Source organism: Coffea arabica, chromosome 2c (assembly GCF_036785885.1).
Source record: "Coffea arabica cultivar ET-39 chromosome 2c, Coffea Arabica ET-39 HiFi, whole genome shotgun sequence".
NCBI lineage: Eukaryota > Viridiplantae > Streptophyta > Magnoliopsida > Gentianales > Rubiaceae > Coffea > Coffea arabica.
In genome coordinates this window covers 72,746,455-72,816,753 of record NC_092312.1, presented here as the reverse complement: position 1 = coordinate 72,816,753, position 70,299 = coordinate 72,746,455, and the positions used below count along the sequence as shown (strand labels likewise).

Here is a 70,299-nt window from a genome sequence, read left to right as displayed (position 1 = left end):
ACAAAATTGCAGCAAGGAACCAGTGCAATGCAACTGGATTTTGATACATTTTTGGATTCGATTTTTCTTTCTTTTCTTTTTCTCCAAGCTTACCAGTACAAAGGCCACCTCATCACCTCAAAAATCTATCAAAGGCAGCTGGAAAAATGGATCCAATGAACAAGAAACGGCCACCATAAACCCACAAAAAACTTGGCTTCATCCAAGCCCTTGTTCTTAGGTTTAATGTGTTTTGTTTCGTTTAAATAACAAGGAACTTAGCTTGAGGGTGCCAAGGACTGAGAAAAAGTGGCAGGAAAAAGAGAGAGAAGAAAAAGAGGGAAACCAAAGAAGAAAAAGAAATTTTTTCCGCAAAAAATTTTCAGAAAAGGCTGACTTTTCAGCCTGGTTCCAACCGAATTTTTTGCTTTGATATAGCTTCATTTTAGAAGCTGTTGATTTCAGCACAAACTAGGATGTTGGGAGAGCAAGTTTCATTTAGAAATCCTTTCACAAAAATCATCTAGAAAGCTCTCAAATTCAGCCCCGAAATCATTGATTTGGCTACCCTGGAGCAAGTTTGAAGCTTCGTCAAACTACTTCTATCTGCATTTTTTTTTAGCTCTAATCTGCTCACAAAGCTTCATTAGGTATTTCCCCAACTTCTCCTTGTTCAATTCAACATTAATACAAGATATTTGAGTGTGTTTATGAGAGTTTATGTTCAAGAAATTTGAATCTATATTTTTTTATGATTATTTGGTTTCTAAACTCTGTTTGGGGTTATTTTGAGTTCACAATGGTATGAGTTTCTTGTATATCTAAAAATACAGGTTTAAAAGCTTGAAAATGGGAGTTCCTGCGAGATTTCAGCCTCTTTGGCCGGAATTTTTCCAATTTCTAGCCGGTTGATTTTGTTGGCTATTTTCGGACCTTTTTTTCTGATTTTGTTGGTATGTTTGATCTTCCTCCAACCTTTTAGACTATTTTCTTTGTGTTTTTGGGCCAAGACTTGATTTGTAGTTGGGTTCACGTATGGGCTTTGATGCTTAAGCCCGATTTATTTTTTGTTGGGTGTGGTTTAAAAGCCAAGGGCCTGGCCCACTCTTTTCTTCTGTTTTTCTATGGATCGAAGAGGATTCTTGGCCCAAGAAACCATTTAAAAGCGGCCCAAGGTTCATTTTATTTCAAAACCAGAAATGAAATTTGCAATATAGTCCCTAATCTTTTGAATAATTTCATTTTGGGCCTACAATTTTAAATTCCTTTCAATTAGAATCTTAATTTAATTTCATTTTGGTCCCTAAGCTTTACCTTATATTCAATTTTGACCCCAATTTTTTTATAATTATATTTTGACCCTAAGAACTTTTCAAATTTTTGCAATTGAGTCTCTAATGGTTTTGATTTCTTAATTACAATTTGTTCATCTCTTTTAATTGTTAATCATCCTTCATTTGAATGCATTTAATTAGTAAATTTTTTAGAAATTTTTTGTTTATTTGTATTTCTTTAAAATAATTTGCTACATGATTACTTTTTTTTAAATTTATTAATAAGATTGGTGTCTTAATCATTTTGTCGATTTTGGAGTATAAATAGGGCAAATTCTACCTCATTTAACCACTACTTCAATGGAGGTACCTTCTATTATTGTTTTAAGTCCTTTAATGTGCTACTATATGTTTTTTTATGTGTGATTGCATGTTTTGAGTGCTTTTTCTTTTATTTACTCATTTTATTCATTTCAAGTTTTTATTTATTTTATTTAATTTTTGCTGATTATTTGAGAGGCATTAAAATATCAAATTGTAATAGATAGGTGCCCAAGAAATGTATTTAGTTAGACCATGTAATAGATAGATTTCATTTCGCCAAAAATGTAATTAGTTACGCCACGAAATTGGTCTCAAACATCTCTAATCTTTTACTTGTGAGAAAGCGTTAATGTTTTCCCTTTTTGTTGATTGTTGCTTTAGACATATTCTAAGAAATCCCCCGCCTCTTTTTCTACATTTTCATTTAAACAGCCTTAACATGTTTTTATTGGCTTTGCTTTTGCTTATTTTATATGTTTTGTCACCATTTACATAGCTATAAAATCACTACTAAAAAGGTAAAAGACATTTCTGTTTTTTGTTCTCCATTTTTTCTTTTTTTTTCCTTACTTTTTGTATTCTTTTGTACCTTTGCTGACGTTAGACTTGTTTGAAATCGGAGGTTTTAGGTGTTTTAGTCTGCTACAAGTAAGGCTTGTATTATTGAATCTAATTTCTTCTTTTCTTTTAATTTATGTGGTCATATTTCACATTTAATATAAGCCAAAGAACTGCGAATTTTAATAGAAATTTTACTACTACTACATGCCAAATGACATGAAGAGTACAGCCTATAAAGCAACAAAACAATTATGATAGTCATAACAAAAAAGTTAGTGGATTCAGATTCAGTTAAATATGTACCTTAGTTTTGATTTTGTTTCACTTTGTGCTTCTATCTTTTGTGATTTGGAGACAATTTATTCCTCTCTACTTGATCAAAATTTTGCGATTCTGATTTATGATTGTCATTTTTTGGTTCCTGGTATGTGATTGTCACGTGAAATCTAAAGCATATGCTCTGAAGAATGATAGAGTAACCAATAATTTTATATGGTAACAATATTTTGATCTTGTATCTTAAAAGATTATGGTGATATGATGGTTCTCTACCTTTGGTTTGTTGTTGTTTATTTATATTGCATTGCTCTCTCTCTCTCTCTCTCTCTCTCTCTCTCTCTCTATGGTGATATGATGGTTCTCTACCTTTGGTTTGTTGTTGTTTATTTATGTTGCATTGATCTCTCTCTCTCTCTCTCTCTCTCTCTCTCTCTCTCTCTCTCTCTTTTAACTTGGATGCAGATTGCTGTTGCCATAGGTGTTCTCATGGTGCACTGAAACTATATTGACAGGCCAAAAAAAAAAAGAAAATGAAAGAAATCAATGGTAGAGTTATTTTAGAAAGTTGGGTGGTCTCCCTTACCACAGCATCCAAAATGACAATTTGACAACTTGGTAAAACTCTGAAAATATTTAGAGAGGGACTTTTTAAACATGTTAAGTCTTGCTGTTGGCTTTAATTTATTGCTGTTGGTTGGTTTTTATGATAGCAAAACATCATTGGTTTGAAGGAAAAAGGTGCTTAATACAACAATTTGTCAAGTGCTTGAGAGATTGGAAGCAAACTCTCACAGGTTTCGTCTTTTTCAGGTATGCATGCTTTCTCTCTTAAGATCACAATGTAACTATTTGTTTAGGGTTTTTTTTTGTAATTCTTAGTTTTTTTTTAAGTAAAGCATGATGCATTTTTACATATGCTTCCTTCAAACATTATTTTGGATTACAAATACTTATTGTGATTGGCTTTTACGGTTTTTGTTATCTATCGGGGATAATTTCAGAAACCTCCCCTAAGGTTTTTGATAATTTCACGTGGCTCCCTTAAAGTTTCAAAAATAACACCTACCTCCCTTACCCATTTCAAATGACAATACTAACCTTAATATTTTAATAAAACTCTCTTGCTGCCTTGTTTATACGAAAGATGGATTTTATAATCTTTTTCCTTTTACCTTATTCATTTCACTTACATTTCATTAGAAGTATAGAAGAACTATTAATGTTGTCGCTAATATTAATCCAGATAAACCAATAACTTTTTTTATGACTTTTAATATCATCCAATTTTTTGTAACTTTTTTTTTGTATCAAAATCAACAATAATTAAAAACAAATGGTCCAAAATCACTACCAAACTATGGTGGTTCCATCACTAAACTAGTCAATAAATTTTTATTTAAAAAAATAGTCCATAAATTTAAAAACACAAGGTAACACTTTCTTCTTTATCTTAAAAGAATCTATATTCCCAATAAAGCACTATAAAAAAATAGCTTATCATAGCAAAAGATTTATTGTTATAGTTGATTATTAAATAACAAATATTGGCGTGAAAAACTTGAGACTACTTTTTTTTCCTATAATTGTGTCAAATTACTTTACAACTATTTAGAAGAATTAATTGAACTTTATAAGATAGGGGCATTTTAGGGTATTATTTATATTTTTGACCTAATTTTAAGGTTTGGTTACCAAAGTGTCAAATCAAGTGAGGTAAGTGTAGTTTTTAAAACTTCAAGGGAACTAAGTCAAATAGTCAAAAACCTTAGGGAAGGTTTCTAAAATTATCCCTATCTATCGAATCATGACATATGTATTCAAAATTTGATATCTGAAGGGAATATTGATGGAAATAGGGTTGTGTGTGTCTTGAAAATGTTATAGTCCATATATAATAAGAATTGAAGAACAAATTTATTAATAATTTGTGTCAAAATAACCAGTTTTAGCCTTTTTTTTTGGGATAAATTTAGGCTCCCTTTAAGCAGTAAAATTTTTAAAATACTACACTGTATGAGTTCGATGATGTATTTTTGCTCAAGCTCCATCAAATAGATAAAGTTTTAAATTAGTGAAACTTCATCTAAAATGGTCCATATCGTTGAAATTACAACAAAATACATAGTTGGTACAGTTCATTAAGATTTTTAGTGCATCGAGAGTGAAAAATAGTTGGTGCAAATTCAGCAACACTAAGTGTACACTTAGTTATAGTTTTCAAAAATCCAATTTAGAAAGCATGTTGAAATTGCATTTTGTAATATTTAGGGAGTATCCTTGTTTTAGTTTTTAATTTGAAAAATTAGTTTTTCCATATTTCATTGATATAAAACTATAGACTCTTGGAGTAGGATTTCTAACGACAAATTGACTTAGTTGTATCAAGAATTTGTGTTTCATGATCAAATTTGTTTTACAAATTCATCAGCCTTTTTTTAATAGATAGATATTATTTATACAAATTTCTTATGAGTGTTTCAACTGCCATTTGTGGCTTTCTTGGATTAGTTTACAATTAATTTTTCCTTTTTGTTTCTAATAGTCCCCTTCATATATATATATATATATATAGTTCTGTACTCTTTTGGATTTTAACTTTGTCTTTATCAAAATACCTGATATCAGCTTACCATACTTGAGTACACTCTTCTTCAAGCAGGTGAGCAAAAATGGGAACAAACAGAATTGGAGAATAGTCCTCAAAGATAGAATTTTTTGTATTTTGAAAAAACAAATAGCGAAGATGTGTCATTGAACACCATCTGAGAGCCACGAAATTGTCTAGCAGCCTGCTGTGCATTAAATCTATTAGCAAATTTCATTACATGTATTTTTCACAATATTTGGCAGCACGGCCACCCTTATTCTAGTGTATACAACAAAATGATAACAAATTCCAAGTGAAGACACTAAATAAAGCCAATTGATGCTCCGGAGAGATAATCAAGCACGCGAATGGCGATAGCGCAAAGCTGCAACATATTTAAACTATTGTCAAAGAGTAATTTACAGTAGTACTATGAAACACATTGTACAAGGGATGAAGCGGCTAATTACTCATAATATTGGCTAAAAAAATTGAAAGAATGAGGTTCTGACAATGGTCATGTATAAAATCAAATTTTAAAAAAACATATATGAACAGGAGCTGCCGGGCTATGTCAGCCCAGCAGCAAAATCCAAATTTGAAACAAAATATATGAATAAGAGCTGTCGGGCTGTGTCAGCCTGGCAACAGAAGTCAAATTTTAAAAAAAAAATGAACAACATGCTATACGACTAGCAAAACTTAAGCAAATGAGATTGGAGAATGAAGGTGAAGTGAAATTTAGTTCGTATGAAGTGGAAATGTCAGAGGCAAAGCCACCAATACCTCTGGGGTCTGGTGCTTCTTTGAAAATGATTCTTACCAAAAAAAATCACCTTTAGATTTGGAGCTAGCTATACTTTCACCAACATCCTAGCCTATATGTTTGTAAACTTGCTTAAACTACATTCAGTAAATAGATATGTTTTATGTTACCTATTGAAGCAAAAGAGATCATCCAATAGTGAAGTTCCCATGTGAGTTCATGATCCCCTAAAAGAGATGCCAAAATTAGTAATACTAGTTATAGAAATTGGAGCAGTAAAAAATGAGTCATGCGACAGCAACAAAAAGTAAAAATAAAACCTATACAGTACCTTACAAAATATCGTGAATAGTTTTTGCAAAATAACCTTCAACTTATCTGCAAATAGAAACAGAAGATCAAAAAGATAAGTCAATGTAAACAAGGAAAACAAAAAACACAAAAGAAATTGATTTTCTTCATACCATCGCAGCACCCAGTGAATGCCACCGTTGGCATTATGAACCCAATAACGACTGTAATAGTCAAAATGGCAAAAAACAATAATTTTGGATGCACCAAAATTTGTAATGAGCGTGAATGCTGTTGGATGTGGCATATGCGCAGGTCAACATCTGGAGTACAGTCCACAACGACATCGTTCGGCTCGAGTTTTTTATTCATTTCTGTTGTAAAAGACTTCACTTCAATTTCAAAGATTCTGCAGTGTTGTCTGATATTTTGTATGGACCAATTGAGCGAATTAATCCGCCTGTAGGAGCTAGATAACATGACAATTGAACCAAACCAAAACATTAACATCATTGCTACAGAAAAAGCTAAACATTAACAATTTTATTTTTTTAAATGCATAGAAAATTGATATTTATCCAAATAAAATATATCAATAAATTATTCAATGATAGTGATTAAGTATAAGGATAGAGGTAGAAGTAAACATGATAGTAGGTTGTTAAACGAAAAAGTAATTTTTAAATTACACTATAATTTTATAAATACAAATTTTGGATGGTAATATAAAAAAAGGCAAAAAATAGAAAAGAAGAAAAATTTGATAGTGTGAAATGATGAAATGGTGAAATTTAAAAATAACAATAAGCATTCAAATAAGTTAAGATTAAATAACGTTAAATCCTCATATTGAAATATTCGAAATTTAAAAACATGTGCAGGAAATGATAATTTAAAAACACGTTATATATAGGACCGCATGTTACAATAGTAGCAACCACAAATCACACCTCGAAAATTAGTAGGCTAATATTTCTATTAAGTTTTCATCCAGACTAACTTAAGGCAATTTTTATCTCCATCCACACGTCATGTCAAATTGAGAACCAGAGGCAGGATATCATCTAGAAACATTTGTTTCATCTATCACCTTACAATACAAAAATGAAGAACATGAGTTGGCACGCCTATGACAATTCTTTAGCATGTTTTACAATATTTCGTTTAGATGCTCAATACTTAACATATTTACTTTAGCCTATTAAATCCTAGCTCTTTGGTTATGTGAGGACCCGTACATTTTCTTTATTTTATTTTATTTTCTCGCATGCATTTTCTTCATTATACTCTATTATATTAATTTTTCAGAGATTTTTATAAGTGAGTATAGTTTTTAAATCATTTTGCTGGTATAAGTTAATTCATGTTAAATTTGAAGTGTATCATGGACGTGGGACCCGCTAGTGCGGTAAATGCGATAAATTTTTGACAACTAAGTGAATTTTACATAAAAGGGTATTATTTTATAAGGTGTTAGGAAACAATTAGAGGTTAGCTAGATGGCTTAACCATTGGAAGATAAAAGGATTAGATCAAACCCTAATAGGGCCAAGTGTCATGAAACTAATGGAGGTTGGACTTTGACCAATTTTCACCTTTACAAAATACCAAAAATTGGCCAAACCTTCTTCATTTTTCTTGTGCCTTGGCCGAATCTTGTGAGGAGAAAACCAAGAGAGTTTCTTCAACTTCAACGTCAATTCTTGCTCAAATCTTGAATTTCAACCGTTGAATTATCAAATTACTTCATCCAAGTTGCTTACTAAGAAGGATTAAAACTTCTAGTGGAGGGATTTGTGAAGGGAAAACCCTAAGCTATCATCTTTCTTCAAGTGTCAAGGTACCTTGCTTGGAAACTTCCTCTTTGTTCTTGCTAATGTCTAATTAGTGGGTTTTAGTTGCCAAATATGCTATTTTATGGAAGATTTTATAGTTTGAGAAAGAGTTAGCTAAATTTTAGATTTTATTGGTATTTTTCTGATTTTATATGATAATTAGTGGTTGGCCATGAATGATAGGTTGATATGGTATGAAATGAAGCATTTGTGTGTTAGTTGTAGTTGTTTGCAGAAAAATTCAGAATTTGTGCGAAAATTCCAGTTGAGGGTTAGTAATCGGCCCTGATATTGCGCTGAATGTTTGTCCTTGAAGGAGACCGAATCAGCCCTTGCCCAAAACATAAAAGTTGTTAGTAATTGAGTTAGCTAGCTACCTGTAAAATTTCAACTCAATCGGAGCACCGTAGCATGTAAAATGACCGAAATACCCTTGACTGCCCATAAGCCCTGTTCCGCAGACAGTTTTCTGTTTTCGTGGAGATTTCCATTTTTTATCCTAAAAATGCATGATTTGACTTTGGAAGTTTTCATAAAAAATGTAGATATATGTCTTGGTTTCGAAACGCCATAAGATTTATTTCAATCCGATAAGTGTAGCTTCAGTTGTGGTTATTGTGCCGAAAGGTGTGTTTTATAGTCTATGATTTGTATGTGGTTGATTTGAAATAAAATGGTGTTGATTGTAGGATGGAAAAGTAAGAAAATGTAGGGGATATGCTACCAAATTTTGGAAATGTTGGATTTCTTCGAGTTTGGTTTGGTTTGGGATATTTATAAGAAGGGCTTTTAGGGTTGTTCGAGTCCTAGGTCTTCATGTTATCTTTTCGTTCCCAAAATCATGTTTTGCACCCTTGCATTAGTAGTTGTTTGGTGAGGTCTACGACTTGTAGTCGAGTCTCATTTGTGCATTTTATTTACTGGATTTGTGGCTATAGAAATCATAATTGTTTACCTTGGTTATTCTAGGGTTTCTTGGTAATTAGAGGCCTATTTTGGTTGAAACTTTTGAAGTATCCTTGCTTTAACCGGTGAGTGTACCACTCCCCTGAATTATTGCTAAACTAGTTATCTGTACTTGTAAATTGCTATTTAAATGTCTTTCCCGACTGTTTATTTTGTACGAGACGAGTGTGTACTTTATCACACTCGTTCTCTGGCCTGTGTGACTTGTTTCCTGTATATACTTGACTCTGTTACCTGCGCCTGTTATAATATCGTTTGAAAGTATATCCAACGATCTTCCTATTAAATCTGAGCTCAATCTCATGGGGAGTTAATTGAATCGAGCCAGCAAGGGCTTGGTCGAGGAAATGGACAATTCATTGGTGCATGTTCCTGGGGAATCTATGAGTATTGAAGACTCTGGATTTCTGGTATACTCGAGTATTATCATTCCTGTTCCTATTTGACGTTCGGGCCCGATAAAGGGTATGTTTGGTGATCGGAATTTTGGCGTAAGTGGAGTCTACAGACATGTGTGTTTTCATTAAATGTTGACGGAGGGTCAACTAGGTTGGATCAAGTATTGCAACGGGGATTTGGCTCCTGAGAGCCACCTTTATCCTTTAATTTCTGGTGTTCATTCATTTCTATTATTTGACGTGTATATGTGCTCTAAAAGTGATTTCTCATGATTTCTACTGTTTATACTTTTGGTACCTCATTGAACTTCTAACTCACTCCATTCCGTTATCCTTGTTTTTCTTACAGGGAACAACCTTTTGGAACTTCGATGTTTTGAAGAATGAGTTGAACTAGTTAGAAATTCTTTTGTTCTTTTGGTATAGCTCCTCGACAATTTGAAAACCCTAAATGTATCTTACTACAATATTCCCTTTTGGGTTTGTGAACTTACTAATATGTATATTTTAAAGTGTTTCTTCATGGTTATATGGCATATGTATTTGGGAATATACATTCTCTCATGTTAAACAAAGTTTACTTGTACTTGGTTGGATTGTGGCGTGGCAATCATTGTTCATCCGCGGCTTGTTTTCATTCTTCGTTCCGTTTTTTTCATCGGTCATTGTAGCGCTTGAGCACTGTATTATCTTTCGGAACAAGTATTTCAGGGTGTGATTAGCTTATTATATCTTTTAGTTTGGCTCAATTGGGTTCAGAATATTATCTTCTCGAAGTTCTTTTGAGCGTTTGGTAGGGTGAAGTTTCCGTTTGTTTCGGATCCGTAGTCCCGGTGAGAATTTGGCAGGCGATCCGCCGAACCCTTTGGTTCGCCGTAAGGTGATGTGAGACTGTCATAGGTTAGCCTCCGAGAAAAATTGTGCATCCTCTAGTTTGATGTGCTGTCGGGCTGCCCAGCAGCTTCTGTTCATTTTTTTTTTTAATTTGGACTTTGCTGTCAGCCCGGCAGCAATAGATCTGTACAGGACCATTGTCAGAACCCCATTCTTTCAATTTTTTTTGGTCAATATTCTGAGTAATTAGCCGGATGAAGCAGCATAGGATTCACTGCACTTCATGTCATATAGTATTAGATAATCACCTCTAGGCGACAAATAACTTATAAAAGGCAACACAACATTGAAGGCCCAGAGCAGCAAATAACCCAAATCAAGTATACTCAGACTTCCACACACATTATGTTCTTAGCTTGCTAAAAATGAAAGCAAACCAACCTTAGAATCCCTGAAATATTTGCCATCAATCAATTGTTGCATAATCATCGATTATGCCATTTCCAGCAACATAATGGAACGAATTAAACATTCCAATGAAGCTATCATGCACTTGTACAAGACATTATGATCAACAAAGAGAGAATGCATGTATTTCTAGAATCAAAAGATGGACATTATTAGTTTGTAATATAGAAGAGATTGATGAGCTGGAGTGATATAAAACATGGTGTTAAAATGAAATCCCATCCTCTTCAACAAAGCTAGAGTGATAAACCTGATATACAAACTATCAACTTAGACTACGCCTAGAAAAGTAGTGCTATCTATTAACAGTGCTGCAAAAGCATGAAAACCAAGATAATAAGAAGAAGAGAAAAAGATATTAAGCACTTGTACAAATGACAACAAACTCATTCCCTAAGCTTCATAAGGTAATCATGAAAATTATACACCAAATCAAAAAGAGAAGCTAGCAACAGAGTCTCATAATCCCCTAAACTCTTATAAATTCTATCTACAGTACCTTTAGCTCCACCACTTACATGATAACCAAATCAACCGAAATCAATTAAATGTCCAACATACTACAAATTTGTCAATAGATTTCATCCAGTATTTTGCACCCTGTCTTAAAGAAAAATAAACAACAAAAACAACCTCCACCAACTGCATCACTTTGGAGTAAATTAACTAGGATAAAGCATCAACAGAAGATAAATGTATCAAATTCCCTTCTCATAGAAGAGTTAATTCAACACACCTAAAACAAAAGACAGTTCACTAACAAATTAGTGAGGAAACACTGTTCAATAAGTAAAAGAGCAGAACTCCCTAGTTAAATATGACTTCAAACCCAACAATTCTGCTATCCTAAAAAATAAAATCTTCAGAATATTCAAGTTTCAATGCACCTATGTGAAGCTTCAACACATGCAAAACAATTCTAGAAGGATCTTCTTCAAGAATACAAAATCATTAAATAGGTAACTCGAACAAGAGAATTTGGTATCTCAATTATTCTAGTGCATATAAGGAACAAAGCAAATCATTGCTTGAAGCAGCGTTTTATCAACCTGCAAACGACTCATTGTGCGTGCCAATTAATTGTTCTATTCCCAGATAGGCCAGTGTACACTGTAACTATATTTTTGCACATCAATGTGCCTAGTTACTTTCCTTGCACTTAAAAGGTGATTCCTTGATGTAAAAGGTAATGTGTTTACAGCCATCTTACTTGTTAGATTAACCAATTCGGCTTTCCTTTTTGCTCTCTCTTTCAGCTACACTAGCCTAGTTTTTTCACTGTACATTATTCTCAAGATCTATAAACTCAAGCAATATCACGTATGTATAAAATTTGAGGCATAAGCATTGTGCTAATTTTTTTTTACACGGTTATTTCTAAAATCTAGCCATTTACAAATTTATTGTGCTCCAACCAAGAAATAGTAAGTTTCTCCTTAAGAAAATCTTTTACACGTCATTTGATAAAGTCAACCAATTTCACATATTATTGCAGATGAAGCACGAGTTTAAAACAAAAAACTCACTAGCAAAACTTGCCTGCCAGAGCAAAAGGAAAAAAGAAAATCCAGATAATAAAGTCAGATAACAACTGCCAAGTTAACTAGTTAGACAGTGCAAGTAATCAAGAAGCTCCCCATTCCAGTTAAAAAACTATCATCTTCAATGGTAAACTTGACTCTGTCAACAAACAAAACAGAGAAAGAAATCCACTGTCTATTTTACATATGTTTGTAAACTTGCTTAGACTACATTCAGTAAACAGATATGTTTTATGTTACCTATTGAAGCAAAGGAGATCATCCAGTAGTGAAGTTCCCATGTGAGTTCATGATCCCCTAAAAGAGATGCCAAAATTAGTAATACTAGTTATAGAAATTGGAAGCAGTAAAAAGTGAGTCATGCGACAGCAACAAAAAGTAAAAATCAGACCTATGCAGTACCTTACAAAATATTGTGAATAGTTTTTGCAAAATGACCTTCAGCTTATCTACAAATAGAAACAGAAAATCAAAAAGATAAGTCAATGTAAACAAGGAAAACAAAAAACACAAAAGAAATTGATTTTCTTCATACCATCGCAGCACCCAGTGAATGCCACCATTGGCATTATGAACCCAATAAGGACTGTAATAGCCAAAATGACAAAAAATAACAATTTTGGATGCACAAAAAATTGTAGCGAGCGTAAATGCTGACGAATGTGGTATACACACTGGTCAAAAGCTACAGGACAGTCCACAACGATATCATCCAGCTCAAGTTTTTTATTCATTTCTGTTGTAAAAGACTTCACTTTAGTTTCAAAGATTCTGCAGTGTTGTCTGATATTTTGTATAGACCAATTGAGCGAATTAATCCGCCTGTTGGAGTTAGATAACATGACAATTGAACCAAACCAAAACATTAACATCATTGCTAAAGAAAAAACTAAACTCTTCAAGCAGCCTAATTTCAATCCAGCGAATATGGTACTGCCTCCGGTGAGTGTAAAAAAGAATTGAATACTGGTTTCTGTAACTTTTCATCCTTATCAAAAAATTCTTTGCATCTATCTTCAAAGTGATCCAGTACTGAGAGAAGATCTTTCCGCACACGAAACATTTGAATCACAACATGACCAGAATTGCCATTTGATCCTTGGGAAGGCCTAGGTTGCTCATCAGTCCTACCAAGCAACTCAATTTCTCCTTCTTGAATAGCATCCTTCTTCTCCTTCTTCTTATTTTTCTTCTTCTTCTTATTTTTCCTTTTTTTGGCCATTACGTCACTGATAAGACAAATTGACACAATTCATTAATGGCTTCTTTCACTGCAACTACATGATCCTATGTCATACCTAGTAGCTCTTAGAGAAACCATAAAACTATTCAGCTGTGAATTGATGGCAACAATTTAAGCTCAATGTATCCAACATTCACATGCAAAAATCAAATTCTCATATCAAAAAATCGCAATTTCAAAAATAGGTGCATAAAATCATTGACCAAACAATTTAAATGTTCTTTTAAGTACTGATAAACGAAAATTAAACCAGCCACGAGCATCATATATCCAACTTAAATGCATCATTCTATCATAGAGGCAAAAACATAAAGAATCCCTAAGAATAGGCCTTTTTCTAGCATTTGTTAAAAAAAATAATAATCCTTCTAAAGGAGCTAGGGTTTACAAGTGAAAATTCATATAACAAATGGTTTGACGTAATCATTTGCTATGAAATCAAAACTGTGACCTTACATACTAAGCCTTCCGAAGAGCTTCTAAATTTCTAAACTATTAAACGACAACGAGCACACACACACGCGCACAAAGCCACCGAATTGTGCATTGTACTGACCAATGGAAGAAAAGAAAAGCGGTTCGGCGGAATTCTAAACCTCTGATTATGCTTGACAACTGACGATTGGTTAAGAACCAAAAAAAAATGGTGAAGCCTTGGGGAAGAAGATGATAGCTCTAGCACTGAGGAGACAATACCCAGTAGTTTTCGCGGCTAAATTTGTACTGAAGACTAGAGAAATTTTGATTACAAATATATATATATATATATATATAGTCCGTTTTCTGCCTTCACTGTCAATTGATTGAGAAGCTCCACCCCGTAGTGCTCAGCCAAAAGTGGACCAGGCCAGATGGAGGTTCCACGAAGCCTGTCGCAATAGGTTTTAGATTTGATGGACCAGAGAGCCCAGAAAACTTAGGTTAGCCCAAGATCAAATTTTAGAGACCAGTTCAGGCCACGAATATAGATAACTTCTCACGGACTGCACCTTAGTTGTAAGAATTAATATATAATTTTGTTTCAACAATATTCCAATTAATATGGAATTGTGGACCATGTTCTAAGCAAGATGTACCCGAGTCCTTAATCACATTGCTACAATTGTTGTTTCTTATGTGCTGCTATTTTTGTTATTTAGTAAGTAACAATTATAATCATGTAATTTATAAGATTAGTTCTTATACTTTAGACATAATTTATAATGAGGAATAGATTAATTTTCAGTATACTTTTTTTTAATATAAAACTGATGAGTCTTTGCTCATACTTGTAATATTCAAAGTTAGCAGATATCAATTGGTCCATTGTGTCTTTATGAAAATCAACATTCTTCTGTGTATATTTTATTTCTAGTAAAACATATTAATAGCAGAGGAAGAATATCTTAATACATCATCACACACACACATACATTTATTTTTTAATTTGTGACTCAAATTTCTATTACTAGACAATTTTTTTCCTGTTCATTTGATTTACAGTGCGATTCAATCCAAAATTTACAGCTGCGGTGGAATTGACTTGAATAACAATTGAAATTTAATGTAGAAATAATCTTTTATTTACAATATATACAATGCAAATGACATGAATTCATGCTAACTATTACTATATTGAGATTTAAAATCATAATGAAGAATGAACTATAATAAAGATTTCTGAAACTGAAATTGCCTCGAGAATAATATATTCAAGAATTAAATAGTTTGGTTTGTGGTTTGGTTACATAAACCTGATTTTTTTACCGCCCACTGGGCTTGGTTTGTTTACCTCCTATAATGGTTCATACAAAATCCCCATAAGTATCTCATATGCTGCAAATAATCTATCTCCCAGTCCTCCCATCCGTATCTTTCTTCTCCCTTTCAAACACTTCATATGTACAACGTTTCTTCATTTCAATCAATACCCCAAAAAAAAAAAACCATTGAATCATACATTGACTTCCCTTGGTCAGTCTTTAATGAATCAATTTACTATGTTAACTACCCAAATTAACACACTTCAACATCACGATGATGGTTGTCTGTTCTGATCTTGGCAAAGATAATGGATCCATCATCATCAGATAAAAGCCTTATTCTGTTAGCTTTTTTCTGAGTATAACAATGATTTATAGGGTGCTTCTGAAGTTCTTGCTATAGCGACTCCTCCACCATCAGAGGATCTGAGTTACCTGAAATCATCAGCTCTGAATGTTTGGTTTCATGGTGTTTATGAAGAAGCAGATCCATTTCTTGTGTAGCCAGAAGAAGGCGTCTTTGCTGGATGTTGTGAAAAGATCTGCTAAGGGTGTTACGGGGGTAGAAGTTGTGATCCATGTGAAGGCCAAAAATGATGATGGGACTGCATTGATGGATAAAATATTTCGTGCTGTGCATGCCCAATCAAGATTGGATGGTGGTGACACTCCTGTGGTTGGGCACATTGCGAGAGAGGCCCCTGAAGGAAATCTATTGGAAACCTGGGATCAGAGATTGAAGAGTGCAAATTTTCAGCTTCGTGATATAACTAATGGCTTCTCAGACCTATTTGCAATTAAAGAAGCTGAGATCACAAATGTGAAAAAAGCTGCCTACCTGACTTCATCAGTTATGAAGCATTTTGTGGTCCCAAGGTTGGAAAAAGTAATTGATGAAGAAAAGAAAGTTTCTCATTCCTCATGGATGGATGACACAGAAAAGGTTATACTGGAACCTGCAAAGATTAAGGTAAAGCTTAAAGCTGAAAATGTTGATATCTGTTACCCGCCTGAGTTTGATCTTAAACCAAGTGCAGCTAGCAATGATAGTAATCTTTACTATGATTCTACCAGTGTAATCATTTGTGCCATCGGTGCTCGTTATAACAGCTGCAGCTCAAATGTTGCTCGGACTTTTTTAATTGATGCTAATCCAGTTCAGAAAAATGCTTATGCAGTCCTTGTAAAGGCACAGGGTGGGGCAATCGCTGCTTTGAAACCTGGAAGCAAGGCTGGTGATGCATACCAAGCAGCTGGTGCGGCAGTTGAAAAGGAGGCAGCAGAATTAGCTCCAAGTTTGGATATGGGCTTGCATGGCAAATCGTAGGAAGTCTCCATTTGGCCTTGCAGAGAGTGATTTCCCTGTTAGAAACTTGGTTAAATGAGCGTACATTGAGATAGAGATGATGTTGATTTCTGAGATGATTTCTTTGCAGTTAAGCTAATTTTGAAACCAATTTCCTCATCTTTTAAGCTTCTTTGGCTACGGAAACATTAGAAATGGAATGGAAACCCCGCTTCACTTGTAATCCGTCGGGGATGTGTGCAAGCCGTTCGTCCTCAATTGACATACTGGTGTCTTTCTTGGGGAGAATGTGCACAAAGCATAACGTCACTTGTTCACAGGAATGACAAGTAATTGTACGTACGGTGAGATTCATAAAATGTCATATCCGAATTTATCGTGTAAAAAGATTTTGAGATACCCTACATATTTCAAATAAAAAGATTTAGCAATAAATATAAAGACGGGTGATTAAGATAGGTAGACTAAAGTCTTGTTTGATAATCCAATTCAGCGCTTAAATTTAATCGATTCAAACTTTAATATATTTGTATTTGATAATAAAAAACAAAGCATCTTAATTAATTAAGTAATTTTAAATTATTTAGACAAGACTTACTTCAAGAAATAAGTGGTAAGCTATTCATGTATAATTTAATGTAGAATAGGTTCAAATGTTAAAATTTCAGTTCAAACTTCCGATTTTATACATCAGGTTTCAAATTTCAATTTTATCAAAGGATAATTGCAGAAACCACCCTTGAGATTTCTGACATTTGCACTGACCTCCCCTCTAGGTTTTGAAATTGCATTCACCTCCCCTGAACAGTAACAATTCGTTGCAAAAACCTCCCTGACAAGTGACAGCTTTTGTAGAAGTGAGATAAGAAATTTCTTCCAATTTTGCCCTCTTCTTGCTTGACAATTATTATTTGCTTGACAATTGCTTAACTAATTATCTAATTAGTTAATAGTTAAACTAATTAACTATTAACTAATTATCTGATTAATTATTAATTAATTAACTAATTATCTAATTAATTAATTAACTAATTTCTATTTTATCTAATTAACTGCTTAACTAATTAACTAATTAACTAAAGCTATTGTCTGTCCGAAACTAACAAACTATTTGCATGTTATACTAATTAACTAATTAACTAACTAACTAATTAACAGACTATTTGCATGTTAAACTATATGCAGTACGTATTACCTATTTAAAGTATCGGCTCTTTATGAGTATTTTATTTTCAAACATTTAATTTATGATAAAAACATCAATGTTTGTAAGTAAAATTCAAAAAGTGTTACAGTAATATTCTTACAAAAAGGGTGGGGCATAGGGCCATAAATTAAATGTTTGAAAGTAAGAATATTGATATAGGGTGGGGCATAGGGCCATAAATTAAATGTTTGAAAGTAAGAATATTGATATTTTTTGTAACACTTTTTGAATTTTACTTACGAACATTGATATTTTTATCATAAATTAAATGTTTGAAAGTAAAATACCTATAAAGAGCCGATACTTTAAATAGGTAATGCGTACTGCATATAGTTTAACATGCAAATAGTTTGTTAATTAGTTAGCTAATTAATTAGGTAATTAGTTAATTAGATAATTAATTAGTTAATTAGTTAAGCAGTTAATTAGTTAATTAGTTTAACATGCAAAGAGTTGTTAGTTTCGGATAGACAACAGCTTTAGTTAATTAGTTAATTAGATAAACAAAAATTAGTTAATTAGTTAATTAATTAGATAATTAGTTAGTTAATTAGTTTAACATGCAAATAGTTTTTTAGTTTCGGACAGACAACAGCTTTAGTTAATTAATTAATTAGTTAAGCAGTTAATTAGTTTAACATGCAAATAGTTTGTTAGTTTCGGATAGACAACAACTTTAGTTAATTAGATAAACAAAAATTAGTTAATTAGTTAATTAATTAATTAGATAATTAGGTAGTTAATTAGTTAAGCAGCTAATTAGTTAATTAGTTTAACATGCAAATAGTTTATTAGTTTCGGACAGACAACAGCTTTAGTTATTTAGTTAATTAGATAAATAGAGATTAGCTAATTAGATAAATAGAAATTAGTTAATTAGTTAATTAATCAATTAGTTAATTAGTTAATAGTTAATTAGATAATTAGTTAATAGTTAATTAGTTTAATTATGCAGAAATAGTTTGATTAGTTAATAACTATTAACAATTAGATAATTAGTTAATTAGTTAATAGTTAATTAGATAATTAGTTATTAATTAATTAGATTATTAGTTATTTAGTTAATTAGTTAAACTATGCATAAATAGTTAATTTAGTGTAATTTTTATTAACAAATGTTTTGTTGGGTTTGATGAAAGTACTCATCACATTCATTTGGTAAAATTAAATCAAGTCAGGGGTACTTTAGTAAATTGACCCACTTTTGCCTATTAAATTGCCTCCAACTTTTGATAAGGAAGGTAAGTGCTATTTCAAAATTAATAGGGGAGGTCAATGCTATTACTATAAAAATCAGGGGAGGTTTCTGCAATTATCCCTTTTATCAAACAAGCAATCTTATAGTAGTGTTGTGCTTTATAGTAGTGTTGTGCTTTATAGTAGTGTTATGCTTAATAGCCACTAGCTTTAAGGAGCAACCGAAGCCTTTTGAAGGTGTTGCATTGCATCAGAGTGGTGTGTTAGCTATCAGCTAACAAAATGAATTAAGAATAAATCCTTAATTGAATTGATTGTTTGTTTAAATTGAGAACCAATAATTTTTTTGAACTATCTCAAGGAAGGGATTGAGTTTTAAATTAAGTTGGGCTTTATATGGATGTACACGCATCCATCATGAAGGAGTACAAAAGCTTCTCGACCATAGCATATTAAATCATTGATCACTCCGACAGATTACATTGAACACCAAGAACACATCATGGTTCAAATAGTTGATTATGTTTATCAACACAATGTTACAATATGCTGGCTGACAACAAGAGGACAGCTAAACATGGTACCCAAGTTAGTTTTGGTCGTCTGATTTGATAGCATAAGCCTAAAACTGCTCTTACAATACAACGAGATACAACCGGAAAGTAACAAGGGGATATAGAAGAAGAAGACACAATAGATTTTCGAATAATTGAAACCACAACTTCCATATGAAATGGTTTCTTGTCAACCTTTACTCATTCACAGTGCAAGAAAGGGGCACTGCTTCCTAGCATGCTCTGGGATCAGTTTGACAAGAGTCTCCACCGGGACACCCTTCAACTCTGATAGCAAGAAAAAATTCAACAAATTTAGTTGGAATTCACATTAAAAGGCGAGAAATTCCATGAGCCTGTCAAGAAGTTTCATACCATGAGGCTTAAAGTTGAATAATGGAGGAAGAAAACGTCCATTGGGCAAGCGGCTGGATGGATCACGTAATTCATCAAAGAAAGGATGGGTCAAGGCATCCAGCTGCATTAAAATTAAATCCAGACATTGCAGATCAAGCCTCCTCCACAAGAAATATAAGTTTCAATTAGAGGGACGAGAAAAGGTTCAAGAGACAAATTGCACAAACTCACAGCTGAGCATCGTAAATTAGGAGAGTACTGAAGGAGTCTCGAAACCAGATCAACAGCTTCAGGGGGCATACGCTTATGGAATATCTGACATTCAAGGGAAACAATAAAAGAGCTGAATCATAAAAAAAAAAAAAAAAAAAAAAAAACAACTCAAGGTTTTTTGCTGGAACTCAACAATTACCTTGTGCCATGGATGAGCCTTAATCTGTGGAAATTTGAATTCAGTGTAGTTGGGATTCATGCATTTGATTTCCTCCCTTGTCGGAGTACCCAAAACCTGAAAATGTCAGCTTTATTACAAGGATATGAAATAACCTGAAAGGCTACCAAACAGGGAAACCAAAATGAGCATCTCCCACATGATGCTCATCCAAACCAATTTATTTTAGCTAGGATAAACAAGTGAACGGGGAAGTCAACAGTATTACTGCAAATAGAACTGCAACCACCAAATGTCAAAGCAAGGAAAAGATCGACGGAAAATGGTACCTTAATGATCTCAACAAGTTGGTCCACTCCACTCTCACCAGGAAACAAAGGCTGAAAGCAAATCAGAAACCACACATGTATGTTAGAATCTACATGATAAACAAAGGTCAAAGGAACAAATGCACAAAGAAAACCACATTCTACCTGTCCAAGTAGTAGTTCAGCAAGGACACAGCCAGCAGACCAAATGTCAATGGCAGTCGTATACTCAGTTGCCCCGAATATAAGCTCAGGTGCTCGGTAATACCTAGAGCAAATGTAAGAAATATTCGGCTCCCCTTTTACCTGCCACATTCAGGAGTGAAAAACATCAAGCATCAAAGAAAAGCACGGAGTGATCAGAACACCATTGAGTGCAGATGTACAGAAGGAACACCAAAGCATACCAAAACTTTAGCACTTCCAAAATCGCATAATTTAACCTGATGAGTATGAGGATTCACCTGTGACAAGAAATAATAATCTCAGCCACAAAGCAAAATTCTATCTCTAAAGGTACATTCAAATATGAATGAGACCTTGAACTTGATATTCGAGGCAACATCATATGTATTGAACAAACAAAACAATTTCATCAATAAAAATCATTTAGATATTGAATAACCAGTAGTAATTCAAGAAAATTTGATAAAACATTTCTGTAGTTGAATGCAGTTACAATTCAGATGAACATAAAACAATATTATGGCAGTGTCTTTACCAAAATAAAACCTTAATAATCCCAAGAATCAAGCCCACTGATTAAGGATCTTGTCTCCTCATCTTGAGTACAAGGACTCGATTCTCATTTCCTGCTTCTTCCTTGCCATCCCTCCCTTCTATAACAATTTAAAGATAAAAAACAAAGAACAAGAACAACAAAATACACCAACCCATTACCCCAGAAACCCCCAAAATAGATGGGAACAAAACCAAAAGAAAAGTTTTAACACACTAGCACTTCACAATTTACTGGACCTTCAAGACATTGTTCCACTCTGCTGGAACAGGTAAGGATAATTAAGGAAAAAAAGAACGTGTAAATGACAATGACGAAAAAATTGCAATAGTTTCTAGAAGGAAAAAAATCAAACAACAAACCAGTTGAAAGCAAAATGCAACAGTTGTGCTTTTAAAGTAACACCATGAAAACGCGTAAGCAAATGGTTGACATGATATCATACCAGGAGATTTTGAGGCTTGATATCCCGATGACACACTCCAATACTACGATGGATGTAAGACAGGGCCCTGAAAATCTGCAGCACAGTAGGATGTCATTCTCTAGACAATACAGAATTTTCAAACCAAACTCTCAGGCAATGAGTTGTGCTGAAAACTTGACAATAAACCAATTATTGGAAAACGATTTTCCGCAACAAATGAAGTTACACAAGCAAAGGAGAAGCAAGAGAACCCTGAACTGCTAAGAGCGCAGCTCCTACTGATATTAATTAATCATTTGTTAAATTTTTCTTTCATGTTTTCCAACAACAATGAACTAGCATAGCCAGCACCTTATGCATACTCAAGAGTCATAACTTGATAATACATGCATCCGAGTGTGTAGATGACCCTTAAAAAAAAAATTTTTTTTTTTTTAAAAGGCTCCTCAAAACATATTTAACATGGAATTTGCGGTTTCCCTCCTGCCATAAAGAAAGTCAGAATACAACAAGATCATGGCAGACACCATTCTGCTCACATCAAAACGCAAAATCCATCTGACATCTCAAACTGCAAAAACTTGGCACAGCACTTTGCCATGCAGATGCAATCTGAGGAAGCTGTACCATTCATGTACATCATGTATAACTACTCATTCAATGACAAAACAAATATGTGGAATTGAGTTAGTCTGTGTTGACACAAGTACACCAAATTTATGAATAATTTGCTAAATGTTTCTTTCATGTTTTCCAACAGCAGCAAACTTTCGTAGCCAGCACCTTATGTAGACTCTGTGTCATAACTTGCCTTGACGATACATGCCTCTGAGTGTGTAGGTGACCCTTAAATGTTTCTTTCATGTTTTCCAACAGCAGCAAACTTTCGTAGCCAGTACCTTATGTATACTCTGTGTCATAACTTGCCTTGACGATACATGCCTCTGGGTGTGTAGGTGACCCTTAAAATATTAAAAACCTCCTATACACATAGTTAACATGGATTTTGCAGTTTCCTACCATGAGAGAGCAACACTAGATGACAAAATCATGGTCAGACCATGTTATTCACATCAAAATCTATCGAGAATTTCACCACTAACATCTCAAACTGGAAAAATTTGGCCCAGCACTTTGCCATGCTGACGCAATCTGGGGAAGCTGGTACTATCGATGTACATCATATAAAAATATTTATACAATGACAAAACAAGTATGTTGAATTAAGCTACTATACGATCACAGAAGTACACCAAATTGGGTACATGCATGAACTTGCAAACACTTAAAAAGTCTAACAAACAGTTCAAATAGGGCATATGAATGACTTACAGAATCAATAACTGGAAAACTACCTGATATGTATACAACTTCACATATATCAGGGGCATCCTTTGGTTCAACTTATTGTAGTGCTTGATAACACGATGAACAGTTTCTGGGACATACTCAAGCACCAAATTGAGATATAATTCATCCTTTTCTGTAGTTGAAAAAAAGCAGTGCTTCAAAGACACAACATTTGGGTGGTCAAGTAGGCGCATGGTTTGCAACTCTCGGTTCTTGTATCTCTTGTCTTGAAGAACCTTCTTTATAGCAACAGTCTCACCTGTCTCTAAACATTTTGCCTGGAAAATTTTTGAAATTTAGCAAGAAAACAGGTGGTCTACATATTTACAGGGAAAAGGAAGTACAGTGGCACTATATCCCCATCTCCAACCCAAACTCAGGCAGCAATTGACACGTCTTACCTGGAATACTACTCCAAAAGATCCATGCCCAACAACACGCTCTGCCATGTAACTTATGGTCTGAAAACACCAGAACACATTGTAAGTTATAAATTCAGGTAAGATTCAGTGTCTGTACTGCCTGACAAAAACAGAAGGAAGAAAACAAAACATAAGATATTTTTTTTTTGCGTATTATTCCCCATTTTGTTAGTATATCTAGCCAACAGCTATTCTTGCAATAATGCACTAGATAGTGAAAACTCATTTCTTACAATAAACTTTCATAAAATAGAGCACATTACATTCTATTTTCTCTTCCTTTATACGTGTAGTAACAGTAGCTCATTCATACTAACAAGTCCATACACACAATATTGGATAATTTCAGAACCATCCAACTCATATATTAGCCACCTCAGGGGGTGTGGTGAGGGTTGGGTGCTAAGGTGAGAGGGATTATAAGTAGGAAGTCAGGGATAATCTTTAAAAAAAAAAACCCATAAATCTGCTATCAAACAGTTCCTGTTCTATGACTAGTCATCTATTAGTTTTCACAAGAAACAAAAGGCTGAAGATGCAAATAACTACTAGATTTGGAGAAAAGACAAACTTGTCATGTGCAACAAAATCTTAGAAACAGAGACACACAAAAGTAAGAGACAATGAATGCTACCTGCTTTGGCTGGCCATTGCGACCACCAATCGTTGTCACTATTATATGACCTGTCTCAGTCCCATTACCATCGACAATGGTAGCTTCCACTTCCTACCAAAACCAGATAAGTAAATCACAATTTTGAAAAAATGCCCACACAAAGAACTATAAAGCCATCAAAGAGATGTAAATGCTACCCCAGAAGAAGCAGAAATTTCGTATAGTTGAGACATGTACCTTATCATCCCTGATTTTCATGTCATTCATTTCTTCAGGTAACCTATCAACACCAACAACATGGGCACTAGATTCCCTCAAACCGGAAGTAGGTGCTACTCCCACAGATGCCATTTGCTAAATTCTTTTTCACTGTATATCAGAAATCATTAACCTGTCCAAATTTGCAATAAGAAATGCTTGAACATTAAACCCGTTTGCATAGGTGTTCATGTCTTTCTTTCACCAATTTCTCCACTTAATCATTTAACTCAGGCTATATAACAAATAAAATAGTACAAGCAAAGAAATTGAGTCAAATATATGACATGTTAGCAATTCAAACTAATTATGTGCACACAAATCCCAAATTCAAACTTCACCAGAAGCATCCTCAGAAATTAAAGCATAAAATCTTCATGTTTGAAATCCCTGGTCACACAGAATAAAATGCAATTTCTACACCATAACCAACAACTGTTGTACATAGGCTTCTCACAGGTTTATTTCTTCGTTTACAGTTAAAAGTGGATACCTTTTTGTTACCTGTCATTCCTAAATATAAATGCTCACAATAGTCTGTGCTATTTAAGTTCAACTGTCAATTATACCATTCTCATATGATTGCAAGGAAATTCAATTTAAGTGAACCAAAAGTTTAGAAATTGTTCCTTCTTTCTTAAAACTATAAATTGTAGCTATATCCTAGTAAAATTTGTACTTTCTCACCAAAAAGTACAATACAGAACCCTCCTTCAATAAAAAATGAAGGAAAAAAAAATCTAAACCCCTGTGTACCCTGGTGGGTTGGTTCCACAGTTGTACCAGCACAAGGAAATCAGCTTTCCTCAAAACAATTGGTGGACCAAAAATCACTTCTTAAACTGAAAAGAGAACAAGATAACAAAAAAAAATTTCTCTCTAAGCTCTGAGCTCTGAAATATTCTAGCCAGCTGAAAATACATAAGGCATATAATTTCGAATCTTTAGCTGAATTACTTACAAATAACTAAAAGCAAAATCTAAAAAATAGTTCAGGTATACTAGTTCATTTAACTCATCCAGAAGACACGAGAAAAGCAGCCTAAGAAAAAATACAAAGAAAGAATACACAAAAATAACGAAAGCATACAAGTCATAATTACCAAAAATTAAAGGTCATTTTTTTGGGAAAATGTTCACGTTAATAACTTTTCCAAAAACAAATTAGAAAGCAAAATCTACCAAGATCTAACGAGCTAACTCACCAAATCCAGATAAATCCACAGTACAAAAATCAGGTTTAAAAAAAGGGACAAAAAGGAAACTTATCTATTTGCTAAAACCTGAAACGCCTATAATCTGTAGATCCGCATCTAAATTAACTTCTAGTCATGAGCATCCAAAATTATCAGCAGGACAAAAGCACACAAAAAAATTTTTAAAAAAAAAGGCCCAAAACAACCACAAATTTGATGCATAAAATCGGAGAAACAAGGAATTTACCGACAAAATTAAAAGGATGGTAAGATATCACCGATCTTCATAATCGGTGGGGCGTTGTGATCAATTGAGGTGAAGATAACACCATCACCCCCACACAACACACACCAGAAAAATAAATGTAAAATGGTAATTATAGTTTAGAGAGAGAAAGAGCGAAGAGAGAGAGAGAGCTTGATGCAGAGAGAGACAGAAAGAAACGGCAAAGCAGGAGAGAGAAAGAGAGAGAAGAGAAGACAGGTGTTATGATTTTTATTTTTTAGGGGGGGGGAACTATTTATTTTCCTTTTTTTATATTTTTTGAGGGTGTCGAATACTGGGGGAAGGGCGTGACGGACAGTCAAAGCTTGGCCACTATAAATTGGAGTATTTGGGTTGTTTTTACTATTTGAATAGGAATATGAAATGATTGTGATTGTGGCATAAATCCAAATTCAAAGCAATAAAAAGTCAATAAACATATTCACATTATTCCATTTGTTGATAGCGAAATAGTACTAAAAGTATGACCACGTTTTACCAATAACTTTCTACCTAAAATTTTCCTATTTCCTCCAATAGAAAATTCTGTAATATTGCAACAATAGATTAAAAAAAAATCACAATTACATGTTTTCTTTTTTTTTCTTTTTTGTGTACCACGTTTTTTGTTGTAAATTGGATTAAAAATTTTGTGCTCCGACCATTCTTTTTACTGCTTCACATATATTATACTACAGAAAGTGCTGAAGTAATTAATTTTTATGGCCAAATTTTAGTGTTCTCAATTTTATTAGAACTGTGGCCTTGTTTGGATTGCTTGTTTCCGTCGGAAAATATTGTCGTTTTCCGTGATCACATTTCCCTATCGCCTTTTTCCCTCACATATATCAAATCGCTACAGTAATTTTTCCATGAAAAATGACGGAAAATGCAATCCAAACACAATCATATGTGTTAATTTCTATCCACGGGATGTCTTTGCTCACTATTTCTTCTTAAAATTTCAAAGAAAAGGTTATTTTTTGGTAAAATAATTGAAAACTAAAAGAGTAGTTTTGCCATTAAACTTCAAAAAGCTTTTCTTTTTTTCTTTTTTTCTTTGAGGGGGTGCTGGGGGGTTGGCAAAGCACCCTAGAAAGTATTTTATAATTTTCTATTTGAAAGTAACCAGAAATAAGCAACTGCCCCATTTAGTTGCACAAAGGAATTAATAACACCTAAAAACAAACTTGAACCCTCTTTTTTTTTCTGTATAGAAATAACTTCATGAAATAAAGGAAAAAAAGAAAGTTTTTTTTTTTTAAAGGGAAGTTAAAGGTAGCAAATTAGGACCGTTAATCTAAGTTGGAGAAAGTTAAAGGGAGCAAATCAGCGCCGTTAACCTAAGTTGTGTAGGCAGTTGTGGTTTTGACTTTTGACCGTTCAAAAACCGGCTTCGGTAATCAATAGTTGCATACTTGATCTCCATTAAAGAAATACTTAGTAAAAAGGGTCGGTGTTCATTGGGAGCTAATATGTACTTTCAGACTTAGATTTTTGCTAATGTCTGATTATTTAAATGTGTACATATATAAATATATTTATATATAATAGATTAGAAGAAATATAGGTATATTAATGAGTATGTAATGGGCACTTGTTAAAGAAACTCATTATTTCAGTGAACACATATTAGAAAAATTGATTAGAAGAGATTAGATTTAGATGAGTCCAATGATTTCCGGCACTTCTATGAATAGGAGATAGTTTTTTTTTCTTTTCCTTTTTTTTTTTTAAATACTAGGAGGGCACTTTTTTTTTCTTTTCTTTTTGTGTTTTTTCTCATATGGAACTTGCTTTACCAAATTTACATTTTGTTATTAATGTTTGTTGTCTACTATAAACAAAAAGGTTTCTTTTCGTTCTTTTGCAATTAAAAATTACATTAATATTTCCAAATTGACTTCTTATTTGGATGTACTTGGAAAATGATTACCTAGTTGTCATTATTGTGATATACATTTTGTACATAAAGTTAGGTTTTGGATCACTGTTGAACATCCTGAATGAATTTAGAATCAGGTTGGTATGTAATTTTCGGTTTGAACTTAAGAAAATATTTTGAGATTTTGGAACAATGAAAATTTGATGGGTAAAAAATGCTGTCATTTAAAAGTGGTTGGCATATAGTTTACTCAAATATTTTTCATTTTGTTTTTAGTACATATATAATTTGCTTAAGTTCTGAAGTCTAACCCGATAGGAAAATTAAGAAAATTAAGTTGGATAGTAAAGTAAGAAGAATTATGAGTAGGAAGTTCTGGATCCAAAACCTCTCACTTCTTAAAAAAAAAGAAAAATTAAGAAAATGCTAGAAATAGAAACAAAAGGCAAAAGGATATATCTTTTGCTCCATTGGTGAATTATTTAGTTATCATAGCCCATAAGCACCCAATTGGGGTTGCAATTGTGAACGGTTTGAAACCCTATTCTCGGTAATAATAAGCTTTTCTTGATCTTCCCAATAGACAAAAGGAAAGCCGAATGAGACCTCACCTCACTAAGAAGCCTATACTGCTCCTTTCTCTTTTGAAACGTTACCGGAAGACATCCTGGAGTTGAGAGAGCTATTTGATCAATACAATTTTTCTTTTGTTTATAGGTCAGGAAGGAAACGATTATGTTTGTCATGAGCTAGCTAAGTTTACAATCAAACTAGTTAATGATGTGAAATGGGATACTAGTTTCCCAGTGTAGATCAAAGATCTCGCACAAAAAAAAATTATAGGACAGATGTTCCGTTACGTAGTTAAGACTTGTATTATCAAATTTATAGGTATAATACAAATGCCATTTTGACCACACAAAAAAAAAAAAAAAAGCCTATGTTACCTTTCCCCAAGATCAAATACCTACCAAGTACTTCTGAATTGCAAAATTTTTATGACTCATCTGGAGTGATATATATCCAACTTGCTTTGATTGGACCCATAATTTAACAAGCAGAGAGATCCCACATTTTTGGGCTAATTGCTTAGAATATATGCCAAAAAAAAAAACATCGCACAAATATATTTCTGACACACTTAATTTCTAATTCTATACCGGCCGTGCTGACTCAGCACGGCCGCGGAATGAATTTTGCAGAAACTCTGCAAACATGTCAGTGGGTCAGCGGCCCACAAATTTTTTTTTTAAATGAGCCTGTCCCAGCCGTGCTGACTGGGCACGGCTGGGGCAGGCAGTAAAAAAAAAAAAAGCCTAGGGGCCCGTGTTAGTTGCAAACTTGCAATACATTGCGTTGTTGTGCATTAGCTGCTGTAACTACTAGTGCGCCTAGTAGGTGAGGTTACAGGAGCAAGAAAGACTTTGCATTATTCTTTTACTGGTGATTCATTCCTACACATTTATATGTCTTCCCTTAATTAGCTTGCAATTTTTTCAGGGATCTGTTTGGATTCAGCATTTTTCGAAAAATAATTTTTTCATTTACAATGTTACGGTAATAAACAAAAAAAACTCCAAAAATACAATATCTAAATAATATATCAAAAATAACTCTAAATATACAAAATATATATTAATGTATATATTTATATATAAATATTATATATAAAAAATATTTGGAGTATTTTTTGGAGTTTATATAAATATAAAAAATATTTTATATAGGAGTATTTTTGGAGTTTATATAAATATAAAAAATATTTTATATAGGAGTATTTTTGGAGTTTATATAAATATAAAATCCAAAGAATATATCAAAAATAACTCCAAATATACAAAATATATATTAATGTATATATTTATATATTTGGAGTTATTTTTGATATATTATTTGGATATTGTATTTTTTGAGTTTTTTTTGTATATTACCGTAGCATTGTAAATGAATAAATTATTTTTCGAAAAATGCTGAATCCAAACAGATCCCTGAAAAAATTGCAAGTTAATTAAGGGAAGACATATAAATGTGTAGGAATGAATCACCACCAGTAAAAGAATAATGCAAAGTCTTTCTTGCTCCTGTAACCCCACCTACTAGGCACAACAACGCAATGTATTGCAAATTTGTAACTAACACGGGCCCCTAGGCTTTTTTTTTTTTACTGCCTGCCCCAGCCGTGCCCAGTCAGCACGGCTGGGACAGGCTCATTTAAAAAAAAAATTTGTGGGCCGCTGACCCACTGACATGTTTGCAGAGTTTCTGCAAAATTCATTCCGCGGCCGTGCTGACTCAGCACGGCCGGTATAGAATTAGAAATTAAGTGTGTCAGAAATATATTTGTGCGATGTTTTTTTTTTTTGGCATATATTCTAAGCAATAAGCCACATTTTTGGACATGGGGCTGCAACCGTTTGTGCCGGTTTGTGCATTTTCTAATAACGCGTAACATTTTTTGTACATTGCGTAATTTTTTTTACACATGGAGTAACTTTAGAATAATTTTTTATGAGCCCCACACATGACGTGAAAATCGAGTTACATGCTGTAATCTAAATCTAAGCCGTACAAATTTTTGAGACCACATCGTGACCACGAACCTTCGGAAAAGACCGTTCCTGCCCCATTTCCCACATTTTTCCCCAGTACAACAAGTCTGCCAAAGTTCGTACCCCATATTTGACTTGACTTGCAGCAGTTAGTCTAGCTTTACATGTTTTGATTTGGCGGTTTACTTCTCTTAGAAAAAGGAAATTATTGACTGGTAATTTGGAAACGAGCAATTGAATAATTAAGAATTGTACAAACTGAAACAACGCTGCCTGTCATGTTTGCAACATAACATTGGACAGGCACAAAATGATACTACTATGTGATGACATGGTCAAACATATGGTCCCATTATTATTTAATTTACCAGTCTTCAATTATTAGCATTTTCAATGCATCACCTAAATCAGCAGCTTCACGCCGCCGGTAGGCAACTCGTCTTTACTATTTTTTATTAATTAATCTTAAGGCGTCAGGAATTGTTCAAAATGGGCACAACCAAAAACTTTTGCCTTCTCTCCGGGCCCAGTTTGGAAGAGATTGGACAAGAGATAAAAAAAAAAGGAGAAAAAAGTTTGGAATTCTGAGAGAAGAAAAAAAAAAGTGTTCATTGTGCTCCTACAGCATCTTGATTGATTTTATAGTGTGTTTGAATTGCTGAATTATTTCACATAATATTTTGCTTACATTATAAATATATTTTTCAATCCATTTTTTTATATTTCTAACTAATTTTTTATCGTACATACATCATATTACAAAAAATATTACAGTAATTATTTCAAATTTTTATATAATTTCTACAATAAGTTACAGTAGAATTTTATACACACCACCCACCTAAAAAACTCGCCTTCCAAACCGGTATCATTTCAATATCTGTGCAGTACCAGTTGACTTCAAAGGAGAAGTTCCCTTTCAAGAATTATTTAGAAGTTTTCAATTTACTAACAACAATTTTCAAAAACGACATACTTCAAAAGTCCAAGTGATAAATGTTCAGTACAAAAGTACACATACGTGACTTTGACACAAATTTAGAAAATGTACTCATTTTTAGTTACTACTAACCTATCACTCAACTTGTAATTTAGGCTTGAGCAGATCAAAGGTAGCTTTCACAGCTCGCAGGGCATCTTTTAAAGCCATGTTAGGGGCCCATGAAGCCCTTTGTCAACATTCAACAATGAATCCGAGGGGACAACGATGATGGTGCTTTTTTAAGCTTAATTATGTACTATTTTACTCTTACAATACGTGTACAGAAAGTATGAGAAATACTAATCGGGAAAAAAAAAAAAAAAGAACAGGGAATTCAATATCATATCCTTTACATTGTCAACTGCTGGGCTAAGACTCCAGGACATGAAACTAGAAAATGTCTGTAATTGAATATAAATTGAAAAACAAATACCCAATTTGGGGCTGCTGGATTGATTTTAAATTTTTTACACCAAAAGTTTAGAGCCCAGCAAAGATATATATATACATGAACTGAGGACAAGCCAAAATATGTGTTTCTCAAAGGGAGTAATTTCGGAACCCTCCTGCTAATTATTCCTTCATCTGTTACTTTTTGCCGACCACTGACGCTAGTTAATGTCATCGCCATGGCTAAGCTTGTGCCATCTGCAATTACACAATACAGGATGATTTTTAAGTGGAAACTCGAACAGATTAAATCCACCCATTTCTTTTGTCGTCTCTCATTGAAGAGGTTCACAACTCGGAAGAACCAAAAAGAAGTGTACGAACATTAAATTTCCAGCAGCAACCCCATTAGAGAATCCCGGCGAGCAAAATGGGCGACGGAGTTGAGGGAAGCCATTTAGTCACAATTTAAGCGCCACACTGCATTGCAAATTGAGGAACTCTGCCAAGTGGAATAATCAGGTCCTTCATAATCTCGTATTCTTCTGCACTTATTTGCGCGCCTTGCAGCACCTATGACCATAACAAACAACTTTTTATGAGTTACAAGCTCTGAATCTTGCAATGTTGAACCGCCAAAATTGCTTCGAAGAAAGGTCTTGGAGCATTTTGACAAAATTACAGATCCAAGATGCTAGTAAATCCATCATACACCACATTCAAGGTTGCAAAAGAGATTTAAAAAAAAAAAAACAAGTGGACTTGATATACAACCATATACCCATTCGGGAAACGATAAACACTGGACTTCAGGAACAGAATATCCTAGACATGATATGATGGTGTCACTTTAAAAATTTCATCCACTATTTCCTTAGCATGATTACCTCCTCGTCTGCACAGTTTAACCAAATTTTGTACAAAGCGTAAATGTTAATATTTGACTGCTTAAAAGGACATATTCCCCAATAACAGAAACCAATACGGATCCATTTTACAATAAGCAAGGCTTAAAAGCTACAAGACACAGACTACCCAGAAAAACAAGCATTTTGTTGTCATCTCCTTAACGTATTCTAAAAAAAAATGTTTTCGCTCCCAAAACTTTTCATGAGGATCTTGCGCATAATTTAGAAGATAATCTGTTTATCTGACAGATTAGCTGAAACAAGGATAAGCACAGCACGCAAATGTGAGAAAGCAAAATAAATCTGTGCCACGTCAAAAACCAGAAAAACCATATGATGCAAATATCTCACCTTTGGAAGCAGAATTCTTCTACCAGTCATGTAAGGAGTCAGTGCAGGAATCCTACAAACTGATAAAGCATCAAGAAGCAAGAGAACAAGCAGTTGCCACTGCTTCATCCTGAATGGTGGAAGTGGATCCATAAAAGACATTGTATCAAGTAGATGGTCCTGCACTAATAAATAAATAAATAAATAATGTATACACACACACACACACAAAAGAGCAGCAGTTTACTAAAAAGGAAGAACAAAATCAAAAGACAAAAAGGTCCCACACTTGGTTCTTTTTCAATCTTCAATTTAATTAAAATGAATGGAAACAAAAAGTACAATAATGCCTGGTTCCTTTCTTGCCCTGAGTATGGTCCAGTCCAAAGAAAGCAAGACAGCTAGTCAAGCAACACAGGAAAAAACACATTAATGCCACCTTAGTTCAGCTCTCTCAGTAAAAAGCCCATCATCATAAAAGAAGTTTCAGATTCTGACATAATTAGATTAATTCATTGCCCAAACTTCGATGAGAATATATGCATAATATTGTGGTCATTACGAAAAGACTAGATAGAAATTAATTATTCAACCTCCAATAGGCAGCGTGAATAAGATCAGTCTAAAACCCAATGTCTGATGAGAAGAAAGCAAATTGCACACAGAGGCTTCCTGCATTTTCTGATTTCATTCCTGCAAAACTGCAGCTAGAAGTGCGAAGCGAGTGAAGTGCATAGCCCTAAAAGAGACACATAACTTCTGTTTCAAGTCATCAAAACCTTAAGAAAAAAATGAGGACGTGCTCATCTAAAACCAACACCTGAATTCCTCTAAACCATGCAGTTCCTATAACTTATGTACCCAGAAAAAAAGAGCCTCATTCATACTATGTTTTCACTTTTATTTGCAAAATCCTACGACTGTAAAACCTTGGGAGATAATAGAAACAAGTTTTCTTTACAAAAGGTCAAGCCAGCAAACATTTTAAAACGGTTTAGACAACAATTAACACAAGGAAAAAGAATGAGCTTCAGCTAAGATTCTAAAATGAAGTTGCTCTATTGTAACTCCAGAGTCAAAGTAATCTTATATAATACATCCTCTAGCTGCACATCTCTCCTTTCTCAGACCCAACAGCTATAGATGCCTTATGGATTCATGAAGCACGCAAAATGGTCGTACAGAAGTGGAATTTGTCGACACGAATGCAAAGTTTCACAGTAAGGATGAAGAAGAACTGATTTGTAGTTCTCTGATTGTCTAACTACCACAAAGATATTCTCAACAGTGAATGACTTACAGTTAGAAGAGACAGCCAGTTGCATAAAGAATCCAACAATGTGGCTTTAAGTGCAAAAAAAGCAATCACTGGCTCTAAATAGAGCGCTGCTTTTTTTCCATTCTGCCCCCACAACACAAAAAAAAAAAAAAAAACCACCCTGAGTGCCAAAATAAACAAAGGGAAAAAAGTGTCTGTTTCCTTTTCTTAACATGAGAAGGGTCATACAAAAGGAGGACTGGTGTCAGAGCTTCTAGGGCTAAAGTTGTTGCAACAATTGTAGCATATTTTCCATAGACTCCAATATTAAGGAAAACAAGGAGCATCAATTCTCTTCAACCACCCCCCCCCCCTTAAAAAAGAAGAAGAAGAAGAAATGGGTAACAAAATCTAAATCATTACCATTTCTTTCTCCAGAGTAGATAGTGGCATTGGAAGCTGGAGATCGGCAACAAGCGCTGGTAAAGCCCGAGCAAGACAGCCAGCCAGAGCTTGCTTAATTTCAAGAGAGCGACCATCAGTGGAAAAAATCTTGCAGGGGTACTCCCTCCCATTAATATACAGATAATCTTCATGAAGGCTTTCGTCATGTCCATATATATAGGCCAAGGAAGATGATGATATCCATCCAAATAGTGCCATAAACATTGTTGCAAATGGTGATAACTGGGAGAAATTAAATTTTAGATTTTTTAACTTAACAAATTCATGCATGTGAAGAAAAATGACAAAAAAAGAAAGAAAGAAAGCAATGACTCAAAAGACAAACTTACATTCAAACTGAACCCCTCTGGTGGCGTATCATACCAAGAATCATTGGGGTCCAACAGATCAGAGTTTGATAAGCCTGATTTCATTGGCCATTTTAAAACATTTGTTTCGGAATCAGGCATATCAACTTCCACTTGAGCTTCAGTTCCATGCACTTCTGGATGAGGAGGTAATACAATAATTCCAGCTTCGGCCACTGTTACAAAATGAAATGCAATAGAACACAATTTCATTAATAAACGTACTCAACTATCTAAACTTGACTGTATTCTTAGACTAGACAAGTAAGCAATATCCCTTTACCTGCATCAGAAGTATCAGCATCTCCAGATACAACAGCCTCTGCTGCTTCGCTGAGCGCTCTTGCACACACTTCAGCTGATGCAAACCTATATGGATCCTCATTTACTTCCATAACTGCAGAACCAGGTTGGCTGAAAATATTTTTTGTGTCCTCTAATTCTCGAAACTCACAAAGGCTTTTACTGCCATCACCATCAACTTTCTCATCAGCCCAAGTGACAGAACGAGTTCCCCTCTTTCCCTTTGATGATTTTAAAGAAGGCTTTAGCATGTTGGCAGTAGAACTAGATGCCTTTTCAGCTTGAAATTCTGAAGCTGCTTCACTTGTGTTCTTATTTAGATCATTCCGGCCAGGACCAGAAAACGAGTCTGAAATGACAAGCTTCTCATCGATATCATTTGATAAGTCACAGAGGCTATTGCTGCCATTCCCATCAACTTTCTCATCAGCCCAAGTGACAGAACGAGTTCCCCTCTTTCCCTTTGTTGATTTTAAAGAAGGCTTTAGCAAGTTGGCAGTAGAACTAGATGCCTTTTCAGCTTGAAATTCTGAAGCTGCTTCACTCATGTTCTTATTTAGATCATTCCGGCCAGGACCAGAAAACGAGTCTGAAATGACAAGCTTCTCATCGATATCATTTGATAAGTCACCTAGACTGTCTCCTAGATTGTCTTTAATGGCAGGTTTCCTTGGTGCCTTATCCAAATTTTTCTTTTCAATTTTATTTCCCTCAGAAACAACTCGCCCTTCTAATTCGGAGGATTCATCATCTTTCATGTCTTTGTGCTTCATTTTTCCTTTCTGCTTATCAGTTTTATGACCAGAGATACTCCTTGCCGGATCTGGAGATTTCGATATACTATACTCATCTTGAATTATTAAAGTACTTGTGAAGTCCATGTCATTAAAAAAATTGTCTTTTATCTGCTGGATATAAGCATGCTCAGACTTACACCCTGCAATGAGCATTTACAGCTCATATCAATCAATTAGCATAGACTGATCTACAAGAGGATAATCCCAGAAAAGACAAAGCAACAGTAGTATGAATTTAGTTTATTGGCTAAATCCTTGAAAAGATTAACATTATGATATGTTGAATGCCTGCATCTTTTACCTTTTTCAAGGTTTCTTGCCTGTTGGATGTTGGAGCAAGAGTCTTTCAGAGGAACATAGCCTTCAATAGCATTTGAAGGTCCAATCCACTCGTCAAGAGACACTTCCCCAGACCCTGTGTCAGTCATTTCTTGAATCCTCAACTTTGACAACTCTAAATCGCTGTTCTTTCCAAAACCACCACTGGACTCTTCCAAACTTAATCCCTCAAATAGCCTCAAAATTTCGTTCAGTTTCACTGGGTTTAAAGTTGAAGATCTCTCCTCCTGCAGACTAGCTACAAAAGCCTGACTATTCACCACACAATTTGTGGAGCAGTACATGTACGTTTCATGAAGATCATAAACTTTATGTTCCTTGAGTGAAATCCGATATCTGCCTTTTCTTGGCCTTTCCAAAGGCAAAGAATTGCCACAGAGAGGGTAACCACACAAATTAGTTATGGATCTCTCTGTAACCACATCTTGATAGTCACTTTGTGACATCACTGAACCAGCTGCAAATAACTTGTTCTCATCCTGAATGCCTTCTAGAAGAGAAAGTTGAAGCCTGTGAACAGCATCTTTTACTGCAATTACATGATCCTTTGCCATAACTAATAGCTCTTAGAGAAACCGAAAACCTATGTACCTGTGAATTAATGGCGACAAATTAAGCTCAAGGTATCCAACGTCCGCAAGCAAAAATCAAATTCTCATATCAAAAAATCGCAACTTCAAAAGTATTTGCATAAAATCATTGACCAGACAATTTAAATGTTCTTTTTAAGTACAGATGAACGAGGATTAAACCAGCCACGAGCATCATATATCCAACTCAAATGCATCATTCTATTATAAAGGCACAAACATAAAGAATATCCCCAAATTAGGCCTTTCTTAGCGTTTATTTGAAAAAAAAATTAATCTTTCTAAAGGAGCTAGGGTTTACAAGTGAAAATTCATATGAAAAATGGTTTGACGTGATCATCTACCATGAAATCAAAACTGTGACCTTACATACTAAGCCTTCCGAAGAGCTCCTATATTTCTAAACTATTAAACGACGACGAGCACACACACCCACACACAAAGCCACCAAATTGTGCATTGTACTGACCAGTGGAAGAGAAGAAAAGCAGTTCGGCGGAATTCTGAACTTCTGATTATGCTTGATGACTGACGATTGGTTATGAACCAAAAAAGAATGGTGATGCCTTGGGGAAGAAGAAGATAGCTCCGGCGAAGAGAAGACAATACCCAGTTGTTTCCGACTGCCAAATTTGAATTGACGACAAGAGGGGACTTCTGATTATTACTGACATACAGCGAATGAGGTAGGTCGGTTTTAGAACTTAGTACTTAACCAATGTCGGCTCGCAATTGGTTTTTGGGTTTGATGGACCAGAGAGCCCAAAAAACTTAGAAAATTTAGGGAGGTTGGCTTTTGGGCTTCAATGAAAACTTAGACCTAGCCCAAGATCAAATTTTAGAAACCAGTTCAGCCCACGAATATAGATAACTTCCCACGGAGTGCTCCTTAGTTGCAAGAATTAATGGTAATTTTGTTTCAACGATATTCCAATAATGGAATGATGGACCATGTTCTAATCAAAATATAACTGAGTCCTTAATCGCTTTGCTACTATTGTTGTTTCATATGTGCTTTTTTTTTCCTTTTTATTTATTAAGTAAGCATTATAATCATGTACACCCTCCGTCTCGAAAAGTTTGTCACTTTTTGAGACTCCAACTTATTATCAATACTGTCTAACTTTTGAAGAATTCATCTGCACTTTCCATTTTACCCTTCATTTGAACACAAAAAGGTGGATAATGGATGGACAAAACATGACAGCGAGATCCACATATTTATTGGTTCACATGACTTATTCTAGTTTGAATTAGAGTGTGAAGACACGGGAAGACAATCATTTCAAAATGGTTGGTGTGTCCATATCAATCAATTGAACAACAAAGTTGCAAGTCTTGGTGGAAGACTTTCTGGGTACTTTTTAGTCAAGTGATATGGGGTAAGTATTAAAAATTATTGATAAAGTTCATATCCATTTTTGGCAAGTGACAAATATTTGGGACAGACCCAAATGGAAAACATGACACTTTCAATAGGACGGAGGGAGTAATTTATAAAATTAGTTCTTATACTTTAAGTACATTCCATGATGAGAAATAGATTAATTTTCAGTGTGATGGTGTATTTTTTATATAGAATTGATGAGTCTTTGCTCATGCTTGTAGTGTTGACAGTTAGCAGATATGAAACTTTATCAATACGAACGTATCCGCGGAGTGCACAACGGTCTTATGCGTTAATATGAGAGGGCGTTTACTGTGCTTAAGAAGATTGGCAACATAGTGTACAAGGTGGAGTTGCCCGAGACCCTGTCCTAACTCCATCTGATCTTTCATATCAGCCTACTCAAACCGTTTTGTGACATCTCCATTTCTCCTTAAGACGAACCAAAAGGTATCGGTGGGACGCCTGTCCAATTCTTGCTAGGATTCGGTACAATTCCCGTTCAAATTTAATACCATAATAACTAATAGGGTAAAATACACTAAACCCCCTTGTGGTTTGAGTTATTTTCATAAAACCTCCTCATTATTTAAAAACTCCCAAAGAGCCCCCTCATGATTTGGATTAATTTGGCCAACAAATGGAAATCATCTAATTTGACGAAATAATATAAAATTCCTATATTAACCTTGTTTTCAAACCATACCAAAAGTTAGTTCGGGTTTTACTTAAGATTTTAAAAACTTTCTTGCTTCACTTAAGAAATAAGCAAAATTCAGGGGTTAATTCAACAAATTCTAAAAATTGTTGTCTTTTCCAACCAGACGATGTTCAGATTTCAAAACCCATTGCCTTTCTTTTTGTTCTTTTTTTTCCTTTTTCTGTTTTCCTTTCCCTTCCATTTTCTTCTCATTTTCTTCCTTTCTTTAGTCCAGCAATTGTCATCTTACCATCACCGCCATCGCCACCGTCACTATGATTCTCGTGGTCATTACCTTCATCATCATCTTCAGCACCATTGGGTCTCAGATTTTATCTAAATTCATGAATCTTGAATTGTCTAAGGAAAAAATTAACGAGCCAAACTAAAATTTCAAAAGATTCTTCATCTTCTCCAGCGATAAAGCAGCTTTCATTATTTTGCTACCGCTGCCACCATATCCATCATCGTCTTTGTGGGTTTACAAACAGACTTTATGAGTCAAGATGAAAATTTTCAAAGTTTCTCTTCTTCCTTGCCTATTATTATCATTTACAGATCTTGCGGCAGCGATAGTAGAAGCAGCACCGCTAGTAGCTACCACCAGTGGTGGAATTTAACAAAAGTTACACCCTCATATCCAATTTCAGCGTAGATCATGATTATGAATCAGATTTGACCAAAAACAAGCAAAGAATAACAAACATAGGCATGAACAGTGATACACAAAACTATAAATTTCAGTCCAAAAACAAAGCAAAACCAACAAATTACTATATAAAAACAATCCTTGGGACCAGTAAAATGGTTATATGACACCAATTACACACAAAAAGTCAGATATTTGCATGGATTAAAAGAAAATTTGTGAGGCTGCCTTGATTCATATCTCAAATCCATCTGGATTTCTGCCCGCCTTACGTATCAATTGGTGACCACGATGGCAATGGTGATGGCATCAAATCTGGTTACCAAAGAATGGGTTAAGGGTAATTACTTAAGAGATTAAAGGTATTGCTGTAAGGAGATTTCTACTGGAGAAGAAGCCAAAGTTTGACATGAACTTTCTTAAGAATTCCCTGGTGCTGCAACAGAAGATAAATATAAGAAGGAGAAAGAGTGGTCGCAGTGGTCGTGGTTGTGAGGGGGTTGGTGTTTTTGTGCATTTGCTGTCTCTGTTTTGATTGTGGGAGAAAGAAGGAGATGAAACAAAAGAAAAGGAAAAAGAATAAAAAGCAACCTTCTGATTTTGGGAGAAGGAAAGCAAAAGAAAGTGAAAAAAAGAAAGAAAATAAGAAAGGTATAATTGGAAGAAAAAATCAGTTTTTATGCAGAAAAATCAACGTGATCAATTTTACTCACGTATTAGGCGAGTGTGACTCACTCTCCGTTAATTTGGATGTTTTTCATCTAAATTCCAAATTAGTCCATAGTGTAAGGAGGTTCAATGCGTGTTTTTTAAACAATGAGGAGGTTTTATGACAATAACCCAAACAACAAGGGGGTTTAGTGTATTTTACCCTAACTAATAAGACAAGACGAAATAAGAAAGAGGAGTCGCTTCTATATATAAATATCCAATCTTACACCACAAGTTCAAAATACATTCACTTTCAAAAATATACAACTTTTCAAAAGGATGTCTAGACAAATACATTTCAAAATTCTAGGTAAAAGAGCCATCAAATAGGTTTTTCCATAATCCCTTCCAATTCAGCTCATGTTAAGGAAACAAATCTAACGGGGTGAGTGGATGCTCGTGGGACTAAGAAAACATGCAAAACATATAGTTTAAGTAGTAAGGGCATTTAAACAAGAATTAAAGCTATAACATTCAGGTAGTTCACGACCTTCAATTAAACACATTCAATGAGGATACAGAGCTCTCAGGAGTTAAGTTCCACTTGTTTCGCCAAACCTCGATCGAATACCTTCCCGCGATAACACTCCGTCAACTGGGTCGGCATTTACGTCCGTAGAACTCCATTTACTTCACAGTTCCGTCTACCATGCACCGCACCGGGCCCACACTTCAATAAAAGGCACTACTACGTAAGTAGGCCAAGTAAGATCTCTCAATAAATCAATTTTACAGTTGTCTCATGGTTCACCAAACTCCTCGACCAAACCCTTGCTGGCTCGAGTCGCAAGGTCGGCCAATTGAGATTTGGGCGTCCCCACAGTTCAATTCAGTTCAATTATAGGTCGAGAAGATTCACTCTAACGACATTCAGTCAATCAATTTCAGTTCAGTCAATCAATTACAGTTCAGTCATGAACAATTCAGTATTTCAATCAGTTAAAGGAGTATAAGTGTGATAAAGTACACACTCAACTCAACAATTATCAATCATTCAAACCATAATGTGCAATTCACATTATTACAACAAGTCATGCACTTGACACTCACCAATCAAAACAGGGAGTAAGTGCTCAAACAACTTTTAGGTGTCCGCTTCGAGTTCCTCTTGAAGGTCCTCTTGAGTGGCGAAGCAAATTATAATTTACTATCACACACTATCACTTATAAATCCCTTGTTAACAAGGAAGATTGTATACTTGTACAATACTAAGAAAATATCATGAAAAAGAGCCTTAATTATTCGTAAATTGAGACTAAAAAATGGGGTTTAATAACACAAGAAAAACTAATTTTCTTCATGAAATCAATTTTAAAACGGTCAATCAATATCAAAGGATAGGAAAGAGTTTCCAAAAACTCATTTCCCATCGAATCGAAAAAATTTCAGTTTTTGCACGTCAACTTAGAAAAATTAGAACTTGTACTCAATAGGTCCAAAATTGGAAAACTTTATACCGTAGAAATCTTAGTTCAAAATACTAAAAGTTCCTAGAAAACACTTTTCCAAGATGCTAAACGGAAGACATTCAAATTTCATCTTAAAGTGGCTGATATAAGCATACAAGACAGTTTTAGTCTTGTTTTTCGGCAAACTTTGAAAATTCAGCAAAATTTATAAAAAGTGAAATAGCCTCTGAAATTTGTAACGCAATGAAAATTTCAATCAAGATTTCAAATACAATAAACAAAACTAAATTCGGAGTTTTGAGTGCCAAAATATTGCAGCTCAAGTTGGCCAAAATTTAAGACAGTTCAGTAAATTTTTCAGATTTGAAGAACAACTTTGGCACATTATTTGGGCATTGAAATGGTTTTAGAATAGCACCAAATTCGGTATAATTCGACTTCCATAGGAAGACTACTTCTCTGTCAAATTCACATAAAAACTCGTACGGGAAGGTAGTTAAAAAAACTACCAAAGTCCAAGAAATTCCCAAAGTAAATCTGTTTTCTTGCTTTCTTTTCCTTTTCAAACACTTTGCACCATGAAATCAGTTCCATTTTGGTTCATTTGTGAAACCAAGGTCCAAGAAAATTTTCATAAGCAATTTATAGTTGGTTAACATCAAAATTTCAAAATAAAATATTTTACAAACAACTAAACTACTCGGCCAGCAAAAAGAAAGATTTTCCAGTTTTGTTGTAGTTTGAAAATTGAACCATATCTCGCTCTATACAATTTGGAATTGAGAATGGTTGGTGGCGTTGGAAACTAGACTCAAAACTCTACATTTGATTAGAACAAGTCATTTTCAAAATCAGTTCATAAGTGAGGGCAAATAGAACCAAAAAGTGCAGCTTCTACCTTTCTCTCGGATAGACTATCAGAACAGGACAGCAATTTTGCCGAATCACTCCGGCTCACTCATTTCGAACTAGAAAGTAAATTTTATATCTTTGAAAAGCTACAACTGTCTATTTTCAAATGTCACAAATGGCATTCGATTTCGACGTCTGTACAAAGAGATATGTTCGATCAAAGAGACACTGTTCAAGCTGCCAGAACACATTTTCAGATTTCTTTACATTTCGAAATTTCAAATTTTACTCAACCAATTCAAATGATTTTTGGTAGAAACTTTGTACACACCCTATACAACATATATACATCAGTTTCACAGTAATTTGAGCATAAAAAATTTGAAATAAAGGCACGGCAAAAATAGGACAGATTTGGCCAGCATTCTTACACAATTTCCTTCGATCTTTCCTTCAATTTCTAACCTTAACACTCATCACAAACACACTAACACCCATTTTAATATCATGGCAGTTCTTATATAACCAAGGTGGGAGTTTATAGAGCCCACTTCAACCAATCCAATCCAAATAACAACAACAACAAGGAAGCTACAAGCTTCAAGCCAAGAATGAAACTCATTAAAGCCAAGAAATGAAGGATTGGATGAGTTGAGGTGTATACCTCTTGAACCCTTGAAGAATCAGAAATTTTGATCACAAAAGCTCCAATAAAACTGCCAAGATGAAATCTTCCACCAAGCTTAAGTTAATCTCTAAGTGATATGAAAGTTGAGTGAAGGTTTTGGAATGAAATTGTGCAAGAATGGAGTAAGAATGATGAAGAGCTTTCTCTTCTTCTTCCTTGGCTAGTTTGGTTGGCTATGGAGATGAGGAGAGAGAGTGTAGCTGATGAATGAAGCTTCCCTTGGAAGTTTAAGTGTTTTGTGGTTAAAATTTTGTGCAAAAGTCAACTATGAATAGTACTCGCACGCGCATTTCGTATCCATTTTCTCTCGGGTTTGTTTCACTTGTGCATTAAACTTCTAATGTACTTCCTTTAACATTATAATTATTCACTCTTAGTAGTCTAGTATTAGTTTATTAAATCTCCACTTAACCATTTTGACGCGAAATACGCGAATTTCCGATTCACGTGCGATAAAACGAAACTCAAAAGAAATTCTTGTAACGATAATATAACTCACTAATACTAAGGTAAATAATCCTAAAATTAACTATTTTTGAAATAAAAACATGAGTCCTCACGAGTATTAATTTCTCAAATCTCCAATTAGTTTGTACAGGCGCGACTTTAGGGAAACTTTTGACGCATTCGCGGTATAAGCTTAAATTTTTAACTCACTCACCTCCAATCCATCAATTAACTTTTCTTAGTCTACTATTACTCATTCTTAATTTGCTAGAATTATTGCACTCTCGATTCAAATATTATTTCGAAAAACATGTATTCACTATTTCTTAATAAACGAGCCTCCGAAAAATTAAATTTACTAAAGGGATATTTTAAAATATAAGTGGGACGGTATTCCATGTAAATGATTTTAAAATGGTTGAAATAAATTATTCGAAAAAATGGGTGAATAAATAATTAAATAAACCAAAAAATAGAATTAAAAGTAAGAAAAAATTCGAGTCCTCACAGTTTTATCAAAATCCGCACGATCCGTCAATGAACGCGTCAGCAAGAGCACCTGCAGGTATGAGGGATGAGCACGACAAGATTGTGGAGGAGATCATGGCCGATTGTACCATTGGACACAGAAATTGCGTACCATCAAAGGAGTACTTGGTGCGTTGACATGAGCTACTCGAAGCGGAGATTAGTTGGGAATCGGCCAAAAAATTGTGACAATTTGAAGATCTCATATAAGCATATGAGGCTAATTAAGACATAGGGTCGATGCCTTGTTCGAGTGGGGAAGGATGACATGGATCGCACATTGTCCGCGCGCAACAACATGCGACCATGCCCCGTTGGCCAAACCATGCACACTGTACATAGTAGTCCTGACAAAAAAACTAATACTGGTAGTAGACCCACACCTTATTTCCGCTTCTAAGTGTCAACCCTTGTTGGTTTGACTAAGGCATGGAAACTACACAATATGATGCTAGAAGCGTATAGTATATGTTAGAAGCTTACGAAACGTTCTAGGCTATTTAAGAGTCTTGTAGAATGGCCTAGAGCCTTGTAGATAATAGTGGATTAGTGTAGAGACTTTTAGAGACCAATCATAGGTGTACGTTTTGTAAAATTTTTTAGAATTGTGTATAGTTTCTTGATTTGCCTGTAAATAGGGCAAGTTCTTTCCATTTATGACAACCTTTGTACCAAAGTTCTCAAGTGCAATAAAGAAACTTTCCTTTACCTCCATTACTTTCTACTTTTGTCTATAACTTTTACACTTCCGCACGTTTAGCATTCAGGTTGAACTAGCCAACCGTTCATAACTTAAATTTTGAACGTTTGCTAGTGCAACACGGTATGTTGGATTATAGAAAAACAAACAACCCGCGACAAGTGGCATCAATTGGTTCATTGTGTTTTCATAAAATCAACATTCTTCTGTGTATATTTTATTTCTAGTAAAATATATTAATAGCAGAGAAAGAATATCTTAAAACATCATCATTACACACACACATTCCTTTATTTTTTAATTTGTGACTCAAATATCTATTTACTCAATAATTTTTTTCTTGTTCATTTGATTTACAATAGGATTCAATCCGAGATTTACAGCTGCGATGGAATTGACTTGAATAACACTTGAAATTTAATGTGGAAATAATCTTTTACTTACCAAATATACAATGCAAATGACATGGATTCATCCTAACTACTACTATATTGAGATTTAAAATCATAATAAAGAACGAATCTATAATAATGATTTCTAAAATTGAAATTGCCTTAAGAACAATATAGACTCGAGAATTAAATAGTTTGGTACGTAGTTTGGTCACATAAACTAGGTTTCTGTAACTTTTCATCCTTATCAAAAAGATCTTTACATCTATCTTCAAGGTCATCCAATAGTGGAGAAGATCTCCTTGAACATGGTACATTTGAACCACAACATGACCAGAATTGCCATCTGATCCTTGGGCAGGCCTAGGTTGCTCATTAGTCATACCAAGCTATTCAAAAAGGTCTTTGCATCTATCTTCAAGGTCATCCAATAGTGGCAGAAGATCTCCCTAAACATGATAAATTTGAATCACAACATGACCAGAATTGCCATATGATCCTTGGGTAGGCCTAGGTTGCTTATCAGTTGTACCAAGCTGCTCAACTTCATCCTTTTGAATTGTATCCTTTTTCTCTTTCTTCTTATGTTTCTTGTTCTTCTTATTTTTTTTCTTTTTGGCCAAAATGTCACTGACAGAAGATATCCAGTAGTTTTTGTGGCCAAATTTGAATTGAAGACGAGAGAAATTTTGATTACAGATATATATATATATATAGTGGTTTTAGATTTCTGAAACTGAAATTGCCTCAAGAACAATATAGACTCGAGAATTAAATAGTTTGGTTCGTGGTTTGGTCACATAAACTTGGTTTCTGTAACTTTTCATCCTTATCAAAAAGGTTTTTGCATCTATCTTCAAGGTCATCCAACAGTGGAGAAGAACTCCTTGAACATGATACATTTGAATCACAACTAATGCATGCTTTCACTGCAACTACATAATCCTATGCCATAACTAGTAGCTCTTAGAGAAACTGTAAACCTATGCACCTGTGAATTAATGGCAGCAAATTAAGCTCAGTGTATCCAACATTTGCATGCAAAAATCAAATTCTCATGTCAAAAAATCGAAATTTCAAAAGTATTTGCATAAAATCATTGACCAGACAACTTAAATGTTCTTTTAAGTACTGATAAACGAAGATTAAACCAGCCACGAGAATCATATATCCAACTTAAATGCATGCTTCTATTATAAAGGCAAAAACATAAAGAATCCCCAAAATTAGGCCTTTTTCTAGCATTCATTAAAAAAAAACTAATCCTTTTAAAGGAGCTAGGGTTTACAGGTGAAAATTCATATAACAAATGGTTTGACGTGGTCATCTACTATGAAATCAAAATGTGACCTTACATACTAAGCCTTCTGAAGACCTCCTAAAATTTTAAACTATTAAACGACAACAAGCATGCGCACACACACACAAAGCCACCAAATTGTACATTGTACCGGCTAGTGGAAGAGAAGAAAGTAGTTCGGCGGAATTCTGAACTTCTGATTATGCTTGATGACTAATGATTGGTCAAGAACCAAAAAATGGTGATGCCTCGGGGAAGAAGAAGATAGCTCCGACGCAGAGGATACAATATCCAGTAGTTTTCGTGGCCAAATTTGAATTGAAGATGAGAGAAATTTTGATTACAGATATATATATATATATATATATATATATATATATATATATATATATATATATATATATATATATAGTGGTTTTAGATATTAGTACCATGGCTCACAATTGGTTTTAGGTTTGATGGACTAGAGAGCCCAGAAAACTTAAGTCAGCCCAAGACCAAATTCTAGAGATCGGTTAAGCCCACGAATATAATTAACTTCTCACAAATTGCACCTTAGTTGTAAGAATTAATATAATTTTGTTTCAACGGTATCCAATTATGGAATTGTGGACCATGTTCTAAGCAAAATGTACCTAAGTCCTTAATCACTTAGCTACGATTGTTGTTTCATACGTAGGGGTGGGCAAAAAAACCCGCCGATCCGAAAACCCGATGAACTCGATCCGATCCGATCCGAAAAATAGGATACCCGATCCGATTTTTTTTAGCGGGGCAGATGAGGGTCGGGTACCCGAAAAATCGGATACGGATACGGATCAAAAAAATAAAAACCCGCGGGTACCCGACCCGCAGGGTATATTTTATAAATATTAAAAAAGTAGGGATCATTTTATAATTTTGTAATTTTTAATCCTAAGTGCAAGTGAAGTGGCTCGCAGCCTCATATTCTAATCCTATATGATCTACTCTTCTCATTTTTTTTGAAGAAAGTGAATATTCTCGGTGAAACATGAACAAAATGAAAAATAAATTTGTGAAACTCTGTTATAAAAATTGTTCATCCCTTTCATCTTTTTTATTTTTATTCTACCTCCATCGATCTTTCCTGCAAATCTTGCATCAATTCAATCAAAGATTTTTGTTTGGAGTCTCAATTTTCTGTTAGTTAGATAATTAAAATATTTGTGTCATTCATTTGCAATTATATCTCTTAAATTTGTCTCTTTTATTTAGTGTAAGAAATTTATTTTTCTTTTTCATCACCTTAATACCATAAGGTCTATTCCAAAGATGTAAAGAAGTTGGGGAAGATTTTTAACATTATTTTGGTTATATTTTTTTCAAAAATAATTAGTTCTATTCAATTCTTTTCCGAACTTGATTTCACAATTGACTTATTTGAGATGCGGTCTTATACCATAATATTCTTGGGGAAGTTACCAAATACTTATTATCCTTGTGTTTGTTGTGTTGTAAAAGTATGAAATGTGTGAAAATGGTGATGTACTCAAAATTATTATGAAACTTCGTTTTGTTCATTAGATATTCTAATATGTACTAAATTTATGAGATCGATTTGATTATTGGATGAAATGTGTGAAAATGGTGATGTATGGACTTTAATTACAATATCTCTACCAATATTAATTGGAAAAGCATGTTTTTTTTATTAAAAAACATGTTGATATTAAGTAGAAAATAAATTTTTTTTATTGAAAAATAGTTTTTTTTAGGGGCGGGTACCCTATGACCCGCCCCTTTTTTCGGGTACCCGCTATTCGGGTACCCGAATTATTAGGAGCGGGTTTGGGTCGCAAAATGGCTGATCCGATATATTAGGGTCGGGTCAGCCAAATCATGTTAGGGGCGGGTAGCCGACCCGTGCCCACCCCTATTCATACGTGCTGCTATTTTTGTTATTTAGTAAGTAACGATTATAATCATGTAATTCATAAGATTAGTTCTTATACTTTGGACATAATCCATGATGAGGAATAGATTAATTTTTAGTTTACTTTTTTTTTTTTAAATATAGAACGGATGAGGCTTTGCTCATATTTGTTATATTCAAAGTTAGCAGATATTAATTGGTCCATTGTGTCTTCATGAAAATCAACATTCTTCTGTGTATATTTTATTTCTAGTAAATTATATTAATAGCAGAGGAAGAATATCTTAAAACATCATCATCACACACACACATACTTTTTTTTTTAAATTTGTGACTCAAATATCTATTTACTTGATAATTTTTTTCTTATTCATTTGATTTATAGTAGGATTTAATCCGAGATTTACAGCTGTGATGGAATTGATTTGAATAATACTTGAAATTTAATGTAGAAATAATCTTTTACTTACCAAATATACAATGCAAATGACATGAATTCATCCTAATTACTACTATATTGAGATTTAAAATCATAATAAAGAACGATTCTATAATGATGATTTCTGAAATTGAAATTGCCTCAAGAACAATATAGACTCGAGAATTAAATAGTTTGGTTCGTGGTTTGGCTACATAAACCCGATTTGTTTACCACCCACTGGGCTTGGCTTGCTTACGTCCCATAATAGTTAATACAAAATACCCATAAATATCTCATATGCCGCAAATAATCTATCTCCCAGTGCACCCATCCTTCTCTTTCTCTCCCCCCCCCCCCCCCCCCCCCCACCCAGCAAAAACCAAATCTTCTCCTTTTAAAACACTTTATATATACAACGTTTCTTCATTTCAATCAATACCATTGAATCATCCATTGACTTCCCTTGGTTAGTCTTTAATAAATCAATCCAACTATGTTACCTACCCAAATTAACATACTTCAACATCACGATGTGGGTTATCTGTTCTGATCTTGGCAAAGATAATGGATCCATCATCGGGTAAAAGCCTCAATCGGTAAGCTTTTCTGAAATTATACTGGTTCTTTTCTTTGTTTCTTCGATTTTGGAGTTATCTGATCAGCTAACACTTTCTGAGTTCTTCTAATAGGTGAATCAAGGATCGGCAATCTTCATTTCTCATATCAGACCAATCCCAGTGTGAGTTTAATCAGACTCTACCTTTTGTTTCCTTAATTGAGCTCCTTGATTTTATGTTGTTCTGATGAATTATGGGAGGAAAAGAAATGAATGGAAACCAGCTCAATTGGTGATTGTTTTCAAAATGAAAGCTAAATTAACTTATAGGCAGCGCTTAAGTCAATAGCAATTCTTGATGATTTTAAAGCTGAAAATGATCGGTCCAGTTCTCTTTCAGTTTCTCAATTTGAGCTAAATCTGAAACTTTTGTACTTGTACATATGGTTGCAAGGTTTAACTTTTGCTACGCTACAGAGACGGTGTAAACAAATCTTCACACGAGCAAGTTTAGATGCATGCCTCTGCTGGAAATGAGGAGACTAGACTTAAAATTTGAATGGAGGTTACTGCTTGAATTTAAATGTGCTTGTTTAAAACATTTTCTACAATGTTATTGTGGGAGAGATTAATTGTTCATCGATATAATTGATAGAAAGGAAAAAGCTGATGTGGCTACTTCTTGGTGCTCTCTCTTTTGCTTTGGCAAAGTTTAAATGAAAATGTAGAAAAAGAGCGGTGAGCAGATTACAGAGTAATGGTTTTCCTGTTTTTAATGGTTACAGGTGATCCCAATTGTTGAATAACTTGTTTTGTTGTTTGAGGACCTGAGGCGTATAAGTTAAAACCCTTTTAATGGCGGATCGTCGTAATGGCAATGCTAAAAGCAATAATAGCAAGGTTCCTGGAGGGTCCACTTCATATGCAATTAATCTGGAGAATTTCAGTAAGCGGTTAAAGATGCTGTACTCTCATTGGACTGAATATAACAATGATTTATGGGGTGCTTCTGAAGTTCTTGCTATAGCGACTCCTCCACCTTCAGAGGATCTGAGGTACCTGAAATCATCAGCCCTGAATGTTTGGTTAGTCGGATATGAGTTTCCGGATACAATCATGGTGTTTATGAAGAAGCAGATCCATTTCTTGTGTAGCCAGAAGAAGGCGTCTTTGCTGGAAGTTGTGAAAAGATCTGCTAAGGATGTTATGGGGGTAGAAGTTGTGATCCATGTGAAGGCCAAAAATGATGATGGGACTACATTGATGGATAAGATATTTCGTGCTGTGCATGCCCAATCAAGATTGGATGGTGGTGATACTCCTGTGGTTGGGCACATTGCGAGAGAGGCCCCTGAAGGAAATCTATTGGAAACCTGGGATCAGAAATTGAAGAGTGCAAATTTTCAGCTTTGTGATATAACTAATGGCTTCTCAGACCTATTTGCAATTAAAGATGAAGCTGAGATCACAAATGTGAAAAAAGCTGCTTACCTGACTTCATCAGTTATGAAGCATTTTGTGGTCCCAAGGTTGGAAAAAGTAATTGATGAAGAAAAGAAAGTTTCTCACTCCTCATTGATGGATGACACAGAAAAGGTTATATTGGAACCTGCAAAGATTAAGGTAAAGCTTAAAGCTGAAAATGTTGATATCTGTTACCCGCCTATATTTCAGAGTGGGGGAGAGTTTGATCTTAAGCCTAGTGCAGCTAGCAATGATAGTAATCTTTACTATGACTCTACCAGTGTAATCATTTGTGCCATTGGTGCTCGTTATAACAGCTACTGCTCAAATGTTGCTCGGACTTTTTTAATTGATGCTAATCCAGTTCAGAAAAAAGCTTATGCAGTCCTTGTTAAGGCACAGGGTGCGACAATCGCTGCTTTGAAACCTGGAAGCAAGGCTGGTGATGCATACCAAGCAGCTGTTGCAGTAGTTGAAAAGGAGGCAGCAGAATTAGTTCCAAGCCTGACAAAATCTGCAGGAACTGGAATTGGCCTTGAATTTCGCGAGTCAGGTCATAATCTTAATGGCAAGAATGAGAAAATTTTGAAAGCAGGCATGGTTTTTAATGTATCTCTTGGTTTTCAGAATCTACAAACAGAGACGAAAAACCCAAAAACTCAAAAATTCTCTCTTTTGCTTTCTGACACGGTTATTGTCAGTCAAAATGCCCCAGAGGTGATTACTTCACTGAGTTCTAAAGCTGTGAATGATGTGGCATACTCATTCAATGAGGATGAAGATGAAGATGAACAAGAAGAGCAGCCAAAGATGAAGGCTAAAACTGGCAATGCTGAGGTACTCCCATCTAAGGCAACACTGAGGTCGGTGAACCACGAGATGTCAAAGGAGGAACTAAGGAGGCAACACCAAGCTGAACTGGCCCGTCAAAAGAATGAGGAGACTGCTAGGAGGCTTGCTGGTACTGGATCTGGAGTTGCAGATAACCGTGGCTCTGGAAAGCCTTCTAGTGAATTGATTGCATATAAGAATGTCAATGATCTGCCTCCTCCTAAAGATTTTATGATCCAGGTTGACCAGAGGAATGAGGCCATCCTCTTGCCTATTCATGGAACCGTGGTTCCTTTCCATGTTGGTCATGTGAAGAGTGTGTCTAGCCAGCAAGATACAAATCGTTCCTGCTACATTCGCATAATCTTTAATGTACCTGGAACTCCTTTCAACCCTCATGATTCAAACACAATGAAGTTTCAAGGTTCTATATATGTTAAGGAAGTTTCATTTCGCTCCAAGGATCCAAGGCACATTAGTGAAGTAGTGCAACAAATTAAAACCCTTCGCAGGCAGGTTGCGTCCCGCGAATCAGAAAAAGCTGAGAGAGCAACTTTAGTCACTCAAGAGAAACTTCAACTTGCTGGATCCAAATTTAAGCCCATGAAGTTGACTGACCTGTGGATTCGTCCAGTGTTTGGCGGTCGTGGAAGAAAGCTAACTGGGACACTTGAAGCACATACAAATGGACTTCGGTATTCAACTTCAAGGCCCGACGAGAGAGTTGATATTATGTATGCAAACATCAAGCACGCATTCTTCCAACCAGCAGAGAAGGAAATGATCACCCTCCTGCACTTTCATCTGCACAATCACATAATGGTGGGAAATAAGAAGACAAAAGATGTCCAATTCTATGTTGAAGTAATGGATGTGGTGCAGACGATTGGAGGTGGGAAGAGATCTGCATATGACCCTGATGAAATTGAGGAAGAACAACGGGAGAGGGATAGGAGGAACAAGATTAACTTGGATTTCCAGAACTTTGTAAATAGAGTAAATGACCTCTGGGGGCAGTCTCAATTTAAAGCCCTTGATTTGGAGTTTGATCAGCCCTTGCGAGAGCTTGGCTTCCATGGGGTACCCCACAAAGCATCTGCTTTTATTGTTCCCACTTCAAGCTGTCTGGTTGAGCTCATAGAGACACCCTTTGTGGTAGTTACTCTCAGCGAGATTGAGATAGTTAATTTGGAGAGAGTTGGTCTTGGACAGAAGAATTTTGATATGACTATTGTATTCAAAGATTTCAAGAAAGATGTTATGCGGATTGATTCTATTCCTTCTACGGCACTTGATGGTATAAAGGAATGGCTTGATACCACAGATCTTAAGTACTATGAGAGCAGGCTAAATCTGAACTGGCGCCCAATATTGAAGACAATTACAGATGACCCTGAAAAGTTTATCGAGGATGGTGGATGGGAATTTCTGAACATGGAGGCTAGTGATTCAGACTCTGAGAACTCAGAGGAATCGGATCAAGGATATGTCCCTTCAGATGCACAGTCTGACTCAGGTTCAGAAGAGGAGAATGATGACAGCGAGTCACTTGTGGAATCTGAGGACGATGAAGAAGACGATTCTGATGAAGATTCTGAAGAAGATGAGGGAAAAACTTGGGAAGAGTTGGAAAGGGAAGCAAGCAATGCAGATAGGGAGAAAGGACATGAATCGGATAGCGAGGAGGACAGAAAGAGAAGAAAAATGAAGGCTTTTGGAAAAGCCCGGGCACCTGAGAGAAGAAATTCTGGCGGCAGCCTTACCAAGCGGGCCAGGTTTAGGTAAAGAATAATATGAATTGCCTAAGGTTTTTTCTTTTTTATTTTGCTTCAAGTTAGATTGTCAAACCCAGAAGGTAACATAAAGCATATCTGTTTACTGGATGTAGTCCAAGCAATTTTACTTACATATGTAAAATAGGTGGTGGATTTCTTTCTCTGTCTTGTTTGTTGACACAGTCAAGTTTACCATTTAAGAGGATAGTTGTTTAATTGGAATGGGGAGCTACCGGATCAATAGCACTGTCTAACTAGTTAACTTTGGCAGTTGTTATCTGACTTTATTCTCTGGGTTTTCTTTTTTCATTTTGCTCCGGCTGGCAGGTTTTGCTAGTGAGTTTTTAGTTTAAACTCGTGCTTCATCTGCAATAATATGTGAAATTGACTGACCCTATCAAATGACCTGTAAAGATTTTCTTAAGGAGAAATTTACTATTTCTTGGCTGGAGCACAATAAATTTGTAAATGGCTAGGATTTAAATATAACTGTGTACAGAAAATTAGCACAATGCTTATGCTTCAGTTTTTATACATATGTGATATTGCTTGTGTTTATTGATGTTGAGAATAATGTATAGTGAAAAAGGTAGGCTAGTGTAGCTTAGAGAGAGAGAGAGAGAGAGAGAGAGAGAGCAAAAAGGAATTGGTTAATCTAACAAGTAAGATGGCTGTAAACACTTTAATTTTCTACATCAAGGAATCATCTTTTAAGTGCAAGGAGAGAATGACTTAGCACATTGATGTGCAAAAAAACAGTTACAGTGTACACTGGCCCATGTGGGAACAGAACAATTAATTGGCATGCACAATGAGACATTTGCTGGTTCATAAATTGCTTCTTCAAGCAATGATTTGCTTTGTTCCTTGTATATGCTAGAATAATTGAGATACCGAATTCTCTTGTTCAAGTCACCTATTTAATGATTTTGTATTCCTGAAGAAGATCCTTATAGAATAGTTTGTATGTGCTGAAGCTTCACACAGGTACATTGAAACTTGAATATTCTGAAGATTTTGTTCTTTAGGGTAGCAAAATTGTTAGGTTTGAAGTCATATTTAACTAGGGAATTCTGCTCTTTTACTTGTTGAACAGTGTTGCCTCACTAATTTGTTAGTGAACTGTCTTTCGCTTTAGGTGTGCCGAATTAACTCTTGTATGAGAAGGGAATTTGATACATTTATCTTCTGCTGATGCTTTATCCTTGTTAATTTGCTCCAAAGTGATGCAGTTGGTGGATGTTGTTTTTGTTTTTTATTTTTCTTTCAGACGGGGTGCAAAGTAGTGGATGAAATCTATGGAGAAATTTGTAGTATGTTGGACATTTAATTGATTTTGGTTAATTTGGTTATCATGTAAGTGGCAGAGCTAAAGGTACTGTAGATAGAATTTATAGTTGGCAAACATCAATCCATGTGCTTGAAGATCTTTCAGGAGCACCAATTTGCTTTATTCAGTGGATTTGACTTCATAATCAGATATCCATGTACCTTCACTTGGAACCACACTACATGGTTATCATTTTATTGCACATATGTTGAGCTTATTGTGCAGGAATCTTCGGCAACAGCCTAGAGGAAATGAGTTTTCAAGCTGAACATGTGAAGCTAGCCTACTGCTGCAACTTTCTGGTCAAACATGCAATTTTATCTGTTTCCTCAATGTGCAATTGTCACGGGGGTGATATGTAGCTTTAATAATCCTGCCTGTGAATGTGCAATTTCTCAAAGTTATTCCAGGGTATGAAGGGGACTGAATTTTTTTGTGGTCTATCGGTAACAATCTACACTACGTCTATACTATGGGGGAGGGGGAAGTCCAACTAGGCTTTGAAAGGGGTTGGGGTGTGAACCACCAAATTAGATTACTGGACTCTTCCTTTGTGCTTCCTTGCAATGCATTAGGCGGGATTTGAACCTCGGGAGCGCTCCAAGAGACTCTTCTCAACCATTGGACCAAAGTCCAACAGTTGCATGAAGGGGACTGATGCCACTCTCACTTTTTGTGTACGACCATATATATATATATATATATATATATATATATATATATATATATATATGTCTTTCAAGGGAAGGGAGAAGAAGCCAATACAATTGGGATTTTCGTACAATGATGCAGTTATTATTGTACATTTCACGTGATTTGGCGTATTCTTGCATTTCTTTGTTGTACATACATACAATTTTGTTCTTGTAGATCAACTCTATGGTATGTTAATACAACAATGATTTTAAACACATAACACCTTCTGAAAAAAGTACAATAACTATTTCGATTGCCCAAGAGGCCAAATTGTACTAGCCCCTTGTCCGTCTCTCAAGACTGCTATGGTATGTGGGAAGGCTGAAGCTGGATTATGAAGCTTCTTAAGTGACGATCATGAATTCTCCACGGAACTTGCTTGTCACCATCGGCCTCCTTTTCATGGTTTATGATTGAATGATGAAGCTTTAATTAAGGAGGGTTTTGGATTCCATTTTCCAATATGAAACTAGCTCCCATCTGGACACATCAAAGTCTTCAATGGACAACGATATTGAATTTGATATAGCAGCATCCCTATAAATGTTAATAGCTGAATCAGTTGCCAAGGGTCCCAGGCACAGCCACCAGTGATAAAGTAAGCATTGCGTCAAATTCTTGCTGAATGTATTTAAAGAAAGAAAATACGGACCATCAAGCACTAAAATCTAGTTCTAATATATATATATATATATATATATATATATAAATTGACTGTACGTGTGTTTGATAAAATTGAAAGCCGAAATTTGAAATCTGAATCCATTAATTTAATTAAATTGTTACGTACTAAAATTTGAATATTTAAGCATATTCTGCATTAAGTAATAAGTGAATCGTTTATCAGTTGTTGTTTTAAATAAATTTTATCTACATAATGCAAAGTTGATTAATTAATTAAGATATTCTATTTTTTATTATCAAACATATTTGAACATATTAAAGTCTCAATTCATTAAGTTTAAGTGCTGAATCAAATTATCAAACACAGCCTCTGTAAAATTTTCTAGGAAATCAGACCCAAGTACCTTGAAAACGAAGCATAATCCTATTCCTAACTGTGGTCTGAAAACCACTTCCAAGTAAACTCCAAAAGAAAGGTATCCTTTTGCCGTACTCTTTCCTCTTAAAGTCACAAAGCAATCCAGGGCTTCGAGGACTAGGAGTTTGCTCTACAACAAATTTCTTGTCACAAAGCATTCCTCGCTTTTTCGTTTCCTCTCTCTCCCCAATATCCCTTTTATTTTCCGACTCTTTTCCGCATCCCTTAAACCCAGCACGGATGGCCCGTCCGACTCCCTCCCATAAAAAAAAAAGAACTTGCTTTGGATTGAAAAATATTTTCTGCACATGTAAACGCCGTACTTGTAACGTGCTGATTGTTGTTTGGGATGAAGGTAAAACGATATATAACTTGTTTTGATCTCCAAAAAATCTTTGAGTATGGCTTTCTGTGTTATGTCATTTACCTCAGCCCCCTTTTTTTTTTTCATAGATCAAATCTGTTTCAGGATATAGCAAAGTCTTTGGAGTTTTCTTGGTCTGGCGAACTCTGTGTTATGTCTGTTGTACACTTTCAGCAAATTCAACTACTAAAAGTGTTTAATTCCTCCACTTTTTTTTTTGGGTCTCTGGAATCTTGATTTTAGACTACAATGTTCATCTCAATCCCCTCCCCGTCGTATTATCTCCATGTTGTTCCGGCATGTCGATATTAATTTCTTCTTGCTATTATTTATACTCGAGTATTTTTTTAAGGACTGGACATTGTTGATTGGTTGGCCGCCTCAAACGTGGTTCTCCGGTGGTGCTACATAGCTCTCCGGTGGTGCTTCGCATGCATTGCCCTTGTTTTGAGAAGGATAATTAGCGCATTATCGTTTCGTGGCAGTGATAACGTTGTTGCACAGCTTCCTGACGATGTCGTGATAGACAACCTGCTTAGACTTCCTGCAGATCGCGTCGCAGACTGTCGAAGGGTGTGCAGGCGCTGGAGATCATTGACTTCCTCAGATTATTTTATCAAATTGCACCTGGATAGGTCTGCTCCACTCATTTTTGTGCAAGCCACGGATCTAAAGGATCCGAGGGTAACTGGAAAATTGGCTTTCTACATTTTGGATCAAGCAAGCAACCGCAGGAACAAAATAAAAAAATTGCGGCTTAGGCCTGAAATAAAGATGAGTCAAGGTGACACCGAAGTTGTTGATTCATGTCATGGACTTCTTTTGTTCAGGGATGCCTTTGCTCGCTGGCGTTATTATGTATTCAACCCTTTAACACAAGAACTATTGGTTCTAGATGGTCCTAATGAAGGTCGTTCACGTGCCTTCTTTTACGATCCATCGGCAAACGAACTTAAGATTCTTTACCTGTGTATTGGTTTCCAGTTCTTTATCTACAGCCTCGGAGGAAGGAGTTGGAGAAAGATAAAAAGCCCACCTTCAGGTTCTCCCCCTCAGTATGATACCCCACCTGCAATCTGCAATGGAGCTCTTCATTGGATCACAAGTTGCGGCCGTACTGCTGAGGAAGATATCCCACCTTGCACCAGTGGAATAACAATTTTTGGGATGGATACCGAGGATTTCTCTACCTTGCCTCATCCTGGTGGCGAGTGCAACTCCAGAGTGAATCACAGAAATATGCGGCTTTTAGTGGTGGATGAACATCTATCCTTCTGTAATGTGTATCGGGGTTATACCGTCATTGATATATGGTTGCTCGAGGACTACGCGAGCTGGGCTTGGGTTAGAAAATGGTGTCTTCGGCCAAACCTATATGGTCCTCGACCTCTGGAATCGGAATGTTACAGCTTCAGCCGGAGATTAGAGGTTGTGCACTTTCAGAATGGAGAATTGTGGCTGGATTGTGGTGAAAGAGGCTTGGTTCTTTATCATCTTGACCAGAATACCTTTAAGAAACTTGGAAGACCACCCACTTCTTATGAGCATCGTTGCATTCATTATACGAAAAGCCTGGTGCCCCTACATCAAGCTGCTCTCCCGCAGGATTGATTACTCATTCGCTTATTGGATCCTTCTTTTAAGAGTTTTCTATATCTTCCAGTTTGGTAGTATTAATTTATACTTGTGCTAGTTGAATGGGGTCACACGCAAGCCGCCCAGACATAGGTTCATAAAATGCTAGAAATTTATGACGATAATAGTAGTATATGTAGTTTTAGTATTTATTTTTTTTCCGGCTACTATAACATTTTAATAACTTGATTTATCTTATTCTATAGGGGGGTGCAGGAGAGGTTTAAAGAAACTGTATTAGGAGCTAATAAACATACAAATCCGATTAAATTAAAGGAGTACTCTGACATCTTTTTAAAATTTTTCTTTCACTTCAGATGAATTTTTGACTCCTAACCTAGGATCCAAAGAGGGACTTAGTCTCCCTTTTTGGTGCTCCTTGAACCAAAACTCGATGGTTTATATGTAGATGTAGAAGGATTGCAGGAGAACAAGTAAAAACATTTTGGTGTCATAGTCAATGACTGGCTTAGGATCTGTGCACATTGCGCTTGGGAGTTCTTGACACTACAGATAAGATAAATGTATTCGCATCATGAAATGTACAAGTGCATGCATACAAATACCAAAAAAACGGTGAAACTAAACACTTGGAAAAATATGTTCACCCTACTTGTATTTGGTCGAGAATAAAATAACTAAATTCGAAACAAGCAAAAGCCTCCTTGTATTCTCAAACTCCTTGTGCTCTTTACAACACAATTTTTGTGGTCTTTCTTTTACGCGCCTCTGATATTTTTGATGAAGAAGATCTTTCAAAATAAAAGGCAGAGACCATCATCAACTTTTCCTCTTTTTCTGCTTCAAGCAATTACGATAATAATCTCCAAATATGCATTAATGTATTATAACACCCTATGACTTTGATGACCTCAACAATTAACTATGATGACCCCAATGTCGAGAAATCATTGGGGTGAATCATTTTAAGTAGTCAATTAATTAAGGAATAATTTCATAAACCTCCCTTGAGGTTTCCGACAATTTTACTGAGTTCCCTTGAGATTTGAAAAATTATACATACCTCTCCTGTCATTTAAAATGATAATTTTACCCTTAAATATTTTAATAAAATTTCCTTATTTGGTATGCTTTATATTTAAAATGAGTTTTAAAATTATTTTTTCATTCTTTTTCCTTCTTATTCCTTTTTTTTTTCTCCGATAAAACTATAAAACTACCATTATTGCTTCTAATTTCTATTATAACCAAATGTCTAACTAATAATTTTTTTGACGAGTTAATTTTATATGTAATCCAATGGTTTTACTGATCTTTGTTTTTTATTTTTTTGGTATTAAAATTAACAATAAATAAAAAAGAAATGGTCCAAAAGTATAACTAAATTATGATAATCCCACTACTCCAAAAATTCATAAACTCTAAATGAATTATTTCAACGTTTTCTTTTCTATCTTATAAATTTAAATCCATAATAAAATACCATCAAAAGTATCATATCATAGTAATAAAATTATTATTATAGTTGTTTATCAAATAGTGGATATGAACATGAAAAATTTGCACCTTTTCCTTATAATTATACTAAATGATCTTATAATTATATGAAAAAATAAATTAAAACTCATTACACAAGGGTATTTTTGGATACTCATTTAAAAAATTGACCAAGTCAATATTATGTTATTAAAACCATCAAATCAAGGGAGGTAAGTATAATTTTTCAAATTTTAGAAGAACTCAGTGAAATTGTAACCTCAGGGAGGTTTCTGAAATTATCCCGTTAATTAACGATGAAAAAACATGAACAGTTGTATTGTGCCAAATCTTACAAGATAGTATATAAAAGTGCCAAGCAGTCGAGCAAACTCAGTTAAAAAATGCCGTTGGGGAAGTATTACTGCGATTACTGCGACAAAGAATTCCAAGACACCGCCGCCGCCCGGAAGCGCCATCTCCAAGGCGTCCATCACCAGAGGGCCAAAGCTCTCTGGTACGACTCCTTGCGCTGTTAGTTCCCTTTCTTCCTACCCTGCTTATTTACATTTCCTTTCTTTATTTTTTTTAGCTTGCTTTAATCCCTAAGTTGATTCTATAATTGTTTGTGTTTTTACAGTTTTGCAAATGTTATTATTTCTGTTAGCAGATGTAAATCAGATTCCTGATCCAGGGACCTTGGGAAAACAAGGTGTTTGCAATCGATTTGTTCGAACGGTAAAGACAAATGCCTTCAATTTTACTTGAACAACTTTATTACGGGACATTTAGCCTATAGCACTTTTACTTGTCAATTAACAAACAAGGGAAATGCACTCCTCATGTACTTTTTTTTTTTAGTTAGATGATTTGAATTTCTTGTTTGCTTTTTATTGATAGCGACTAAATTGAAGGAATTTGTATTTGTATGGCATGACATCTGTTGAATTGTTGGCGAATTATATTTGATTAATCTCCTAAACTTTTGATATTCTCAGGGCTCTTGCCAATATGGGGATTCTTGTAAGTACTATCATCCGAAACAAAATCCGAATGATCAAGTGCTGCCAGGTGCCTCTTTTGTCTCAATGATCTGGTTGTGTTATTATATTTTAATCTTGCATGCAGTCTTTCTTGCTTGCTTTCCTTGTATTGTTGGATCGGGATATTTTCTTCTGTGCAGACTCAACCTTAGGGCAATAATTGGACCAAACACGTACTAGATATCTTAAAGCAAATATACACCTGATCAAATGGATTAGCAATAACCAAAGAGGGGTAGCAGAACTCGTTTTGAAAGCACTCTGGTCAATTGGGGTAGGGGGATATAAGTCTTATGATGGATGTAATTGTAAACTATGAAGTCATTTGTCAATTTCTGTGCTATACTAATACATCAGTGATTAGAAAGCTTCGATATGAGCCCAATTTAACAGCATGTTTTTGAATACAAGGAGATGATAATGAGATTTAGGAGGCATGAATATGAATTGGGATCTTGTCCATCCATGTAACTGTTAGTCATCAGAAATCTTGTCAAAAGGCTTGATACTTTGCTTGTATGGAATCCTAAGACCAGACTTGAAACAGCCCATCCAAACTCTGAGTACCAATCTGCATAGATGATGCTTTTTCTTTATATTAAAAAAAATGAAGGGTAACATTAGGTTTTACCCCTTCTAACTTGTGTTTTATGAAGTTACTAATCAGGTTTTTGGTAGATTTATAGCAATAGCTGAAACTGAAATCAGGTTTTTGGTAGATTTATAGTAATAGCTGAAACTGAAGATGCCTATGCCATTGATCCTATGTTCTCTGTATCACCTTCTTATAACTACAATTACTACCATACTACAGCTTATTTTCATAATTTGAGCACAGAGAACAAAGAGTGACACAACTTGGATAGCCACCATTTTAGTTGTAGTCCATCCTGATGCAGGAAAGGCTTTAGTTTGCTAGGCTATTTTTGCTTTTTGGCAAGAGGAGTCCATGGGGAAGTACTCTGTCCGCTGGTCTACATGCCTTTTAAAGGCAGAACCAGATAGAGCTACTTAATCAAACACATTGTTTTACTGTAGTATTCAAAGCTTTTCTTTTTTGTTAATTAAAGGAGAGTCTATTGGGGGAAGAGGAGGGAGAAGGGGTGGTTATGAATAGTTATTCCTACCAATAGACTTCACAAAATTGTGGTTGAAGAATATCTGATACTGCTTTTTTCCCCCATTGGTTTTACATTTAGCAGTAAATTTCATTGATAATGGTTGATTACAAAATAATCTTGGTAGTCAAATAATTCCATCAAATCCTTTTAAAGGCATATTGACCAGTTACTCTTTTCCCCTTTTTGCTCTACTCTCAGTATTAGAAGTAATATTAAACATATTCTTTCTTAACTTGTTTCCATCTAATCTTGTTATCTTCGTGGTTGAAATAGGTCAGATGTCCAGTCAGAATGTGCAAATTTCATGGGGCAACCTACCTCCATCCTTGATGCCTCCTCCAGAAGCTGGATATCCTCCTTTACCCTTTATTGATTGGGGATAGGTATTTGCCTCATACTTTATGCATCAGTTTCCATGTCTTTTTTGCTATTAGCTTTTATTTAGATATGTTTTTGTGGTTATATGGATCAAAGGACAAGGGTTGCACATTTCCTTAATGTTGTAGTTCTAGCACCTCATAGCTCTTGAATGATGAAGAATTGCTTTGAGTTACCCTTTCCACATGTTATTTCATTCTGGAATTTTCACCAAGACTCATTTGAGGGCTAATTTGTCATTTTTCTAAGAATATGTGGCAGCATTAATAATTCTACGATGTTTTTCTTATTTAGAGGGCTAAAAATATATGGCTTTAATATTTCCTAGGCGTTGTTGTAGCATCATTTGTGGGCTTTTGATATAGACTATAAATGGGTTGCATATGGAGTGGAACAATATTTTCCTTTTTTAATCATTAACTTAGGGAACTTCAAGATCAACAACTTATATAATAGATTGGAGTAAAAATATCTGATTTCAGTGGGTCTGGATCCAGAAAATGATTACATATCTTTGCTTGAGCATTGCTAAGCATGGATACAGGTGAGGATCTGTTGTTTTCTTTATTTATACCTGTACCTGAGGCTAATTAAGCTCCTCAAGTGCCAAATTGAAATCTGTAGTTGTTCGATCTTTGACTTTCAAAGATAAGTTAGTAACCTTTTTAGTAACAATTCACGCAATTTTAACATGTACACAATCTTATGACATGGATGTTCTTGAGATGTTAACAAGCTTTATTGGTTTGGAAGTTATTGATAGTAGGCTTTGTTGAAAACACTGATCCTAACTTTTGATGACGGCCAGGAGCCGCCTATGCATAGCTTAGAGATTTAAAATTCCTTCACTTTGAAGTCTTGCATGTTAGGAATTGCACACCACAAATCAGTTTCTTTATATTATTTCACTTGGTTGATGTTACAACTTATCTTATTATAGTACTGAAAAATGGGTCACTCATATTTTGTAATCTGGTTTAGGATAAAAGAGAGTTCTTCTTTACCGCCTGCAAATTTTTTTCCTAGCTACAATAGCACCGGAAAAGAATACAGTCAGGTCTTGATTTGTATTTCTGGAGCCTATCACTAAACTCTGCAAGATAGTACTCGATGATTTGTAAATATCAAAGCTTATAAGATACCCAATCAAAACATACTTGGGCGGTATTTTGTTATTATTATTATTTTTAAAGTATTTGCAAGTGTAGGATACTTAGTCATGCTGTTATACTCAGGTTCAAGACCATAGCTGCCACCGCTTACATGCATGATAAAGACGGGGCTGAGAACGGAGGACAGACGAAAGGAAGAAAAAATTTTGCAAGAGAACCTGTATATGTGTATTAGGATACACTTTTTTTTTTTTTTTGAATGAAGGATACACTTATTTCAAATCAATGTCTGACTGACTTGTTGGAGAGAATCAAGGTGCAATAAGAAGTGATTATGATATCTGCAAGTGAAAACCGTAGATAGATGTATGGCACCAAAGGTTCGTTTATTTTTGCTTTAACGCAATAAATGTGTTTTACAACTATCACCAAAACACCTGCAGACAAGTTTCTCATTCTTGTCTGATCATAATTCGCGGACTAAAGATCCTTATGACAGCTCAAACTTGACTCGACTGCCAAAGCTTAACAATTGACACCACCAACAATTAAGTCCTACTAAGCTTATGATGAACTCAATTAATTGCATATCAAGTCTCTTTGGGATTTTAGTGAACCAGCTCAATGCCTTCTGAGATGAATGGGATTTGAAATATAACTCTATACAGAAGGATTTTTGTTGTGTCTCAACATGGAAAAGAAGAGAGAGGCTAGGCTGGCAAACAGAACGCCCATGGCTGATAAGATGAGTATGTCCGTATTTATCCTTGTGTGGCCTAGCGCTCGCGAGCTTGCCAACCGATCCCACACATAGGAGCCATCTGGGAGCCTTTTGCAGCTGCAATCTGATGCACAAGTCTTCGGGTTGCAGTAAAAACTGATTGAAGTCAATGCGTTCATTGCATATTGAAAAGGGTTGGTCCAGTACATCCAACGGTAGAACTTAATGTTCGACAGCACGACAACTACTCCAGAAGCTGACACCCAGAGTGAAGTTAGGATTGAAACCAGAAATGCTGCAAATATCGGCAGTGGGGCTAGGAAAGTCACCATCATACCAAAGTACGTGACACACAAAGTGAATACACAGAGCACAAGCCAATATTCTAGGAATTCTGGTACTGATCTTGTTCCAATTCCCGCCAAGCCATTTCCAATACCTACCATTGCAAGCGTTGCGATGAAGAAGTATGGAATCTCACCGACTGCCCAAGATAACGGATAGAATATTGGCAGATACATTCCTGCCCTTTTCTCCCTCAAATAAACGAGTCTGTCCGTACCAATCTGTGGGATTACGTTGTTTGCTGAGATTACTCCAATTAGGATAACTTGCATGTATATGTAGAGTGATCTTGATGTCACACCATATAGGTCCGAGTATTTTGATCTGATAGAATAGGGAGCCCATTAAGAAACCTATCATGATGCACCCCGTAAGCCTGCCATACGTGTATTGCACATTTCTCCATAAGAACCTTTGTGTTCTCAAGAGCACCAGACCTGCTTGGCGTGAATATGGAGCTGGGTAGGCTGGGGCAGTCTTTTTTTGTACTCTAACTTTGTGTAGATTCTTTATTGCGGCAATCTCTTCATTCACCTGCTTATGCAGGGAGCTAGCCCTATAAGTGTCTGCAAAGTTTATGGATGGAGTTCCCCTACTTTTAATGCCTTGTCCTAAACATCCCATTACCAAGCTAATGGGACTTTCTCCAGTTAGCTTTCTGGGGGAGCTTGGGATCGGTGAAAAATAATTTAGCAAATTCTCACAGTTTGGTCCGATTGGGCCAAAATATGCTTGTTCTCCTTCTCTGGTTAGAATTAGAGCTTGATCAAAGAAAGAAAGTGATCGAACAGTTGGGTGTGTGAGGGTTGCAATTATACTCAGACCAGAAGCTGACAATCCTGAAAGAATGGCGAGGATACTTGAGATCCCTGCACTATCTAGACCATATATTGGCTCCTCCAGGAAAAGAATACTTGGGTTCGCGGCGAGCTCTACTGCAATTGTCATCTTCTTGGCTATCTCAAATGTTCTCCCTGTAGCATCACGAAGTGAAGCAACAAGTTGGTTAGAGTAAGGCAATAAACCAAGTTGATCCAGAACTAACTCAACATGGATATGACAGCTTCTGGTGTCTATTTCTCTGTTTAGTCTAAGTGCTGCACTGAATTGAAGAGATTCACGGACAGAGAGATATGGCTGGTGTGCATCAACCATCTCAACATAGCCTATTAGTCTGAAGAAAGTTTCTCCAGTTATGACATCATTTGCCCGCAGGTCACCTTGGAGGTGGGGACTTGAAGGTATCCTCCCTGCCAAGCATTTCAGGAGTGTGGTCTTGCTTTCTTGTGAACCACCTAATAGAGCTAGCATGTTTTGAGGATTCGCATAGCCTGTGATGCCGTTGAAAACCAATATCTTTTTCTTCATTTCTTTGTCAAACCTGGTATATGATTTTTTTCCCCACAAATATGTTTGGACGGTTAAATGAGTATCAGCACTGTGAAAAACAAAATACATAAATGAAAGATGCTATAGCTGGACCAAGCCTTATTTGATTTAAACTGATTTTTATTCCCTTACAAAGCATTTATATCATTTTTGAGTAGTAAGGAATCATCGTCATGCTAGCCAGAAGTTTAGTTTGTTAAGATACCTTGTGAAAGATAGATCTTCAAACATGAGGGACACGGGCTTTACTGGAATTCCCAATTCTCTTCTCTCCATATCAATGGCAATATCCTCAATCCATCTCTCAACTCCACGGTCATCTGTCACTTTAACACCAGGTGGCAGTATAGTTGGTCTGGTGTCCATGGTGGGATAAAAGTCTTGCTCACTTACACTGCCACTTGATGACAATTCTCTCTCTTTGTCTTTCCTAAGGTTGCTTACCACAGTACTCCTCTTGAGATGTGGCAGTGACTGGTTTAATCCTTTGAACTCTAGGGTTTTCATACCCCATAATGCTAATATGGTCATAACTGCTGTCCATCCTATTAGGACAGCATATGGAAACCATGGTCCAAAGTTGTCATTTAAAAGCTCATAATAGAGCAAATAGGCCTTCCCAACTGTGTTTGATGGGAATTGATCACAGAAAGGAAATTGACCTCTATAGTTGGAGCATGGATCATCATAATACTGGAACTGGGATCGGCAATATGAAATATTGGCCCAGCGGATTGGATTTATATATGTTAGCCATTTCCAGTAGGTAGGAATATTGGATGGGTATATTACAAAGCCACTGAATAAGAGGAAGATTGAGACCAGAAGACCTGCAAGATATTAAATGATGAATGTTATTTGTAGCAGAGAGGTGGGGAGAAAAATTTTCCGTCTTTGGAGAACAGACCTATAATTTGACCTGTGATTTGTTAATCAAGTGATTGTGACTACACATGGAAATGTAGGATTTTAGGACTGTCATGTGTTGGGTAGATAAATTATTTTTAACAGAACTTTTACTAACTATATTGTCTTTTACCGTGTCACTAATCTTGGCATGCCCAAGATGAATCATGATATGATATGTGGGAGAAAAAGTGGTTTTAAGTGCTTTTGCAAGGAGTTTCTGTACCTGCTAAAGCATTCCCAATCTCTGGAATTGAAGATACGGCACTTAGAAAGAAAAAAACTGATGAACCAAAGTATGCCACCAGGAATAAGAGAAGCAGATATTCAACCAAAGCTGTTCCCTTCCCTGAAAATGATAGCCCGACCAGAAAATACACGGAGAATGTATAAGATGCTGCCTGCAAAATACGGTAGTCATAAGATCTATCAGTCTCGCACTATAGATTTCTCTTATTATATTTCTGCAAAAGGAAGTCATTTAGTTGTTTACTTCTATTAGAGTTTGCGGGATGTTGACTATGGAATGGGCCACAACATATGAGGAAGCTCGAAAGAATTTCTGTGCCCGATGCTTATAAAAGATAGGCCTTTGGAGCAAATAAAGTGGGAGCTGTACCAAGTTTATGAGCATTATGCTCATTGTCGACACAAACCCCAAGGCCCTCACAGAGTTCATTTTCTGTTGGTCATATTGCCCTCCGAGCTTGGAGAACAGAGTCCCAGTAAACAAGCCAAGTATGATTGCCTGCAATAGGAGTAGTCTTTGTTAGGTAGAGTTGGCATAAACTTCAGATGAACAGAATCAACATTATTTGTATCTAAGAGGGCATTACAAAAAATTGGCTGTGACATTGTTCAGCTATTTCCAACATATTTAATTTGGACTAATACCAAGATTTGATACTTACCTGGAATAGCCTTAGCATGAGTAAAATTTGGAGGCGTTTGGTGATCTTAATTTGCCTACCGATGAGTGTTTTTGTAGATTTCAACCATGTTTGTGTAAATGGCGTTTGAGATTTCTCCCATTGAGGTTGATAACTTTCCTCCTATATCACCAAAAGTTATTTCAGTTATTTTGGAACTAGCATCTTCTTTTTAGCTCTATTGAAGGTAATTGCTTGTCACAATATTAAACGAAAGTCCTTGTAGTCTCCTTTTTCTAGTTAGTTTTTTTTTTTTTGAAGAGAATCTGTACCTTTGTCTCATAACGTTCCACTTGAATACGTATATGCCCTGCAGCCTTCTGCAATGTAGAGTATGCATGAGAGGCATGCTCATGCTGGTGTCTTTGTGGCCCCAATGCCAGATATGTCGATTCTTCACCGTTTACAGACAATGCTGTAACGATATCTCCAATTTGAACTCTGCCTGTGCTCTCAATTCCTCCTGACTGACCAACTTTGCTAGAAATCTTGCTAACTACCAATTCTGCAGCCAAGCATGGTTTTGCTTACGTTGACTATTAATAGCAAAAGTACAATTTTTTTCTTATTCTATAACTTCGAAGTCTGTAATCAGTCGAGATGGTGCCCAGAATCCTGTGTATTGGAGCATTACTATGAGGTTTGACGGGCAGACATACCTGTCAACTTTCTTGGCTTGGCATCAACCAAGGAACTGTACGTGGATGGTGTCTTCAGAGACAGGCCAAGCCCGGGCTCAGTTTCGATCCAGTAAGTGTGCTTCACTTTGTCCCATGTGACAATTCTTATAATGTCTTTGTAGTGATCCGAATTCCTATAGTTCCCAACCAACTGATCTATTGACAAAGGAGTCGCCTCTGGTGCTATATATCGGGAACCATATCCAGCCACTATATCTTCCAGGAACTCAGCTGATTCCACATGCAATGGCTTCTCATATCTGCACATTCCACCAAAATAGCTCATAGTGAGTTATATCACTAGGATTGCACCTCCAGAAATCAAATGTACCATACTATAAGATAGTTTAGGAGTTTTTGGAATTATGCATTTTTATTATTACTGACCCAAGTTTATTGAAATAGGGAACTGCATCTTGTCGAGGTCCTTGGAACACCACATGACCATCGCCTAGAAGTATGATTCTGTCGAAGAGATCAAATACTTCTTGTGATAAGTGCGTTAGTGACATGATCGCAGAAGATTGTTGAATTCTGCATACTGTTCTTATTGTGTCCACCAGGTCATAAGTAGCTGCAAGATCAGACCCTGAAAGTGGCTGGTCATAAAGCATGACAGCATAAGTCCCCAGTGCTAATTCCGCTGTTGTGAGCTTCTGGCGATCAGTATCTGAAATAGCTTCTCCAGTAAGTTTGTGTTCAATGTTCTTCAAGTTCAGAATCTCCAATATGTACTCTAAGAATGGATCTTGTCCCTCTACAAGTGCATGGGCAAAGAATTTTCTCATTTGAGGAGTGAAGTTCTCTGGACGAAGTGTTTGACTGCAATCCCTTGCAAACTCTAGTGTCTCTCGAACAGATAAAAATGGAATATGTCTGCAGATTTAGGGTAGAAAAAGCAGTAAATATCAAAAGAAGGTTTATAAAACTTATGAAAGGTGACTGCAACACAGCAAAAAAGTGATTGACTTCTTTTAGTCCTTGATATCAGCAAATATTAAATAACCTGCAGAATTGAATCCTTCTTCTGGAAATAAAACTTTTCAATGTTCATGAACTTATTCAACGAGTTTTAAATATATTCTAGTGAAAGCTTTCTTTGTTTGGCTAGAAATTGTCATGCTGGTAAGTAGGGAAGCTGCATACTTGTTGAGCTGGCCACTGACATAGGCAACAAGTCTGCTTAGATGAACCTCAGATGCATATTTATCGTTGTACATAACCACTCCTTGCAGGTGAGAATTCTTGTCTCCTTTAGCTCTTCCAGCAAATATTTCTAAAAGAGTGCTCTTGCCACAACCTGCAGCATTGGAATCATGGTTCAATACTCGTGCAGAAAATTGCAGATTTGATGGTTGTCACCTTTCCAAAAATAGTGCAGATGGATACTGTTCATACCTGGAGGCCCAAGTAGAAGGGTCATTGAACCAGGCATGATATAACCATCTACCCCCTTCAAAATATTAATCCAGGTAGAATTCTTACTCTGGAATATTTTCTTAAAGGGCCCTGTAAACCATCCCACCACTTTATTTCCAAATGTTTCGTATTTGTTGCTGGGTATCTCAAACTTCTTTGCATAGCTTATGCCGGAAAATCTGATTACCTGCAATGTTAATTCTTCCACTCTTACCATTAGAAA

The 70,299-nt window shown here is 35.4% G+C and overlaps 7 protein-coding genes and 1 long non-coding RNA gene across 16 annotated transcripts in view; 3 read left to right on the top strand and 5 right to left on the bottom strand.

Moving 5' to 3' along the window:
- The window catches only part of LOC113724649 (F-box protein At3g07870-like), a 10,038-nt gene extending 3,605 nt beyond the window's left edge, over positions 1-6,433 (bottom strand). The window contains exons 1-2 of the mRNA XM_027247531.2: positions 6,235-6,433; positions 6,097-6,148 (exon numbers count right to left, since the gene is read on the bottom strand). Coding sequence (XP_027103332.2) covers positions 6,097-6,148; positions 6,235-6,433 — 251 coding nt within the window. The remainder of the gene's footprint in view (positions 1-6,096; positions 6,149-6,234) is intronic.
- A 4,504-nt stretch (positions 6,434-10,937) lies between these two features.
- Positions 10,938-14,091, bottom strand: LOC113727848 (uncharacterized). The gene is made up of 4 exons (XR_011839642.1): positions 13,903-14,091; positions 12,999-13,332; positions 12,506-12,552; positions 10,938-12,400 (listed from the first exon to the last, which is right to left on the bottom strand). It is a non-coding gene; the product is annotated as an uncharacterized lncRNA (long non-coding RNA).
- Positions 14,092-19,250: 5,159 nt separating this feature from the next.
- LOC113727847 (shaggy-related protein kinase alpha) lies at positions 19,251-25,907 on the bottom strand. 2 transcript variants are annotated; one of them, XM_027252221.2, is made up of 13 exons: positions 25,664-25,907; positions 24,200-24,353; positions 23,981-24,073; positions 23,326-23,385; positions 22,930-23,202; positions 21,593-21,667; positions 20,816-20,872; positions 20,574-20,714; positions 20,430-20,480; positions 20,122-20,217; positions 19,941-20,024; positions 19,728-19,830; positions 19,251-19,640 (listed from the first exon to the last, which is right to left on the bottom strand). In XM_027252221.2, exons 2-13 carry the CDS (start codon positions 24,311-24,313, stop codon positions 19,558-19,560), a joined length of 1,230 nt encoding a protein of 409 aa, XP_027108022.1. In that variant the 5' UTR covers positions 24,314-24,353; positions 25,664-25,907; the 3' UTR covers positions 19,251-19,557. The 2 variants fall into 2 exon arrangements, with proteins under 2 accessions (XP_027108022.1, XP_027108023.1); XM_027252222.2 differs by having other exon boundaries at positions 24,200-24,331; positions 25,664-25,896.
- A 5,505-nt stretch (positions 25,908-31,412) lies between these two features.
- Positions 31,413-37,515, bottom strand: LOC113727846 (putative RNA polymerase II subunit B1 CTD phosphatase RPAP2 homolog). Of its 5 annotated transcripts, XR_003457907.2 has the most exons (8): positions 37,294-37,514; positions 36,197-36,825; positions 35,079-36,035; positions 34,778-34,971; positions 34,407-34,670; positions 32,747-32,905; positions 31,872-32,060; positions 31,413-31,745 (listed from the first exon to the last, which is right to left on the bottom strand). XR_003457907.2 is itself a non-coding variant. In XM_072076378.1 (7 exons), exons 2-7 carry the CDS (start codon positions 36,786-36,788, stop codon positions 31,956-31,958), a joined length of 2,232 nt encoding a protein of 743 aa, XP_071932479.1. In that variant the 5' UTR covers positions 36,789-36,825; positions 37,294-37,515; the 3' UTR covers positions 31,413-31,955. The 5 variants fall into 5 exon arrangements, 3 of the variants coding, with proteins under 3 accessions (XP_071932479.1, XP_027108019.1, XP_071932480.1); XR_003457908.2 differs by having other exon boundaries at positions 31,413-32,060; positions 32,747-32,910; positions 37,294-37,515; XM_072076378.1 differs by having other exon boundaries at positions 31,413-32,060; positions 34,778-34,932; positions 37,294-37,515.
- An 11,701-nt stretch (positions 37,516-49,216) lies between these two features.
- Positions 49,217-53,751, top strand: LOC140035423 (FACT complex subunit SPT16-like). Its single transcript, XM_072076380.1, has 3 exons — positions 49,217-49,499; positions 49,593-49,642; positions 50,245-53,751. Exon 3 carries the CDS (start codon positions 50,315-50,317, stop codon positions 53,537-53,539), a length of 3,225 nt encoding a protein of 1,074 aa, XP_071932481.1. The 5' UTR covers positions 49,217-49,499; positions 49,593-49,642; positions 50,245-50,314; the 3' UTR covers positions 53,540-53,751.
- Positions 53,752-56,761: 3,010 nt separating this feature from the next.
- LOC113723727 (F-box protein At3g07870-like) lies at positions 56,762-58,777 on the top strand. Its single transcript, XM_027246702.2, has 2 exons — positions 56,762-56,952; positions 57,314-58,777. The coding sequence occupies exons 1-2, from the start codon at positions 56,838-56,840 to the stop codon at positions 58,570-58,572; spliced, it is 1,374 nt and encodes a 457-aa protein (XP_027102503.2). The 5' UTR covers positions 56,762-56,837; the 3' UTR covers positions 58,573-58,777.
- Positions 58,778-60,335: 1,558 nt separating this feature from the next.
- On the top strand, positions 60,336-64,027 carry LOC113727844 (zinc finger CCCH domain-containing protein 3). 4 transcript variants are annotated; one of them, XM_027252213.2, is made up of 5 exons: positions 60,336-60,567; positions 60,674-60,771; positions 61,032-61,104; positions 62,476-62,580; positions 63,811-64,027. In XM_027252213.2, the coding sequence occupies exons 1-4, from the start codon at positions 60,438-60,440 to the stop codon at positions 62,568-62,570; spliced, it is 396 nt and encodes a 131-aa protein (XP_027108014.1). In that variant the 5' UTR covers positions 60,336-60,437; the 3' UTR covers positions 62,571-62,580; positions 63,811-64,027. The 4 variants fall into 4 exon arrangements, with proteins under 4 accessions (XP_027108014.1, XP_027108015.1, XP_027108016.1 ...); XM_027252214.2 differs by having other exon boundaries at positions 60,363-60,567; positions 60,701-60,771; positions 62,471-62,580; XM_027252215.2 differs by having other exon boundaries at positions 60,386-60,567; positions 60,704-60,771; positions 62,471-62,580.
- A 208-nt stretch (positions 64,028-64,235) lies between these two features.
- LOC113727843 (ABC transporter G family member 45-like) lies at positions 64,236-68,943 on the bottom strand. Its single transcript, XM_027252210.2, has 7 exons — positions 68,637-68,943; positions 68,250-68,482; positions 67,960-68,100; positions 67,668-67,796; positions 67,275-67,449; positions 66,348-66,972; positions 64,236-66,134 (listed from the first exon to the last, which is right to left on the bottom strand). The coding sequence occupies exons 1-7, from the start codon at positions 68,941-68,943 to the stop codon at positions 64,886-64,888; spliced, it is 2,859 nt and encodes a 952-aa protein (XP_027108011.2). The 3' UTR covers positions 64,236-64,885.
- Between the last annotated feature and the right edge of the window lie 1,356 nt (positions 68,944-70,299).

Bases quoted from the DNA above. Each gene is read 5' to 3' on its own strand.
- LOC113727847 (XM_027252221.2), bottom strand. From the start codon at position 24,313: ATGGCATCTGTGGGAGTAGCACCTACTTCCGGTTTGAGGGAATCTAGT. The intron at 20,715-20,815 runs GTATGCTTTGGT...TGAATGTGGCAG, and splicing joins TTGGAAGTGCTAAAGTTTTG to GTAAAAGGGGAGCCGAATAT. The intron at 19,831-19,940 runs GTGAGTTTGTGC...ATTTTAATGCAG, and splicing joins CTAATTTACGATGCTCAGCT to CTGGATGCCTTGACCCATCC.
- LOC113727846 (XM_027252218.2), bottom strand. From the start codon at position 36,788: ATGGCAAAGGATCATGTAATTGCAGTAAAAGATGCTGTTCACAGGCTT. The intron at 34,972-35,078 runs GTAAAGGGATAT...ATTTTGTAACAG, and splicing joins TGCTGATACTTCTGATGCAG to TGGCCGAAGCTGGAATTATT. The intron at 32,906-34,406 runs GTAATGATTTAG...TTATTAGTGCAG, and splicing joins CTACTCTGGAGAAAGAAATG to GACCATCTACTTGATACAAT.
- LOC140035423 (XM_072076380.1), top strand. From the start codon at position 50,315: ATGGCGGATCGTCGTAATGGCAATGCTAAAAGCAATAATAGCAAGGTT.
- LOC113723727 (XM_027246702.2), top strand. From the start codon at position 56,838: ATGGCCCGTCCGACTCCCTCCCATAAAAAAAAAAGAACTTGCTTTGGA. The intron at 56,953-57,313 runs GTAAAACGATAT...TATTTTTTTAAG, and splicing joins GATTGTTGTTTGGGATGAAG to GACTGGACATTGTTGATTGG.
- LOC113727844 (XM_027252212.2), top strand. From the start codon at position 60,438: ATGCCGTTGGGGAAGTATTACTGCGATTACTGCGACAAAGAATTCCAA. The intron at 60,568-60,673 runs GTTAGTTCCCTT...GTGTTTTTACAG, and splicing joins CTGGTACGACTCCTTGCGCT to TTTTGCAAATGTTATTATTT. The intron at 61,105-62,470 runs GTGCCTCTTTTG...TGGTTGAAATAG, and splicing joins GAATGATCAAGTGCTGCCAG to GTCAGATGTCCAGTCAGAAT.
- LOC113727843 (XM_027252210.2), bottom strand. From the start codon at position 68,943: ATGAGCTATTTTGGTGGAATGTGCAGATATGAGAAGCCATTGCATGTG. The intron at 68,101-68,249 runs GTACAGATTCTC...TTGGTGATATAG, and splicing joins TGGAACGTTATGAGACAAAG to GAGGAAAGTTATCAACCTCA. The intron at 66,135-66,347 runs GTATCTTAACAA...ATCATATACCAG, and splicing joins GAAGATCTATCTTTCACAAG to GTTTGACAAAGAAATGAAGA.